Source organism: Aegilops tauschii, chromosome 4 (assembly GCF_002575655.3).
Source record: "Aegilops tauschii subsp. strangulata cultivar AL8/78 chromosome 4, Aet v6.0, whole genome shotgun sequence".
NCBI lineage: Eukaryota > Viridiplantae > Streptophyta > Magnoliopsida > Poales > Poaceae > Aegilops > Aegilops tauschii.
Genome location: NC_053038.3, coordinates 525,241,505 through 525,312,984, shown reverse-complemented (window position 1 = coordinate 525,312,984; position 71,480 = coordinate 525,241,505). Strand labels below are relative to the sequence as shown.

Genomic DNA, 71,480 nt, shown 5'->3' with positions numbered 1-71,480 from the left:
GCTATTTTCCGGTTTCCATGCACTGTGATGGTCCCCTTGTAACTCGGCATCTTGAGCTGCAGATAAACATAACAAGGCCGGGCCATGAACTTGGCATAAGCCAGCCGTCCAAACAGAGCGTGATACGGGCTTTGAATCTTGACCACTTCAAAGGTTAGTGTCTCGGCCCTGGAATCATGTTCATCCCCAAAAGCTACTTCCAAAGCGATCTTGCCTACAGGATACGCCGACTTACCAGGTACCACTCCATGGAAAACAGTATTGGATGGTTTAAGATTTTTGTCAGTTAACCCCATACGACGGAAAGTATCATAGTAAAGGATATTAATGATGCTACCTCCATCCATGAGTAATCCATGAGTACCTTAGTGAACTTGTACCCTCCAACCTGAGGCACCACCACCAAAGCCAAATGACCCGGATTATCAACCCGGGGCGGGTGATCCTTGATACGTCTCCCACGTATCTATAATTTTTGATTGCTCCATGCTATATTATCTATTGTTTTGGACTATATTGGGCTTTATTTTCCACTTCTATATTACTTTTGGGACTAACCTATTAACCGGAGGCCCAGCCCAGAATTGCTGTTTTTTGCCTATTTCAGTGTTTCAAAGAAACGGAATATCAAACGGAGTCCAAACGGAATGAAATCTTCGGGAACGTGATTTTCTCATCAGATAAGATCCAGGAGACTTGGACCCTGATACGTCTCCAACATATCTATAATTTTTGATTGCTCCATGCTATATTATCTATTGTTTTGGACTATATTGGGCTTTATTTTCCACTTTTATTTTACTTTTGGGACTAACCTATTAACCGGAGGCCCAGCCCAGAATTGCTGTTTTTTGCCTATTTCAGTGTTTCGAAGAAACAGAATATCAAACGGAGTCCAAACGGAATGAAATCTTCGGGAACGTGATTTTCTCATCAGATAAGATCCAGGACCCTCGGTCAAGAAAGGAGGGAGGCGGCCACGAGGGTGGAGGGCGCGCCCCCCTAGGGCGCGCCCCCTACCTCGTGGCCCCCCCGAAGCTCCACCGACGTACTCCTTCCTCCTATATATACCTACGTACCCCCGACAGATCAGATAGAGAGCCAAAAACCTAATTCCACCGCCGCAACTTTCTGTATCCACGAGATCCCATCTTGGGGCCTGTTCCGGAGCTCCGCCGGAAGGGGATTCCACCACGGAGGGCTTCTACATCATCACCATAGCCTCTCCGATGAAGTGTGAGTAGTTTACTTCAGACCTTCGGGTCCATAGCTAGTAGCTAGATGGCTTCTTCTCTCTTTTTGGATCTCAATACAATGTTCTCCCCCTCTCTCGTGGAGATCTATTCGATGTAATCTTCTTTTTGCGGTGTGTTTGTTGAGACCGATGAATTGTGGGTTTATGATCAAGATTATCTATGAGCAATATTTGAATCTTCTCTGAATTCTTTTATGTATGATTGAGTTATCTTTGCAAGTCTCTTCGAATTATCCGTTTGGTTTGGCCAACTAGATTGGTAGTTCTTGCAATGGGAGAAGTGTTTAGCTTTGGGTTCGATCTTGCGGTGTCCTTACCCAGTGACAGAAAGGGTTGCAAGGCACATATTGTATTGTTGCCATCGAGGATAACAAGATGGGGTATTTATCATATTGCATGAATTTATTCCTCTACATCATGTCATCTTGCTTAAGGCGTTACTTTGTTTTCATTAACTTAATACTCTAGATGCATGCTGGATAGCGGTCGATGAGTGGAGTAATAGTAGTAGATGCAGGCAGGAGTCGGTCTACTTGTCTCGGACGTGATGCCTATATACATGATCATACCTAGATATTCTCATAACTATGCTCAATTCTGTCAATTGCTCAACAGTAATTCGTTCACCCACTGTAAAATACTTATGCTCTTGAGAGAAGCCACTAGTGAAATATATGGCCCCCGGGTCTATTTTCATCATATTAATCTTCCTACGCTTTATTATTGCTTTGCTCTTTACTTTGCCTTTTATTTTACTTTGCATCTTTATACCAAAAATATTATCTATCATCTCTATCAGATCTCACTCTCGTAAGTGACCGTGAAGGGATTGACAACCCTATTCGCGTTGGTTGCGAGGAGTTATTTGCTTTGTGTAGGTACGAGGGACTTGCGCGTGGCCTCCTACTAGATTGATACCTTGGTTCTCAAAAACTGAGGGAAATACTTACGCTACTCTGCTGCATCATCCTCTCCTCTTCGGGGAAAACCAACGCAAGCTCAAGACGTAGCAAGAAGGATTTATGGCGCCGTTGCCGGGGAGTCTACGCAAAAGTCAACATACCAGGTACCCATCACAATCCCTTATCTCTCGCATTACATTATTTGCCATTTGCCTCTCGTTTTCCTCTCCCCCAGTTCACCCTTGCCGTTTTATTCGCCCTCTCTTTTCCATTTGTCTTTTTCTCGTTCGCTTGTTTTCTTGTGTGTTGGATCGTTTGCTTGTCACTATGGCTCTACCTAGATTTGGTGATCTTCACCTTAAAAGGTTGGAAGAGATCGAAAGCAACGTCAGGAGTTTTATGGTTTTGCAATTTGAGCATAATAATTTCTTTAGAAACGAGCTTAAGGAACAAAAAAGTCTTATGGATTATTTGAATAAAGAGATCGATGATATGTCTAAAGAATTTGAAGGTTTAAGATCCCAAATTTCTTGTCTTGAGAAATTGACTACTGAAATATCTGATAAGCAAGCCACCTTGGTCAATAAGATGGCTGCTAAACCTGATTTCCATGAAAATCAAGATGAAGATCTAAAAGTTATTGATGTGTCTCCCATTAAATCATTGTTTTGCAATATGAATCTTGATAATGATGAGATTGAATATGATCCACCTTTTCCTAGAAGGCATTCTAAAAATTCGGAGTTTCTAGATCTTGAAGAGACTGAAACTCTAGATAATAAATTTACTATTGCGGACTTCAAGGAATTTGATTATGATAATTGCTCTTTAGAAAGTTGTATTTCCTTGCTGCAATCCGTTGTTAATTTTCCTCATGCTTATAGTCAAAATAAAGCTTTTACCAAACATATCGTTGATGCCTTGATGCAATCTTATGATGAAAAACTTAATTTGGAAGTTTCTATACCTAGAAAACTATGATGAGTGGGAACCTACTATAAAGATTAGAATTAAAGATTTTGAGTGTTTTGCTTTGTGTGATTTGGGTGCTAGTGTTTCCACGATCCCGAAAACTTTATGTGATATTCTAGGTTTCCATGATCTTGATGATTGCTCTTTAAATTTGCACCTTGCGGATTCCACCATTAAAAAGCCAATGGGAAGGATCAATGATGTCCTCATTGTTGCAAATAGAAATTTGGTGCCCGTAGATTTTATCGTTCTTGATATAGATTGCAATCTTGCTTGTCCTATTATTCTCGGTAGACCTTTCCTTAGAACGATTGGTGCAATTATTGATATGAAGGAAGGGAATATTAGATTTCAATTTCCATTAAAGAAAGGCATGGAACACTTTCCAAGAAAGAAAGTTAAATTACCTTATGAATCTATTATGAGAGCCACCTATGGATTGCCCACCAAAGATGGTAATACCTAGATCTATTCTTGCTTTTATGCCTAGCTAGGGGCGTTAAACGATAGCGCTTGTTGGGAGGCAACCCAATTTTATTTTTTTGTTTGTTTTTGTTTTTGTTTCTGTTTAGGAATAAATAATCCATCTACCTTCTGTTCAGATGTGGTTTTAAGTTTTAATTAGTGTTTGTGCCAAGTTAAACCTATAGGATCTTCTTGGATAATAGTTATTTCATCTTGCTGTAATTTCCAGAAACTTTCTGTTCACGAAAACAATTGTTAAAAATCACCAGAACGTGATAAAATAGTGATTCCAATTGCTGCTGATCAATAAAAATATTGCCTAGGTCTTCCTATTTTGGCTGAAGTTTTGGAGTTCCAGAAGTTTGTGTTAGTTACAGATTACTACAGACTGTTCTGTTTTTGACAGATTCTGTTTTTCATGTGTTGTTTGCTTATTTTAATGAATCTATGGCTACTAAAATATTTTATAATCCATAGAGAAGTTGGAATACAGTAGGTTTAACACCAATATAAATAAATAATGAGTTCATTACAGTACCTTGAAGTGGTCTTTTGTTTTCTTTCGCTAACGGAGCTCACGAGATTTCTGTTGAGTTTTGTGTTGTGAAGTTTTCAAGTTTTGGGTGAAATTCTTTTGATGGATTATGGAACAAGGAGTGCCAAGAGCCTAAGCTTGGGGATGCCCATGTAACCCACAAGATAATCCAAGGACACCAAAAAGTCAAAGCTTGGGGATGCCCCGGAAGGCATCCCCTCTTTCGTCCACTTCCATCGGTAACTTTACTTGGAGCTATATTTTTATTCACCACATGATATGTGTTTTGTTTGGAGCGTCTTGTATTATTTGCGTCTTTGCTTTTTAGTTTACCACAATCATCCTTGCTGTACACACCTTTTTAGAGAGTCATACATGAATTGGAATTTGTTAAGAATACTCTATGTGCTTCACTTATATCTTTTGAGCTTTATAGTTTTGCTCTATGTGCTTCACTTATACCTTTTGAGCTATATAGTTTTGCTCTAGTGCTTCACTTATATCTTTTAGAGCACGGTGGTGGATTTGTTTTAAAGAAACCTTTGATCTCTCATGCTTCACTTAGATTATTTTGAGAGTCTTAAATAGCATGGCAATTTGCTAAAAATAATAATATGCTTGGTATTCAAGATTTGTAAAACTTTCTTTTGAGTGCGTTGAATACTAAGAAAAGTTTGATGCTTGATAATTGTTTTGAGATATGGAGTTAGTAATATTAGAGTCATGCTAGCTGAGTAGTTGTGAATTTGAGAAATACTTGTGTTAAAGTTTGTGATTCCCGTAGCATGCACGTATGGTGAACCGTTATGTGATGAAGTCGGAGCATGATTTATTTATTGATTGTCTTCCTTATGAGTGGCGGTCGGGGACGAGCGGTGGTCTTTTCCTACCAATCTATCCCCCTAGGAGCATGCGCGTAATACTTTGCTTTGATAACTTGTAGATTTTTGCAATAAGTATATTAGTTCATTAGGACTAATGTTGAGTCCATGGATTATACGCACTTTTCTCATCCTTCCACCATTGCTAGCCCCTCTAATACCGCGCACTTTTTGCCGGTATCATACACCCACCATATACCTTCCTCAAAACAGCCACCATACCTACCTATTATAGCATTCCCATAGCCATTCTGAGATATATTGACATGCAACTTTCCACCGTTCCGTTTATTATGACACGCTCCATCATTGTCATATTGCTTAGCATGATCATGTAGTTGACATTGTATTTGTGGCAAAGCCACCGTTCATAATTCTTTCATACATGTCACTCATGAATCATTGCATATCCCGGTACACCACCGGAGGCATACACATAGAGTCATATTTTGTTCTAAGTATTGAGTTGTAATTGTTGAGTTGTAAGTAAATAAAAGTGTGATGATCATCATTATTAGAGCATTGTCCCAGTGAGGAAAGGATGATGGAGACTATGATTCCCCATAAGGCGGGATGAGACTCCGGACGAAAAAAAAAGAGGCCAAAAAAAGAGAGAAAAGGCCCAAATAAAAAAAATGAGAGAAAAAAGAGAGAAGGGACAATGTTACTATCCTTTTACCACACTTGTGCTTCAAAGTAGCACCATGATCTTCATAATAGAGAGTCTCTCGTTTTGTCACTTTCATATACTAGTGGGAATTTTTCATTATAGAACTTGGGTTGTATATTCTAATGATGGGCTTCCTCAAATTGCCCTAGGTCTTCGTGAGCAAGCGAGTTGGATGCACACCCACTTAGTTTCTTTTGTTGAGCTCTCATATACTTACAGCTCTAGTGCATCCGTTGCATGGCAATCCCTACTCACTCACATTGATATCTATTAATGGGCATCTCCATAGCCCGTTGATATGCCTAGTTGATGTGAGACTATCTTCCCCTCTTTTGTCTTCTCCACAACCACCATTCTATTCCACATATAGTGCTATACCCATGGCTCACGCTCATGTATTGCGTGAAGATTGAAAAAGTTTTGAGAATGTCAAAAGTATGAAACAATTGCTTGACTTGTCATCGGGGTTGTGCATGATTTAAATACTTTGTGTGGTGAAGATAGAGCATAGCCAGACTATATGATTTTGTAGGGATAACTTTCTTTGGCCATGTTATTTTGAGAAGACATGATTTCTTAGTTAGTATGCTTGAAGTATTATTATTTTTATGTCAATATGAACTTTTGTCTTGAATCTTTCGGATCTGAATATTCATACCACAATTAAGAAGAGTTACATTGAAATTATGCCAAGTAGCACTCCGCATCAAAAATTCTCTTTTTATCATTTACCTACTCGAGGACGAGCAGGAATTAAGCTTGGGGATGCCTGATACGTCTCCAACGTATCTATAATTTTTGATTGCTCCATGCTATATTATCTATTGCTTTGGATTGGGACTAACCTATTAACTGGAGGCCCAGCCCAGAATTGTTGTTTTTGGCCTATTTCAGTGTTTCGAAGAAACGGAATATCAAACGGAGTCCAAACGGAATGAAATCTTCGGGAACGTGATTTTCTCATCAGATAAGATCCAGGACCCTCGGTCAAGAAAGGAGGGAGGCGGCCACGAGGGTGGAGGGCGCGCCCCCCTAGGGCGCGCCCCCTACCTCGTGGGCCCCCCGAAGCTCCACCGACGTACTCCTTCCTCCTATATATAGCTACGTACCGCCGACAGATCAGATAGAGAGCCAAAAACCTAATTCCACCGCCGCAACTTTCTGTATCCACGAGATCCCATCTTGGGGCCTGTTCCGGAGCTCCGCCGGAAGGGGATTCCACCATGGAGGGCTTCTACATCATCACCATAGCCTCTCCGATGAAGTGTGAGTAGTTTAGTTCAGACCTTCGGGTCCATAGCTAGTAGCTAGATGGCTTCTTCTCTCTTTTTGGATCTCAATACAATGTTCTCCCCCTCTCTCGTGGAGATCTATTCGATATAATCTTCTTTTTGCGGTGTGTTTGTTGAGACTGATGAATTGTGGGTTTATGATCAAGATTATCTATGAGCAATATTTGAATCTTCTCTGAATTCTTTTATGTATGATTGAGTTATCTTTGCAAGTCTCTTCGAATTATCCGTTTGGTTTGGCCAACTAGATTGGTAGTTCTTGCAATGGGAGAAGTGTTTAGCTTTGGGTTCGATCTTGCGGTGACCTTACCCAGTGACAGAAAGGGTTGCAAGGCACGTATTGTATTGTTGCCATCGAGGATAACAAGATGGGGTATTTATCATATTGCATGAATTTATTCCTCTACATCATGTCATCTTGCTTAAGGCGTTACTCTGTTTTCATTAACTTAATACTCTAGATGCATGCTGGATAGCGGTCGATGAGTGGAGTAATAGTAGTAGATGCAGGCAGGAGTCGGTCTACTTGTCTCGGACGTGATGCCTATATACATGATCATACCTAGATATTCTCATAACTATGCTCAATTCTGTCAATTGCTCAACAGTAATTCGTTCACCCACCATAAAATACTTATGCTCTTGAGAGAAGCCACTAGTGAAATCTATGGCCCCCGGGTCTATTTTCATCATATTAATCTTCCTACGCTTTATTATTGCTTTGCTCTTTACTTTGCCTTTTATTTTACTTTGCATCTTTATACCAAAAAATACCAAAAATATTATCTATCATCTCTATCAGATCTCACTCTCATAAGTGACCGTGAAGGGATTGACAACCCCTATTCGCGTTGGTTGCGAGGAGTTATTTGCTTTGTGTAGGTACGAGGGACTTGCGCGTGGCCTCCTACTGGATTGATACCTTGGTCCTCAAAAACTGAGGGAAATACTTACGCTACTCTGCTGCATCATCCTCTCCTCTTCGGGGAAAACCAACGCAAGCTCAAGACGTAGCAATCCTCTCGACTCCACACAATGGGCTGCTCAGACCATCGTAAGTAACGGGGAATCGCCGGCTCAATGGCGTTCACATCCCTTTTATGGAGCTTTTGATCCCGCTTGCATAGACTCGTGGTGAAGACGTGGTACTGCCCACTATTCAACTGCTTCGGATTATTCTGATAACCAGACTGCTGCTGCTGTTGAGCCCCCTGACCAGGTTGTTGATTATAACCACCCTGACTGCCTTGATTGCCCTGGCCCTGGAAACCAAGAATTAGAACCGCCACCACCGTAATCCGGACCTGAGCCAGAACCTGAGCCTCCCCGGCCCATGATTATTTTGGAAAAGATCAGAATTTTTGTACTCTTTCATAATGTAGCAATCCTTCCACAGGTGAGTGGACGGCCTTTCCCGTGTACCATGCTTCGGGCAGGGCTGATTCAGCATGTGCTCAAGATTGAAACTTGACCCTCCAAACCGGGGAGGTGGCTTTCCCTTACGACGCTGACCATTATTCTGCGTGTTGGTATTAGCCACAAAATCCAAACTATTATCAGCCTTGCGCTTACCATTGCCCCCCTGATTCGCCAGGTTATGATGCTGCCCCTTGGTGGTGCCACTCTTCTTTCCCTTTCCCGGCTTTTCATCATCAGACTCGGGGTCCTTGGTACCATCAGAGTCGGCATACTTAACCAGAGCAGCCATCAGCTCCCCATGTCGCTGCAGTGGCGCTTGAGCCGTCCTAGCTTCTGTTTAAGGGGCATAAAATGGCAATTCTTCTCTAACATCAAGACTGCTGAGCCGGCATTGATGCGATCCGATGAGTGCAGGAAAGTTGAGACCCGGCGCACCCAATGGGTTGTTGACTCGCCCTCTTCTTGGACACAGGCGTCCAAATCCACAATTGACATAGGCTGCTTACATGTATCTTTAAAATTCTGAATAAACTGGGCTCTTAACTCGGCCCATGACCCAATGGAGTTGGCAGGTAGCCCTTTCAACCAAGTACGGGCCGTCCCATCCAACATCATGGTGAAATACTTAGCACACGCAGCATCGCTAACATCCAGCAGTTCCATGGCCATCTCATAACTCTCAACCCATGCTTCAGGGGGTAAGTCAGCTGTGTATTTAGGCACCTTGCGAGGACCCTTGAAATCCTTAGGCAAACGCTCATTACGTAGGGCCGCACTAAACATGGCACACCCAAAGTTCTGAAGGTCACGCATGTCTCCACCGAAGCTGTCGGATGAGCCGGAGAATGTTGACGAGCCGCGTACTGAGCCGCCAGCTCGGCCTCCCGACACGCTCTACCCTGATCCACCACATTCTGAGCATTAGCTCCACCGTGCGCCGGGTCATGTCCACGGGGTGGGTTGCGGTATCATCCACTGCTTGACACAGCCGGCTCATCAATATGCCTGCTATAACTTTTGCTTGGACGTGGCGTGGAATGGATACGGTCCCGACTGTATGAATAAGCCGCCTGTTGAGCCACAGCCGTCTGGAGCAGTTCCCCGGCTCGTCGTATTTCCATCACTGCCGGTGATTCGCCTTCAACCGATAGAGCCGCTAGCCGTGTCGCTGCAGCAATCATGTTATCCAAAGGATTAGAATAACGACCCGGCGGTGTCGGTACATACTGAGGCGGAGTAGTGCGCGGCTGAGCCGACGCTCCAGCCCCAGGTGCTTCAACCCGGTTTATTTCCGGTTGGTTACTGGTCCCCGCTCCAGGCGTGTTAAAGAGGTTTCTCGCCTCGTAAACTGAAGGTAAACGAGTCTGATGCCTCCTCCTCATGACTTCATTTGAAGCGTTTTGATCCATCGTGATCCGGAAAGACTCTGATTGAATCCGCTGTGCCTGAGCGTCTAAAGCAGCCTGCTCCGTGGCCACCCTGACGTTCTCTGTGTTCAGCTCCTCCTTGGCCTGCGCTATCTCATCACGCAATTTTGCAACCTCCGCATTATGCTGAACTTTATTTGCCAGGTTAACCTCCACTGTTAACGATGTTGTCAGATTATCCAGCAAGTCGGTCAAGGCCTGAGCCGGCAGGCGCACAGGGCCTCCTGTCCCAGCTGTCGTTGTCATTGCTGACCTGAAGATCATTGCTGCTGCAGTCGAAGAATTCTGCACTGGCTGTGTACCGGCCATGAAAATCGCGACCCTATTTGGCGGCTCATAGGGGTCCGGAATACTGTCGCCATCGGAATAGCCCCCAAGTCGGCCACGAGGGTGGAATACTGTCGCCATCTTGCAGTTGGTACAGCGAATCATTTTCACCAGTGGATGACTCACCATCAGAGTAGACGACCGTCTCACCACCAGACACAGATCTATCCTCAGATTCCACCCCATGGATGAATCCCATGTAGGCACGCTTCACGGCGAGCTGAACTCGGGCGGGTCGCGCACGCTGAGCCGTCTCGATGATGTCAGTGCAGATGTCCGGCTCAGGGCCCGGTTCGCTGATCTTGCCGATGAAGACGTGGATTCCCCCGAAGGGGACCCGGTACCCGTACTCAATTGAGCCGGCCTCGGGGCCCCAGCCTGCATCGTCGATGTAGAGGTTGCCGCGATGACTCTTGGTCATCCGGCCCACAGCGTATCCCTTGATCCCTTCGAAGCTGCCCTTCAAGAACTGAAAACCATCGTGTGCTGGCCCCACGGTGGGCGCCAACTGTCGTGGAATTGTCATGGCAGATGTCCTAGTATGAGGACTTAGTCATGGAGCCATCGCAACTATGTTAGCTTAAAGGGGTTAAACGTGACAAAGACACAGGGAGTTTATACTGGTTCGGCCCCTTGCGGTGAAGGTAAAGGCCTAATCTAGTTTGAGGTGGTATTGCTTATGTTTCGATTACTAGGGAGCGAATCCGCTTAACCTAGCTTTCGATCTCCTGTTTCCCCCCCTGAACCGCCGCCGGGTCATCCCTTTATATACACAGGTTGACGCCCAGCGGCTCATGGAGTCCCGGCCGGCTCATAAACAACGTGTCCGGCTCGGTGACTAATTATACTTGCCTTACAACATAAGTCATACACATATGGCGGTTTACCCCTATGGGCCTTTTGGGCTTTGGGCCCTTAGCAAGTCTACTTCATGAACCACCATCTTCAACATCTTCATGGGCTTTGTATTGATTAACCGCCATTGGTATAACCCGGCCCCTCCTAGGCGGGTCATACCCAATAGTCATATCCCCAACACAAAGTAATGATTCTAACACCCATGGAGTTTTGGTGTTGATCATGTTTTTCTTGTGGAAGAGGCTTAGTCAACGGGTCTGCAACATTCAGATCTGTATGTATCTTGCAAATCCCTATGTCTCCCTCCGACACTTCATGACGGATGGAATTGAAGCGTCTCTTGATGTGCTTGGTTCTTTTGTGAAATCTGGATTCCTTCACCAAGGCAATTGCACCAGTATTGTCACAAAATATTTTCATTGGACCCGATGCACTAGGTATGACACCTAGATCGGATATGAACTCCTTCATCCAGACTCCTTCATTTGCTGCTTTTGAAGCAGCTATGTACTCCACTTCACACGTAGATCCCGCCACGACGCTTTGCTTGGAACTGCACCAACTGATAGCTCCACCGTTCAGTAAAAATACGTATCCGGATTGTGAATTCGAGTCATCCGGATCAGTGTCAAAGCTTGCATCGACGTAACCGTTTACGACGAGCTCTTTGTCACCTCCATAAACGAGAAACATATCCTTAGTCCTTTTCAGGTATTTCAGGATGTTCTTGACCGCTGTCCAGTGCTCCACTCCGGGATTACTTTGGTACCTCCCTGCTATACTTATAGCAAGGCACACATCAGGTCTGGTACACAGCATTGCATACATGATAGAACCTATGGCTGAAGCATACGGAATGACTTTCATTTTCTCTCTATCTTCTGCAGTGGTCGGGCATTGAGTCTGACTCAACTTCATACCTTGTAACACAGGCAAGAACCCTTTTTTTGAATGATCCATTTTGAACTTCTTCAAAACTTTATCAAGGTATGTGCCTTGTGAAAGTCCAATTAAGCGTCTTGATCTATCTCTATAGATCTTGATGCCCAATATGTAAGCAACTTCACCGAGGTCTTTCATTGAAAAACTCTTATTCAAGTATCCCTTTATGCTATCCAGAAATTATATATCATTTTCTATCAACAATATGTCATCTACATATAATATTAGAAATGCTACAGAGCTCCCACTCACTTTCTTGTAAATACAGGCTTCTCCAAAAGTCTGTATAAAACCATATGCTTTGATCACACTATCAAAGCATTTATTCCAACTCTGAGAGGCTTGCACCAGTCCATAAATGGATCGCTGGAGCTTGCACACTTTGTTAGCACCCTTTGGATCGACAAAACCTTCTGGTTGCATCATATACAACTCTTCTTCCAGAAATCCATTCAGGAATGCAGTTTTGACATCCATCTGCCAAATTTCATAATCATAAAATGCGGCAATTGCTAACATGATTCGTACAGACTTAAGCATCGCTACGGGTGAGAAAGTCTCATCGTAGTTAACTCCTTGAACTTGTCGAAAACCTTTCGCAACAAGTCGAGCTTTGTAGACAGTAACATTACCGTCAGCGTCAGTCTTCTTCTCGAAAATCCATTTATTTTCTATGGCTTGCCGATCATCGGGCAAATCCACCAAAGTCCACACTTTGTTTTCATACATGGATCCCATCTCAGATTTCATGGCCTCAAGCCATTTCGCGGAATCTGGGCTCATCATCGCTTCCTCATAGTTCGTAGGTTCACCATGGTCTAGTAACATGACTTACAGAACAGGATTACCGTACCACTCTGGTGCGGATCGTACTCTGGAAGACCTACGAGGTTCGGTAATAATTTGATCTGAAGTTTCATGATCATCATCATTAGCTTCCACACTAATTGGTGTAGGAATCACTGGAACTAATTTCTGTGATGAACTACTTTCCAATTCGAGAGAAGGTACAATTACCTCATCAAGTTCTACTTTCCTCCCACTCACTTCTTTCGAGAGAAACTCCTTCTCTAGAAAGGATCCATTTTTAGCAACGAATATCTTGCCTTTGGATCTGTGATAGAAGGTGTAACCAACAGTTTCCTTTGGGTATCCTATGAAGACGCACTTCTCCAATTTGAGTTCGAGCTTATTAGGTTGAAGCTTTTTCACATAAGAATCGCAGCCCCAAACTTTAAGAAATGACAACTTTGGTTTCTTGCCAAACCACAGTTCATAAGGCATCATCTCAATGGATTTTGATGGTGCCCTATTTAAAGTGAATGCAGCCGTCTCTAAAGCATAACCCCAAAATGATAGTGGTAAATCAGTAAGAGACATCATAGATCGCACCATATCCAATAAAGTACGGTTACGACGTTCGTACACACCATTTCACTGTGGTGTTCCACGTGGCATAAGTTGTGAAACTATTCCACATTGTTTCAAATGAAGACCAAACTCGTAACTCAAATATTCACCTCCACGATCAGATCGTAGAAACTTTATTTTCTTGTTACGATGATTTTCCACTTCACTCTGAAAGTCTTTGAACTTTCAAACGTTTCAGACTTGTGCTTCATTAAGTAGATATACCCATATCTTCTCAAATCATCTGTGAAGGTAAGAAAATAACGATACCCGCCACGAGCCTCAACACTCATTGGACCGCATACATCGGTATGTATTATTTCCAATAAGTCAGTAGCTCGTTCCATTGTTCCGGAGAACGGAGTTTTAGTCATCTTGCCCATGAGGCACAGTTCGCAAGCACCAAGTGATTCATAATCAAGTGATTCCAAAAGCCCATCAACATGGAGTTTCTTCATGCGCTTTACACTGATATGACCTAAACGGCAGTGCCATAAATTAGTTGCACTATCATTATCAACTTTGCATCTTTTGGCTTCAATATTATGAACATGTGTATCATCACAATCGAGATTCAACAAAAATAGACCACTCAGCAAGGGTGCATGACCATACAAGATATTACTCATATAAATAGAACAACCATTATTCTCTGATTTAAATGAATAACCGTCTCGCATCAAACAAGATCCAGATATAATGTTCATGCTCAACGCTGGCATCAAATAACAATTATTCAGGTCTAAAACTAATCCCGAAGGTAGATGTAGAGGTAGCGTGCCGACGGCGATCACATCGACCTTGGAACCATTTCCCACGCGCATCGTCACCTCATCCTTAGCCAATCGTCGTTTAATCCGTAGCCCCTGTTTCGAGTTGCAAATATGAGCAACAGAACCAGTATCAAATACCCAGGCTCTACTACGAGCATTAGTAAGGTACACATCAATAACATGTATATCACATATACCTTTCACTTTGCCATCCTTCTTATCCGCCAAATACTTGGGGCAGTTCCGCTTCCAGTGACCAGTCCCTTTGCAGTAGAAGCACTCAGTTTCAGGCTTAGGTCCAGACTTGGGTTTCTTCTCCTGAGTAGCAACTTTCTTGCCGTTCTTCTTGAAGTTCCCTTTCTTCCCTTTTCCCTTTTTCCTGAAACTAGTGGTCTTGTTGACCATCAACACTTGATGCTCCTTTTTGATTTCTACCTCCGCAACTTTTAGCATTGCGAAGAGCTCGGGAATTGTCTTGTTCATCCCTTGCATATTATAGTTCATCACGAAGCCTTTATAGCTTGGTGGCAGTGATTGCAGAACTCTGTCATTGACACTATCATTAGGAAGATTAACTCCCAGCTGAGTCAAGTGGTTATGATACCCAGACATTGATGTCTACTACACAACCTTCTTCTTGTAGACGTTGTTGGGCCTGCAAGTGCACGGGTTTGTAGGACAGTAGCAAATTTCCCTCAAGTGGATGACCTAAGGTTTATCAATCCGTGGGAGGCGTAGGATGAAGATGGTCTCTCTCAAACAACCCTGCAACCAAATAACAAAGAGTCTCTTGTGTCCCCAACACACCCAATACAATGGTAAATTGTATAGGTGCACTAGTTCAGCGAAGAGATGGTGATACAAGTGCAATATGGATGGTAGATATAGGTTTTTGTAATCTGAAAATATAAAAACAACAAGGTAACTAATAATAAAAGTGAGCGTAAACGGTATTGCAATGCTAGGAAACAAGGCCTAGGGTTCATACTTTCACTAGTGCAAGTTCTCTCAACAATAATAACATAATTGGATCATATAACTATCCCTCGACATGCAACAAAGAGTCACTCCAAAGTCACAAATATCGGAGAACAAACGAAGAGATTATGGTAGGGTACGAAACCACCCCAAAGTTATTCTTTCCAATCAATCCATTGGGTTATTCCTATAAGTGTCACAAACAACCCTAGAGTTCGTACTAGAATAACACCTTAAGACACAAATCAACCAAAACCCTAATGTCACCTAGATACTCCAATGTCACCTCAAGTATTCGTGGGTATGATTATACGATATGCATCACACAATCTCAGATTCATCTATTCAACCAACACATAGAACATCAAAGAGTTCCCCAAAGTTTCTACCGGAGAATCACGACGAAAACGTGTGCCAACCCCTATGCATAGGTTCATGGGCGGAACCCGCAAGTTGATCACCAAAACATACATCAAGTGAATCACGTGATATCCCATTGTCACCACAGATACGCACGGCAAGACATACATCAAGTGTTCTCAAATCTTTAAAGACTCAATCCGATAAGATTACTTCAAGAGGAAAACTCAATCCATTACAAGAGAGTAGAGGGGGAGAAGCAACATAAGATCCAACTATAATAGCAAAATAACATAAAGCTATTCTTTTTGTCCGATCTATCATAGAGTTCATACTAGAATAACACCTTAAGACACAAATCAACCAAAACCCTAATGTCACCTAGATACTCCAATGTCACCTCAAGTATCCGTGGGTATGATTATACGATATGCATCACACAATCTCAGATTCATCTATTCAACCAACACAAAGTACTTCAAAGAGTGCCCCAAAGTTTCTACCGGAGAGTCAAGACGAAAACCTGTGCCAACCTCTATGTATAAGTTCACAATGTTACGGAACCCGCAAGTTGATCACCAAAACATACATCAAATAGATCACGTGAATATCCCATTGTCACCACAGATAAGCACATGCAAGACATACATCAAGTGTTCTCAAATCCTTAAAGACTCAATCCAATAAGATAACTTCAAAGGGAAAACTCAATCCATTACAAGAGAGTAGAGGGGGAGAAACATCATAAGATCCAACTATAATAGCAAAGCTCGCGATACATCAAGATCGTGCCAAATCAAGAACACGAGAGAGAGAGAGATCAAACACATAGCTACTGGTACATACCCTCAGCCCCGAGGGTGAACTACTCCCTCCTCATCATGGAGAGCGCCGGGATGATGAAGATGGCCACAGGTGAGGGTTCCCCCCCTCTGGCAGGGTGCCGAAACAGGGTCCCGATTGACTTTCGGTGGCTACAGAGGCTTGCGGCGGCGGAACTCCCGATCTATTCTCCGTTTTGGAAGTTTTAGGGTCGGTGGGTATATATGGGTGAAAGAAGTACGTCGGTGGACCTCCGGGCTGTCCACGAGGCAGGGGGCGCGCCCTAGGGGGGTGGGCGCGCCCCCACCCTCGTGGGCAGCTCGGGACTCCCCTGGCGTGCACCCCAAGCTTTTCCGGTAGCTTTCCTTCCAAAAATAACTTCTCCAGTTGATTTCATTCCGTTTCGACTCCGTTTGATATTCCTTTTCTTCGAAACACTGAAATAGGCAAAAAACAGCAATTCTGGGCTGGGCCTCCGGCTAATAGGTTAGTCCCAAAAGTAATATAAAAGTGGAAAATAAAGCCCAATATTGCCCAAAACAGTAGATAATATAGCATGGAGCAATCAAAAATTATAGATACGTTGGAGACGTATCAGGCATCCCCAAGCTTAATTCCTGCTCGTCCTCGAGTAGGTAAATGATAAAAAGAGAATTTTTGATGCGGAGTGCTACTTGGCATAATTTCAATGTAACTCTTCTTAATCGTGGTATGAATATTCAGATCCGAAAGATCCAAGACAAAAGTTCATATTGACATAAAAATAATAATACTTCAAGTATACTGACTAAGCAATTATGTCTTCTCAAAATAACATGGCCAAAGAAAGTTATCCCTACAAAATCATATAGTCTGGCTATGCTCTATCTTCACCACACAAAGTATTTAAATCATGCACAAACCCGATGACAAGCCAAGCAATTGTTTCATACTTTTGACATTCTCAAAACTTTTTCAATCTTCACGCAATACATGAGCGTGAGCCATGGATATAGCACTATATGTGGAATAGAATGGTGGTTGTTGAGAAGACAAAAAAAAAGAGGAAGATAGTCTCACATCAACTAGGCGTATCAACGGTCTATGGAGATGCCCATTAATAGATATCAATGTGAGTGAGTAGGGATTGCCATGCAACGGATGCACTAGAGCACTACTACAAAAATAGCTATAGCCAATATGGACACAAATGGCGCACTGCACATGTGGTGCGCCATTACTAAATACTAATGACGCACCATGTGTTGGTGCGCCATTAGTGTGCAAATACTAATGGCGCACCACATCCACGGTGTGCCATTAGTAAATTTTATTCTTTTAATTTTTTCAAAACTACTAATGGCGCACCGTGGGATGGTGCGCCATTACTAGTTCAACTAGTAATGGCACATCACTCCCACGGTGCGCCATTAGTAATTATGTTTCAAAAAAATTCAATTTTCTTTTATTTTTATTTTTTAAACTACTAATGGCGCACCGTGGGAGTGGTGCGCCATTACTAGTTGAACTAGTAATGGCGCACCACTCCCACGGTGCGCCATTAGTAATTTGGCCCAAACATTCCCCCGAATGCACCCCCCCCCCCCCCGGACCGCCTTTTCAGTTTAAAAAATAAATAAAAGAAAATGATAGAAATGTCAAAAAAATAAAAGAAAATAAGATTCTCATGTGATATGTGGTCTAGTTGTTAGCAAAATTTACAAACATGAATTTTCGACTTTTTTGCAAAATCTCTCGAGAATTTGTAAAAATGGGCATAACTTTTGCATACGAACTCGGATGAAAAAGTTTTTATATGAAAAATCATCTATTCGAAAAGTTACATCCGAATTTAACCGGGGGAACCCCGTTAAACATTTTCAAAATCCTCAAAAACCTAACAGAAAAAAAGATACGGGGCTTTTAAGATCTGGAGAGGCAAAAAAATTCAAAAAAATTCAAACTTACTAATGGCGCACCTGCCCATGGTGCGCCATTACTATCTTCCCGCCTTCAAAATTCAAAATAAATCAAAAAAAAGTTACTAATGGCGCACCTGCCCATGGTGCGCCATTAGTATCTTCCCGCCTTCAAAATTCAAAAAAAATAAAAAAATTAGTAATGGCGCACCTGCCCACGGTGCGCCATTACTATGCCGTATATATGGGTGGGCGTGTCCTCTCCTCCTTACCTCTTCATTCTTCTCCTCCACTCCATCTCCTCCTCTCCTCCACTCCATCTTCCCTTCTCTCCTCCACCATACTACCCTCCTCCTCTCCGGCGACCTCCTCCTCCTCCTCTCCGGCGACCTCCTCCTCCTCTCCGGCGACCTCCTCCTCCCTTCTCTCCTCCCCTCCCCTCCCCTCACGGTTTCTCCTCCCTCCTCTCCGGTGAGCTCCTCCTCCCTCCTCTTCGGTGAGCTCCTCCTCCCTCCTCTCCGGTGAGCTCCTCCTCCCTCCTCTCCTCCCATCCCCTCATGGTTTCTCCTTCCTCCTCTCCGATGCTCCGGTGAACTCCTCTCCGGCGACCTCCTCCTCCTCTCCGGCGATGTAGGCGAGCGCCTCTCCGGTGACCTCCTCCTCCTCCTCTCCGGCGAACTCCTCTCCGGCAAAAGAACACGGCAAAAGAACGTACAAGATCCAAAAACAGGAACAAAATTTGAAATATTATCGTGCAAAAAAACGAGCAAAAAAAACAAGCAAAAAATGGGCAAAAAAAATCGCGATCCAGATCCAAATTCAAAATTCAAAAATAGCAATGGCGCACGGTGGGGGTTAGACGGTGCGCCACTACTATTTTCCCGCCTTCAAAATTCAAAAATACTAATGGCGCACCATGGCCTATACTAATGGTGCACCAGTGGCCTATACTAATAGCGCACTGTGGCCTATACTAATGGCGCTTGCGCCATTAGTATACCAGATACTAATGGCGCACCACCGGTGCGCCATTAGTAAAAAATACTAGTGGCGTGATGCTAGTGGCGCACCAGTAGTGCGCCATTAGTAGGCAAAACTGGTGCGCCACTAGTAGGCCTTTTCCTAGTAGTGGAGCTATAAGTATATGAAAGCTCAACAAAAGAAACTAAGTGGGTGTGCATCCAACTCGCTTGCTCAAGAAGACCTAGGGCAAATTTGAGGAAGCCCATCATTGGAATATACAAGCCAAGTTCTATAATGAAAAATTCCCACTAGTATATGAAAGTGACAAAACGAGAGACTCTCTATTATGAAGATCATGGTGCTACTTTGAAGCACAAGTGTGGTAAAAGGATAGTAACATTGTCCCTTCTCTCTTTTTTCTCTCATTTTTTTATTTGGGCCTTTTTTTATGGCCTCTTTTCTATTGCCCTTTTTTTATTTTATTTTTCGTCCGGAGTCTCATCCCGACTTGTGGGGGAATCATAGTCTCCATCATCCTTTCCTCACTGGGACAATACTCTAATAATGATGATCATCACACTTTTATTTACTTACAACTCAACAATTACAACTCGATACTTAGAACAAAATATGACTATGTGTATGCCTCCGGCGGTGTACCGGGATATGAGTGACATGTATGAAAGAATTATGAACGGTGGCTTTGCCACAAATACGATGTCAACTACATGACCATGCTAAGCAATATGACAATGATGGAGCATGTCATAATAAACGGAACGGTGGAAAATTGCATGGCAATATATCTCGGAATGGCTATGGGAATGCCATAATAGGTAGGTATGGTGGCTGTTTTGAGGAAGATATATGGTGGGTGTATGATACCGGCGAAAAGTGCGCGGTATTAGAAAGGCTAGCAATGGTGGAAGTGTGAGAAAAGTGCGTATAATCCATGGACTCAACATTAGTCATAAATAACTCATATACTTATTGCAAAAATCTACAAGTTATCAAAGAAAAGTATTACGCGCATGCTCCTAGGGGGATAGATTGGTAGGAAAAGACCATCGCTTGTCCCCGGCCGCCACTCATAAGGAAGACAATCAATAAATAAATCATGCTCCGACTTCATCACATAACGGTTCACCATACGTGCATGCTACGGGAATCACAAACTTTAACACAAGTATTTCTCAAATTCAAAACTACTCAACTAGCATGACTCTAATATTACTACCTCCATATCTCAAAACAATTATCAAGCATCAAACTTTTCTTAGTATTCAACACACTCAAAAGAAAGTTTTACAAATCTTGAATACCAAGCATATTATTATTTTTAGCAAATTACCATGCTATTTAAGACTCTCAAAATAATCTAAGTGAAGCATGAGAGATCAATAGTTTCTATAAAACAAGTCCACCACCGTGCTCTTAAAATATATAAGTGAAGCACTAGAGCAAACTATATAACTCAAAAGATATAAGTGAAGCACAAAGAGTATATGACAAACTACTCCGAAAGATATAAGTGAAGATCAATGAGTAGTTTAATAATTATGCAACCATGTGAAGACTCTCTAACATTTAAGAATTTCAGATCTTGGTATCTTATTCAAACAGCAAGCAAAGCTTAAGAAAATAAAATGACGCTCCAAGCAAAACACATATCATGTGGTGAATAAAAATATAGCTCCAAGTAAAGTTACCGATGAACGAAGACGAAAGAGGGGATGCCTTCTGGGGCATCCCCAAGCTTAGACGCTTGGTTATCCTTGAATATTACCTTGGGGTGCCTTGGGCATCCCCAAGCTTAGGCTCTTGCCACTCCTTATCCCGTAGTCCATCGAATCTTTACCCAAAACTTGAAAACTTCACAACACAAAACTTAACAGAAAACTCGTAAGCTCCGTTAGCGAAAGAAAACAAAACACCACCTCAAGGTACTGTAATGAACTCATTCCTTATTTATATTGGTGTTAAACCTACTGTATTCCAACTTCTCTATGGTTTATAAACTATTTTACTAGCCATAGATTCATCAAAATAAGCAAGCAACACAATGAAAACAGAATCTGCCAAAAACAGAACAGTCTGTAGTAATCTGTATCAAACGTATACTCATGGAACTCCAAAAATTCTAAAATAAATTGGTGGACCTGAGGAATTTGTCTAGCAATCATATTCAAAAATAATCAACTAAATAGCACTCTCCAGTAAAAAGTTAAAGCTAATCTCGTGAGCGCTAAAGTCTCTGTTTTTTACAGCATGATCATAAAGACTTCGCCCAAGTCTTCCCAAAGGTTCTACTTGGCACAAACACTAATTAAAACACAAAACCACATCTAAACAGAAGCTAGATTGATTATTTATTCCTAAACATAACCAAAAAGGAAGAAAGTAAAATAAAATTGGGTTGCCTCCCAACAAGCGCTATTGTTTAACGCCCCTAGCTAGGCATGATGATTTCATTGATGCTCACATAAAAGATAGGAATTGAAACATAAAGAGAGCATCATGAAGAATATGACTAGCACATTTAAGTCTAACCCACTTCCTATGAATAGGGATTTTGTGAGCAAACAACTTATGGGAACAATAATCAACTAGCATAGGAAGGCAAAACAAGCATAACTTCAAAACTTTAAGTACATAGAGAGGAAACTTGATACTATTGCAATTCCTACAAGCATATTTTCCTCCCTCATAATAATTTTCAGTAGCATCATGAATGAACTCAACAATATAACCAGCACCTAAAGCATTCTTTTCATGATCTACTTGCATAGAAAATTTACTACTCTCCACATAAGCAAAATTCTTCTCATGAATAGTAGTGGGAACAAACTCAAGAAAATAACTATCATGGGATTGAAAATTGAAATCAAGATGACAAGTTTCATGGTTATCATTATTCTTTATAGCATACGTGTCATCACAATAATCATCATAGATAGGAGGCATGCTTTCATCATAATAAATTTGCTCATCAAAACTTGGGGGACTAAAAATATCATCTTCATCAAACATAGCTTCCCCAAGCTTGTGGCTTTGCATATCATTAGCATCATGGGTATTCAAAGAATTCATACTAACAGCATTGCAATCATGCTCATCATTCAAAGATTTAGTGCCAAACATTTTAATGCATTCTTCCTCTAGCAATTGAGCACAATTATCGGAATCCTTATTTTCACGGAATATATTAAAAAGGTGAAGCATATGAGGCACCCTCAATTCCATTTTTTTGTAGTTTTCTTTTATAAACTAAACTAGTGATAAAACAAGAAACAAACAGATTCGATTGCAAGATCTAAAGATATACCTTCAAGCACTCACCTCCCCGGCAACGGTGCCAGAAAAGAGCTTAGTTGACGGGGTGTGAGTGCCACTTACCTAGCTTCGCCGGCAACGGCGCCAGAAAAAAGCTTGATGTCTACTGCACAACCTTCTTCTTGTAGACGTTGTTGGGCTTGCAAGTGCACAGGTTTGTAGGACAGTAGCAAATTTCCCTCAAGTGGATGACCTAAGGTTTATCAATCCGTGGGAGGCGTAGGATGAAGATGGTCTCTCTCAAACAACCCTGCAACCAAATAACAAAGAGTCTCTTGTGTCCCCAACACACCCAATACAATGGTAAATTGTATAGGTGCACTAGTTCAGCGAAGAGATGGTGATACAAGTGCAATATGGATGGTAGATATAGGTTTTTGTAATCTGAAAATATAAAAACAACAAGGTAACTAATAATAAAAGTGAGCGTAAACGGTATTGCAATGCTAGGAAACAAGGCCTAGGGTTCATACTTTCACTAGTGCAAGTTCTCTCAACAATAATAACATAATTGGATCATATAACTATCCCTCGACATGCAACAAAGAGTCACTCCAAAGTCACAAATATCGGAGAACAAACGAAGAGATTATGGTAGGGTACGAAACCACCTCAAAGTTATTATTTCCAATCAATCCGTTGGGCTATTCCTATAAGTGTCACAAACAACCCTAGAGTTCGTACTAGAATAACACCTTAAGACACAATCAACCAAAACCCTAATGTCACCTCAAGTATCCGTGGGTATGATTATACGATATGCATCACACAATCTCAGATTCATCTATTCAACCAACACATAGAACCTCAAAGAGTGCCCCAAAGTTTCTACCGGAGAATCACGACGAAAACGTGTGCCAACCCCTATGCATAGGTTCATGGGCGGAACCCGCAAGTTGATCACCAAAACATACATCAAGTGAATCACGTGATATCCCATTGTCACCACAGATACGCACGGCAAGACATACATCAAGTGTTCTCAAATCTTTAAAGACTCAATCCGATAAGATTACTTCAAGGGGAAAACTCAATCCATTACAAGAGAGTAGAGGGGGAGAAGCAACATAAGATCCAACTATAATAGCAAAGCTCGCGATACATCAAGATCGTGCCAAATCAAGAACACGAGAGAGAGAGAGATCAAACACATAGCTACTGGTACATACCCTCAGCCCCGAGGGTGAACTACTCCCTCCTCATCATGGAGAGCGCCGGGATGATGAAGATGGCCACAGGTGAGGGTTCCCCCCCCCTCCGGCAAGGTGCCGAAACAGGGTCCCGATTGACTTTCGGTGGCTACAAAGGCTTGCGGCGGCGGAACTCCCGATCTATTCTCCGTTTTGGAAGTTTTAGGGTACGTGGGTATATATGGGTGAAAGAAGTACATCGGTGGACCTCCGGGCTATCCACGAGGCAGGGGGCGCGCCCCCCACCCTCGTGGGCAGCTCGGGACTCCCCTGGCGTGCACTCCAAGCTTTTCCGGTAGCTTTCCTTCCAAAAATAACTTCTCCAGTTGATTTCATTCCGTTTCGACTCCGTTTGATATTCCTTTTCTTCGAAACACTGAAATAGGCAAAAAACGGCAATTCTGGGCTGGGCCTCCGGTTAATAGGTTAGTCCCAAAAGTAATATAAAAGTGGAAAATAAAGCCCCAATATTGCCCAAAACAGTAGATAATATAGCATGGAGCAATCAAAAATTATAGATACGTTGGAGACGTATCAGACATTTTGAGTATATGTTCACTGACAGAACTATTCTCCTCCATCTTGCAGCTATAGAACTTGTTGGAGACTTCATATCTCTCAACTCGGGCATTTTCTTGAAATATTAACTTCAACTCTTGGAACATATCATATGCTCCATGACGTTCAAAACGTCTTTGAAGTCCCGATTCTAAGCCGTAAAGCATGGCACACTGAACTATCGAGTAGTCATCAGCTTTGCTCTGCCAGACGTTCTTAACGTCATCAGTAGCGTCTGTCGCATGCCAAGCACCTAGCGGTGCTTCCAGGACGTAATTCTTCTGTGCAACAATGAGGATAATCCTCAAGTTACAGACCCATTCCGTGTAATTGCTACCATCATCTTTCAACTTAGCTTTCTCTATTAACACATTAAAATTCAAAGGAACGGTAGCACGGGCCATTGATCTACAATAACATAGACATGCAAAATAACTATCAGGACTAAGTTCATGATAAATTAAAGTTCAATTAATCATATTACTTAAGAACTCTCACTTACATAGAAATCCCTCTAGTCATCTAAATGATCACATGATCCAAATCAACTAAACCATGTCCGATCATCATGTGAGATGGAGTAGTTTTCAATGGTGAACATCACTATGTTGATCATATCTACTATATGATTCACGTTCGACCTTTCGGTCTCAGTGTTCTGAGGCCATATCTGCATATGCTAGGCTCGTCAAGTTTAACCCAAGTATTCTGCGTGTGCAAAACTGGCTTGCACCCGTTATATGTGAACGTAGAGCTTATCACACCCGATCATCACGTGGTGTCTCGGCACAATGAACTGTAGCAACGGTGCATACTCAGGGAGAACACTTATACCTTGAAATTTAGTAAGGGATCATCTTATAATGCTACCGCCGTACTAAGCAAAATAAGATGCATAAAATATAAACATCACATGCAATCAAAATATGTGACATGATATGGCCATCATCATCTTGTGCTCATGATCTCCATCACTGAAGCATCGTCATGATCTCCATCGTCACCGGCACGACACCTTGATCTCCACCGTAGCATCGTTGTCGTCTCGCCAACTATTGCTTCTACGACTATCGCTACCGCTTAGTGATAAAGTAAAACAATTACATAGCGATTGCATTGCATACAATAAAGCGACAACCATATGGCTCCTGCCAGTTGCCGATAACTCTGTTACAAAACATGATCATCTCATACAACAATTTATATCACGTCATGTCTTGACCATATCACATCACAACAAGCCCTGCAAAAACAAGTTAGACGTCCTCTACTTTGTTGTTGCAAGTTTTACGTGGCTGCTACGAGCTTCTAGCAAGAACCGTTCTTACCTACGCATCAAAATCACAACGATTTTTTGTCAAGTGTGTTGTTTTAACCTTCAAAAAGGACCAGCCGTAGTCAAACTCGATTCAACTAAAGTTGGAGAAACAGACACCCGCCAGCCACCTATGTGCAAAAACACGTCGGTAGAACCAGTCTCATTAACGCGGTCATGTAATGTCGGTCCGGGCCGCTTCATCCAACAATACCGCCGAATCAAAGTAAGACGTTGGTGGTAAGCAGTATGACTATTATCGCCCATAACTCTTTGTGTTCTACTCGTGCATAAAACATCTACGCATAGACCTGGCTCGGATGCCACTGTTGGGGAACGCAGTAATTTCAAAAAAATACCTACGATCACGCAAGATCTATCTAGGAGATGCATAGCAACGAGAGGGAAGAGTGTGTCCACGTACCCTCGTAGACCGAAAGCGGAAGCGTTTAGTTAACACGGTTGATGTAGTCAAACGTCTTCGTGATCCAACCGATCCAAGTACCGAACGTACGGCACCTCCGCGTTCAGCACACGTTCAGCTCGATGACGTCCCTCGTGCTCTTGATCCAGTTGAGGACAAGGGTGAGTTCTGTCAGTATGATGGTGTGGCGATGGTGATGATTATGTTACCGGCGCAGGGCTTCGCCTAAGCACTACTGCGATATGATCGAGCTGTGTAACTGTGGAGGGGGCACCGCACACGGCTAAGGCAAAACTTGGTGTGTTCTAGGGTGCCCCCTACCCCCGTATATAAAGGAGGGAGGGGGAGGCCGGCCGGCCCTAGGGGCGCGCCAAGGAGAGGGATTCCTACTAGGACTTCCTAGTCCTAGTAGGATTCCTCTACAAGGAAGAGGGGGGGAAGGAAGGAGAGGGAGAGGGAGTAGGAAAGGGGGGCGCTGCCCCCTTCCCCTAGTCCAATTCGGACTGCTAAGGGGGGGCAGCCCTTGCGGCCCTCCTCTCTCTCCACTAAGGCCCCTGAGGGCCCATTAGTTCCCCCGGGGTTTTCGGTAACCCCTCCGGCACTCCGTTTTTATCCGAAACCACTCGGAACACTTCCGGTGTCCGAATAACATAGTAAAATAGATCAATCTTTATGTCTCGGCCATTTCGAGACTCCTCGTCACGTCCGTGATCTTATCCGGGACTCCGAACAAACTTCGGTCATCAAAACACATAACTCATAATACAAATCGTCATCGAACGTTAAGCATGCAGACCCTACGGGTTCGAGAACTATGTAGACAGGATTGAGACACGTCTCCGATCAATAACCAATAGCGGAACCTGGATGCTCATATTGGCTTCTACATATTCTATGAAGATCTTTATCGGTCAAACCGCATAACAACATACGTTGTTCCCTTTGTCATCGGTATGTTACTTGCTCGAGATTCGGTCGTCGGTATCATCATACCTAGTTCAATCTCGTTACCGGAAAGTCTCTTTACTCGTTCCGTAATGCTTCATCCCGCAACTAACTCATTAGTCACATTGCTTGAAAGGCTTATAGTGATGAGCATTACCGAGAGGGCCCAGAGATACCTCTCTGAAACACGGAGTGACAAATCCTAACCTCGATCTATGCCAACCCAACAAACACCTTCGGAGACACCTGTAGAGCATCTTTATAATCACCCATTTACATTGTGACGTTTGATAGCACACAAGGTGTTCCTCCGGTGTTCGGGAGTTGCATAATCTCATAGTCTGAGGAACATGTATAAGTCATGAAGAAAGCAGTAGCAATGAAACTATAAAGATCATAATGCTAAGCTAACGGATGGGTCATGTCCATCACACCATTCTCCTAATGATGTGATCCCGTTCATCAAATGACAATACATGTCCATGGTTAGGAAACATAACCATCTTTGATCAACGAGCTAGTCAAGTAGAGGCATACTAGGGACACTATGTTTTGTCTATGTATTCACACATGTACTAAGTTTTCGGTTAATACAATTCTAGCATGAATAATAAACATTTATCATGAAATAAGGAAATAAATAATAACTTTATTATTTCCTCTAGGGCATATTTCCTTCAGTTGTTGTATTCATGTGGCATTGTATGCCTTTGTATCCCCATCTATTCTGTAATGGTACGATGTAATGATATCCACCTTGCAAAGCGTCTTTAATATGCGCTTCTATCCTTGGTGGGACCTTCGAGTTCCTCTCGGATAGGGTCGCATATTGGGTGTGACACCCATGGTGTGCGCCAACTGTCGTGGAGCACGGCAGATGTCCTACTGTGAGGAGTTAGTCATGAGGCCAACACATCTACGTAATAGCTTGAGAGGGGTTGGGTGGGAGGAGAGACGCGAGATTTTTTACCCACGTTCAGCCCCTCATGGTGGAGGTAAAAGCCTACATCTTGCTTGATTTATATTGATGATGATGACGATCTCGATTACAAGGGCGGTGTTTCGCTACCTCTATCTCGAGAACATCTACTTTGATCTTGTCTAAGACTTGTCTGTCTGTCTAAAACTTGTCCCTCTCGGGGTGCCCCGCCCCTCCTTATATAAGTTGAAGGGGCGGGTTACATGACCAGTCCTAATAGGATTACGATTACTCTATTATAACCGGAGTCCTAGTCTTGCTTCCTTTGTAAGAGAATACCTTATGCCTTTCCTCTTAGGCCAGCCTAACGTAACATGAGCCGCCCTTCCATGAGCCGCCTTCTGGGCCACCGGGTCTTATCGCTCCTCTGACCCTCCTGCCGGGTCACCAATGAGTCACCAGGCCCGGCCAGGTCATCAGTGAGTGGAGAGATCCGGGCGGGTCACTTAGTGAGTCGCCAAGTTCGGCCGGGTTATACTTCCGGCCGGGTCATACCGCGGGGTATATCCCCGACTGGAAGGCACTAAGTAAATGACACCTACACATATGCAAACTAAGAAATTAATTTGAGCTCAAATTGCATATAAATCAAATAAACTCCCACATAATTACTCTGAAACTAAAACCCACAAATCACTATACTTATAGAGCATTGCACGAGCTAATCTTGCAATGAGAGATTAAAGGACAAAGTTGCTAACCTTTGTGAACATTTGGAGAGATGGGGTGCCTCAAATCTTGGCAAAAAAATGGAGGATGAGCTCGAACTAAGGGAAAGAACTGAGTGGGGAAAGGAGAAAACAGATAAATGGGCTCGGGCTGGATGAAGGGTTTATATAGAGACATCTTTAGTCCCGGTTGATTATACAAACCGGGACTAGAGGTCTACCTCTAGTCCTGGTTTGTGATACGAACCAGGACTAAAGGGGCTCATGGGGCCCCAGCCTGCCGCCACCCCTTTAGTCCAGGCTTGTATCACAAACCGGAACTGTATGTAAAAAATGAATCCGGACTAAATAGTAGTCGTTGGAACCAGGACTAATGATATTATTAGTCCGGGCCAAAATCTGACCGATACTAATGGACCGGACGAAAGGCCTATTTTCTACCAGTGACGGGTCGTATTCTTGTGAACATATTGGCTTTGCACTGTCTATGGTTTTAACCTATGTATGTGCAATTTAAGAGGGTGGCCACATATGGTTGGCGTTTTGGCGTACGGATGATGACAACTGATGTTTAGGGAAGCTGACTCCCGTTTCAAGGATGGTTGTCTAGTTTTCTCCTCATCTTTTTCGTCGGGGCAACGATTTGATTCCAGTTTGATGTCGCCCACATTTTCTGGCCCCGACCACCGACTTCCCGGCCGTTGCACCAACAATGTCATCCTGACTCTGAGAGTGCTCTAGAGATCTAGAACTGGCATCGAGCTTTGCTCATGATGCACTGTTGAAGAGTGCAGTAGGAAGATAACATCGTCATACCCAACTACCCAAGGACACGTGTGTTATCTTCTATTCTTGTATAAGGATGATACTACAAGTGTTAGACAACTTTAATAGATGGCCTTAGTTTTTCAAACATACCTAGTGGGTCTCCGGTGCACATGTATCCAACTTGCCTCCCACATCAGAATAACCTGCCTCCTGTCCCCTGCGTCCCTCTCTGAGGCGACTCGGGGGAACCCTAGCTCCCTCCGCCGCCGGCCCTCAAACACCCTCCCACCCCCCTCACCGCCGCCGAGGGACACAACCGGGCAAAGCCCAGACAGTGCCGGCGGCGGCGGGGCCTCTCCCTGGCGTGTCTCTCTCTCTCCCCTGGCGGCGGCACGAGTTCTTCCAGCGGCTTGGCGGCGTGGCGCGGCGGAGCTCCGACGATGACTCGGTCCTACGGCGGGGTGGAGGGCAGGGCACCGTCCAGTGGTGCTGCCTCCGCGGCGGCTGCGGCTTGGGGCCCTTGACCCCAATCCGATCTGGATCTGGTGGTGCTTGGGTCTGGGCCATGGCGGCTGGCGAGGCGTGGTGTTCGTCGGGGCTTGTCGGCCTCTAGGCACCATGGGGGTGCCGACGGCGACGCGTGCCCGGCGTGGTGACGCTAGTGGACGTGGTGGTCATCTTCTTCCAGAGATGGCCGGCCAGAGGCTTGGTGATCGGATCTCGAGATCCATCATCTTGTCCCGGCTGCGAGTAGGGGAGACATGGTTGCCGGTGAAAACCGAGCCGACGGCAGGCGATGGCAGCATTCTCGCCGTTACCTTGATGGAGGCATCGTCGTGTAACTACTGTCGACCCACTTGTGCTGCTCCGGGGGAAACCCTAGGATCTAGTGTTCCAGATCGGACGATGGCGGCACTGCGGTGTCGTTTCTCTCTTGGGAGCATCGTTTGCGGAGCAGCGCTAGAAGTCAGAGGCAGGAGGTGGAGCGGCTTCGTCTTGCACGGAGCTTTGGTGGAGATGTCATGTCATGCCTGACCGACAGGTGCTACGCTTTGTCATGCCTGGTCGGCAGGTGCTACGCACGACAGATCTTCCAATGACTTCAAGCTGTGTCAGCTGGTGGTACTTGGCAGCATGGCGCTGAGGTGTATCAGTGGCGACCGCGACGTGCTCAGCTGTTTGCGCGCAGGGAGGAGGTGCCGTTGGGCGTTGTGGTGGCGTTGATGATAGCTAGACCGAGCAAGGTTCATGCATCAGTACAGTTCTGAAGATGGAGCGGTGGCAGTTGGCGGCGGCGGCCTCTGAGAGCACGCCGGAACAGTGTGTGCCCCAGACCCGGCAAGTGGCTAGGTTGGGGTCTCAGGTCTTAGATGTTAGGCTTGGCTGCGATATCTGTTTGGTATTAGGCCCAGGCTATCTGCGCCCCTTCATCAACTGGATAGGTGTAGCGACAGTTTGTTGCTTAGACGGCGGCTTTAGTCTTACTGTTGTATGACTTTGTAAGGTCTTGTGAGAATAATTAATAAAGTGGCCGTATGCATCGCCCAGATGCAGAGGCCGGGGGTCATCCTCCTTTTCTAAAAAAATGTATCCAACTTGCGAAAACAATTAAAATAGAAAACAAAATAAAAGTTAGACCATTTTGTAACAAATATGGCCAAGTGTTATACTCATGTGAGAAGTTTCGCAAAAAAATGATTCCTGTGGTATTCTGGACAATTAAAAAATGAGTCAATTATACTATTGGTATCACAACTTGGCGTGAAAAGTCAGTTTAGTGCTTAAACTCGCGGCATATATTGAACTGGTGGCACAACTTGGCTTTGACGTGCATATACGGTGCAAATCACGTTTCTATACGAACACAGTGCTGATTAGGCACGCCTACGTGGCACGGGCCCGCTGTCAGGGACAGGTGATGAGGAGGACGTGTGCCTGCTTATCTTGCAAAAAAAAACCTCAGAATATTTTTTCATTGTTCTCACAGATGGAGCTGTGCGGGGTCCATCTGTCAGCAACCCACAGCATTTTGCAAAAATTGACGCCAATGTGATTCAATCGCATGACCTGCAGGGGCAAATGCCACACCAGTACACCCGTCAATGTTCCTTATGATAAAATTGATACGTAACATATATAAACTTTCTATCTTAAGAGGAACGGAGTCACAGCAGCCCATTTTGCACTGTTATTTAAAAACACTTTATAGATACATGATTATTGTATATTATTTATAACGCATGATTATAATTTACAAATATCCTATAAATTCGTAAAAGAACAGTGTAAAATGGGTTGCAGGGACTGTAGCCCGCATAATATTCAAAGAACATATAGGGGCAGCATCAAGTTGTTACATGAATTTGTCCTAGCTCAGGCGGTTAGTCGCGCGCAGCTGTGAGCTACAGGACAGTGGTTTGAATCCTTGCAGGTGCCATTTTTTCAATTATTTTTGAGATGCTGACAAGTGGACCCTTGCGGCCGTGGCAAGAGCTTTTTCATGAGGAAAAATTTCCGAGGTTTTTTTTATGCAAAATAGCAGGCCATACGTCCTCTCTACCTCCTCGCTGACAGCAGGCCCATGCCACATTGGCGTGCCTAATCAACACCCTCTTGGTATAGAAACGTAATTTGCACCGTATATGCACGTCAAAGCCAAGTTGTGGCACCAGTTTAATGTATGCCACTACTTTTAGCACTAAACTGACTTTTCGAGCCAAGTTGTGGCACCAGTGGTGTAATTGACTCTAAAAAAATCAATACTATATAGAAGTTACTATTCAAGTTTCTCTATAGTTGCAAATTTGTTTCTCCCATAAGACATTTTTGTAGTTCAAATTAAATTGCAAAAATATCTTATAACAGAAAGATATAACAAAAATATCTTATAACATCTTTTTCCATGACAATCTTTTACTACCTTCGTATGTATATATATAAGGAGGTAGCAATTAAGTAGTCGGTGAGCCAATTAATGATATGCATAACATCAATTAATTACAAGCTATTAATTAGACGGCACTTTTTAGTTACCTATCGTATTCGGCCAATAGTTGTTAAGATAACCATATGCCAACTTATAACAGAAAGGTATTAAGATGGCAGTTTGCAGGGGCAGAGACATGGCAAGTGGAGCTATAGCCGAGGCCTAGTAATGATGGCCCCCGCGTCATTCACAGGAACGACTCGGGCGGCTCCTCCGCCACCGCCGCTCTACTCTCCAAAGCCGCCGTTCTACCCCGCTGTCGCCGGCCGACGTGCAAGGTACGTTGCTGGTGTGCGGCTGCGCCCCGGGTGGCAAGCGGCCTAGATCCGGTGCTCCAGCACATGGAACCCATGGTTGCTCGCGCCTCTAATGGCCTCCGGCATGGATGCGTGCACTCCGCCATGGTTTGTGCATCGAGCTTTCTACTAGGAGGTGGACCGTGATAGTGAGGTACTGGCCTTTCACGTGGTCCACGACTTGGTAGTGGTGATCCAGATCTGGTCGGCCGAGTGGTGGTGACTACAGACTATGCTACAGTTAACTCCTACGACTCCATGACGCCTGTGGTCATCGAAAAATCTTCAGGAGTCTTCATCTCTCAAGATTCAATGGTTGATTTCGGCGATGAGATGCTAATTGTGGACGAGGGCTTACGCAGATGGTCGGTTGTGTAGAGGTGATGGTCGCATTGCATGTAGCTGCTGGTATTACGAAAAAGTGGTGGCGACAACACTTGAGTGACTTTGATGGTGGTGCTACTCAAGCACCCAATCTCGAGCTCTGGGGCAAAAACCTGGTCTAACTTTAGCTGGTTATACCTGGCAATGGCGATGTGTTTTTACAAGGTATGTTTTTTTTACTTCGTCGCCTATGAAGGGAGTGAAACTCAAGCGTCATCTTCAGCAGATCCAACCACCAAAGTCATCATCAATGGATTGATTTTTCAGGGTGAAAAGCTAGAGACTGACTTTGGTGGTTGGATCCGCTGACGATGACGCTTGAGTTTCGCTCCCTTCCTGAAAGTATTGCTCCGCGTCGTCCTTGCGGTGTCATGAAATGGTTGGTGTAGATATGGTCATTACTACAGTTTGTTGGTGTGGGTATGACGACGACGTTTGGAGCCGTTTCTTTTTTCCTCGCCTACGCATAGTTTTGGTCTAATATGACTTTGATAGTTGTTGGCGTGTTTATGTGTGAGTTGATGTTGGCTGTGCGCGTCCTAACGATGCGGAGGTCGAGTGTTTGCTCATTGTGTTTTGTATCCTCTTGATGCATCATTATGAGTAAATAAAATCCACCCTTTGTCAAAAAAAAGTAATGATGACCCTTGTAATTTTTTCTTAGAAAGTACAAAAAAATCATCAAAGTGCGTCATTCAAGGTACTTAGCCCTAGCTCCGCTTAGTTTGTGGTAACTATATATTCTCCTTAGTTGTACCGAAAGAACGTTTGGCATGTATCCCACCAGCACGACACAGTTTGTGCGGTCGGCGAGTGGCCGCGTGAGTGCGTGATTTTGACAATGCATGATATCAGCACAACATCAGCTGAAAGTAGTTAGTCGTTACTGCCACCCTCATCCTATATGTGCTAGCTGCAGCTGATGTATTGCTACGACAAGCTAGCTAGCTAGCATGCATCTATTCAGCATGGCCAAGAAGCAGAGCCTCTTCTCCGCCGTGCTCGGGACTCGGCCTCCGATCTCCACCCGAGCCACCGCCACCGCCGTGACCAAATCCGAATCGATACCGCACCCTTCCTCGCTGCACCACCACGGCAGGTCATCCCATCCTTCCATGGCAGAGAAGCTCGCCGCCGGGCGAACCCTCGTCCTTGACGTCGACGACGGGCTCCTCCTTCCGTCGTCGTCGTCCCCCTTCCCCTACTTCATGCTCGTGGCGCTGGAGGCCGGAGGGTACCTACGGGGCCTCGTACTTCTCCTGCTCTACCCAATCATCTTCTGCGTGGGCCGCGACAGCGACGCGGCCGTGAGGTTGATGGCTATGGCGGCCTTCAGCGGGTTGCGCGCGGGCCCGTTCCTCGCTGGCCGCGCCGTGCTGCCCAAGTGGCTCATGGAAGACGTGGCCACGGAAGGCTTCGAGACAATGAGGATGAGTGGTGCGGCCGGCGGGCGGAGGGTGTGCGTGGCGAGGAAGTTGCCGAGGCTGATGGTAGAGGGGTTCCTCAGGGAGTACCTCGGGGCGGAGGCGGTCGTCGGGAAGGAGATGAAGGTGCTCTGGGGGTTCTACACAGGTCTAATGGAGGACCAAGACAAGGTGGTGTTGGAGGAGGAGGAGAAGATCATGCTGGAGGGTAATGATGCCGTGGGATTCTCTGGCTCGCTCCAGTTTCTCCAGCATCCCCTCGCGCGCTGTTGCAAGGTAGTACTAACTCCACAGCTAGCTAGCTTCTTGTTTTATTTGCAACTCGCGTGAGTCAATTTTTGGAGAATGCACCCTGAGGCGAAAAGTCTTTTTATAATGCATCCGGTCGATATAGACCGTCCGTCAGAGCGGATTCGACGATCCAGATCTAATAGTTGTTGTTAATAGTATCCATGTCTTTCTTATATGATTAGTTAGGTATTTTTTTACCACATTGAATGTGACGTGAGAAAAATGTTTTTTTGTTCAACCAAATTTTCTTTCCCTTGTTTGAACATTTTTCTTTCCCTTTTTCTATTTAGAAGACATTGAATTTTTTTTCTAGATTGAAAGTCTCGTTGTGACGGTTGGAGCAACCATTTCTAATGTCCATTGAATTTATGCATCACAGTCCTAATAACTTATGTGCAACATGTTGATAACTTTTGACCCAGGAAAATAAAGTTGAAAAAATATGTCCCCAATCATTTTTGAGTGAATTACATAGTAAATTACGCAACCGCAGACCCGATGATAACTTGTGTACAAACGCAGTGATAATTTTGATCCCGATAACTCATGTGTAAATAATATGGTAATATATGCACAACTGGGTTGATAACTTACTTAGTCCAAGTGTGATAACTTTTGACCGGGAGGGCGGACTTGTTGAAAAACACACTTCAGTGACTTGTGTGTTGAATATCATGGTAACATACACACAACGGAGTTGATAACTTAGTTAGCCCAGGTGTTGTCGAAACATACCAACATGAAATCTAGTTTTGAATGTCTCATCGCAATAAATCTTTTTATGTGAAAATGATTTTTTATCGGAACGATGGTTTGAGTTACAAAACATTTTTAATTTTTTGAATTACGTATGGAATCTTCCTTGTGATTAGCACTTCCCGTCTTTTAGGGCATGCGTGAATGTGCATATGGGGAGGAGGTCGAAGGAACTATTTTTTATGCCTCGATAATTTTTATGTAAACAACATGATAACTTATGCTCAAGTGGCATGACAACTTGCATAGCATATGCGTGGTAACTTTTTACCCGAGAAAAAAATCATCGAAACATACCAACATGGGATTTAGTTTTAAAGATCTTGTTGCGACGAATCTTTTATGTGAAAACAGTTTGTCGATCAGAGCACGATTTGAACTACAAAACATTTTGATGTTTTAAAATAGGAAGAATCTAAGATGACACCAGCATTTTGTCATCTAGTGCATGCATGCATGTGCACGTGGGGAGAAAGGTTGAAAGACCATTTTTAATGTCCGGTAATTTCTATGAAAACAACTTGATAACTTAAGGGCGTATTTGGTTGCAGTTTGCAACAGTAGTTGCATTGCATGTTCATCTCTAGCCAGCCTGGTTGATGAAATGCAGCCTCATATGCAGCAGATGCAACCTGTTTGGTTGCCTGCATCGCATGGAGAGGCATTTACCCCCCCCCCCCCCCTGCTGTTTGGTTGCCGTTTTTGTGCTTAGGGTGTGAGCAGATGCAAACTTCAGCTGTTTGGTTGCAAACAGCGTTTGTGTTCTGCTCACCCCATTCAAATGTGATGGCCTTACCACCACATGATCAGCACAACAGCAACAGCAGAAAAACAAGATCAAACAAAGCAAGCAATGTAATGATAGCAAACTTAACACAGCAAGCAAGAAAAAGACAGCAAACTACTTAACTACATAGCATAAGTCTAGATTAAAAGCAGGGGCATCCTCCTTCCCTGCTCCATGGCAGGGTGCTGCTCCTGGCCAAAATATGAACAAGTTCCAGCACAAGTCTCACCACACACCATAAAAGTTCTCAACTAACACCTTACTTAAGTTAACTACATAGCTTGCTCGATGTTACCAACGCAATTGTGCCTGGTGCAACGAAACCTGCACATCACCGAGCAGTCGTGGTTGTAGATCTGAACCTTCAGTCCGAGTCCGGAGATGCGCACAACGACGAGGTCGCCGGGGACGATCCGGTGGCGGCGGCAGAAGTAGTTCCAGTCCCGGCCAAGCACCATGTGCCCCTCGAAGTTCTGCACGTGCACCCAGAACACGCACTGCTTGTTCGCCGACAGACTGACGATGCGCGGGAGCCGCTTGATGACCTGCCAGGTGTTCATCACCTCCACGAACTTGGGAGGCACGACGAGTATGGCGAGGTCCTCGTTGTCCTTGATCTGCTGGTAGAAGCGCATCAGCTCCCTGGCCCCCTCCTCGTGGCCCTGCCTCGGAGATTGTCCCTTTGAACGAGGCACGCTCATGAAGGCGATCCTGCCAGGCAGGTCCACCTTCCTGAGCCACCTGTTCATGGGGATGAAATCCTCGGTGCGCTCAGCTCCGACCACCACCTGAGCTCCTCCTCCCGGCACATCCCAGTCAGTCTTCAATATCTTGTCAGGTAAGATGACAAGTATTAGTGCACAAACTTTTTGCAAAATGGCACTGATCAGGGACATTTGCCCAAGAGAAAATGACACTGATCAGTCCACAAACTCTTTGAGGAAATGCCACTTATCAATGGCACTTGTTGTTGGGCAAGTCCACTGATCAGTGGACTTGCCCAACAGCCAGTGGACTTGCCCAACAGCAAGTGCCATTGATAAGTGGCATATTGCCCAACAGCAAGTGCCGGCAAATGCCACTTATCAATGACACTTGCTGTTGGGAAAATGCCACTGATCAGTGGCACTAATCAGTTGACTTGCTGTTGGGCAAGTCCACTGATCAGTGCCATCTTCTTTGATGCAACTGGCACTCAACACTGCACTATCCTAAACATGGTAACATCTAAAAATAGCAACACCAAGTGCCAATAGCACCCATGTGCAGCCATGCAGATTTGGCACCATCCTAAAATGCTTCTACTACATGCACGTATAACATTCAACACAAACCCTAGCTAGAACATGTATGTTAGCAACATGGAACATGAACATGATCCTATCTAGAACATGAACATGCCATCAGTCAACATGATTCTAGCATTCATCACTCAACATGAACATGCCATCAGTATAACATTCATCACTCAACATGAACATGATTCTAGCATCAATACACCTACTAGCATGAACACAAATCATAGGACACACAAGCAGTAGCATAAGAAAAATTATCCTAGCACACACACTATACAAAACAAGAACAGATCAGTCCGATTGGATTCAATTGGGATCGCATCCAATCGGATCTGCTATAATCCTATCTAATCCTATCGAATCCACTAACTACTACAACATGCCTAAGAAATAAACATCTAATCTACATCTAGGAGCAAGGATTGAGGGGTTTGACTCACCGGAGCACGCGCAGCCGCGGCGAACCGAGGCCGGGGTGAAAACCCCGGTGGGAAGGAGAGAGGGGGCGGAGCAGAGGAGGAGCCGGTCCCGGCGACGGCCTGCGGCCTCGGCCCCGTGCTCAATGCCACGCCGAAGGTCGAGAAGGATGGCCTGCCGACCGAAGAAAACCCTTGGACGGGGGTCAAGAAAACCCCCGTGGCCAATGGGGTCCCAAGAAGGGGCGGCTCCGTCGACGGCGCCGGCCCCGAGCCCAGGACCACGAGGTCCGGAATCGGCGGAGCAGGAGTGGCCGGCACCGCATTGTCCGGCGCTCATGGTGGCCGGCAGCAGATGGGGGACGGCGCGCGCAGCGCCGACGCCAGGTCGCGGCCCAAGTTCTGAAGCCCGGCCAGCCAGCGCTCCTGGATGCCGGCGATGCGCTGGTCGACGGGGGTAAGAGGGCGGCGCGGCGGTGGGCGTACCGGAGCCATCGGAGGAGAGGAGAGGGAGGGACGGTGAGGGAGAGAGAGGGAGCGGTGGGAACAGTGCGTCTGGGCGGTGACAGGAGAGTGGGGGAGAGTAATGAGACGTCGCCTCCGTCTCCCGCGCTGCCCGAGGCGTGCAACTGCCTCGCACGTGTGGCCGCGCGCGGCCAGGCTCGCGAGAAACTGCTGATTCGACAGTTTCCGCCGGGCCAGGCTGCGGGCTGCTTTAAGGTCCGTGCGGGCCTCAAACCGCATGCAGCCCAGGCAACCAAACAGGCCGCACACATCCCGCGGGCCTGGTTGGGCTGCATGCGGGCAACCAAACACGTCTTAAGTGTCGCAGACGTGATATCTTATGTAGTACATGCCTAGTAACTTTTGATTAAAAAAAAGGTTGTTGAAACATGTCGGCATGGGATCTAGGTTCGTAGGTCTCAGTGCAACGAATCTTTTATGTGAAAACAGTTTTTCAATCCGACAGACGGTTTGAGCTACAAAACGTTTTAAAATTTCAATTTTGAAAAGAATCTGCAAACATCATCACTTTTATTTTTTTCTGCATGGATGTAATTATGAGCTTCTAATGAAGTAAACTGGACACCCCACATAGTAAAGGAAACAACAACGAAGTTAGTAGTATCTGTATACAGTTTGTCTAATTCACATCTAAATGTTTTTTAAGAATGTCACATCTAAGCTTTCATAAATATATAATTTATCAACAAGAAACAAAAAAAACTAGGAAAAAAATAGACCACAAACAGAGTGAACATCAGCTTGGATATGACATAACTATTTCACATCTAGATGTGTCCTAAACAGACCCATCTGCATATGTGCATGCACACGTTCAGATATCTATATCTATATCTATACCTACTAATAAAGCAAGGTGTGTTTCTCCAATTTTTTTCATCCGTTCACCACCAAAAATATTTTTCTTATATCCGAGGTGGTACTAAATTTTCGTGGTCCATCTGCTAAAAAATAAAAAGTTTTGTCCAGAATTTCGTACGTGGGCCGCATGCACTAAGGCCCAGAAAAGTCACCAATTTATATCCTGCGCACGCAGCTGGAAAACCTTATTTATCGCACAGCACGGCATATACTTGGAGCTTCCCATCGGTCGCCCAATGTTGGGCCGGCCCATTTCTATTTTTTCTGTGTTCTTTTTCTATTTTTATTTCTTCCCTTCCAATTTATTTTTTCCTTTTCCCATAAATTAATTTTATAAATTTTCCGAAATTTCGTTTTTTGTACTAATTTTGTTTAAATCTTAGGATTTCAATATTTGTTCCCACTTTCAAAAACATTGGGAAATATAAATTGTTATTTTCAATCAAACTTTGTTTGGAATTAAAACAATGTTCACATTTTTCAAAAAGAAAATTGAATTTTTTTTCTAGGTATCTAAAATAAATTTCATATAAAAAATAATAGAAATACGAAAAATATTCATTTTTATCAAATGTTCACAAATTCAAAATAATGTTCGTGATTAAAAAGATATTTTTCAAAATTGATTTGAATGTTCAAAACAAATTCGAAAAAGGTTCGTTTCTCCTCCTTAAAAATGGTCCTGTTTTTAAAAAGTGTTTGTGAATTTAATAAAATCTTTCTTATTTCAAGTTTTGTTTTCCTTTTTCTAGAAGTTAACGTTTTTTAGAAAAAAAAATGCTCACATGTTTTAAAGAAAAACATGAGGTCACCACAACCTCGACAAGGAGGCGGACCTGAAGGAAAAAAATGTACGCATTGGATAGTGGCCGCCACTCCCACCAACCCCACTACTATGAAGATCTCGCGGGCCAAATATGACCCGTGAGAACACCACGGCTCTGCGCTCTATCGTCCCACTGTTGTGTGGAGACCGTTTTGATGGACACATCAATTATCTCTTCTGATGCTTCTCGCAAAAAATCTCTCCCGTTGCAACGCACGGGCATATGTGCTAGTGTTGCTTAAATTCAGTACGGTAGAAAATTAGCAGTCCTTTGTTTTATGGCCGTCAAACTTTTTCTAACACATCTCCTCTTCTCTGTCGGTACGTGTAGAATGTCTACCTCGTGACACGAGACGACAGAGCCACATGGCAGGCGCTAACGAGGAGCAGGTACCCCAAGGCCCTGGTGTTCCACGACGGCCGCCTCGCATTCCGGCCGACGGCCGGCAGCACGCTCGCCATGTTCATGTGGTTGCCATTCGGCGTTGCCCTTGGCGTCGCCCGCCTCGCCATCGCGCTCACCGTGCCATATCGATATTCCACACCAATCCTGGCATCCACTGGCATGTCGTGGCGCCTCAAGGAGGGCGAGCGGCCGCCGCTGCTGGGCGCCGACGGCGAGCCAGGGCGTCCGCGCGGGCAGCTGTATGTGTGCAACCACCGCACGCTCATCGACCCGGTGTACATATCGGTGGCGCTGGACCGACCGGTGCGGGCCGTGTCGTATAGCCTCAGCCGCTTCTCGGATCTCCTCTCGCCGATCGGTCGCACCGTGCGGCTGGCACGAGACCGCGACGTTGACGCAGGCATCATGGGCCGCCTCCTGGACAGCGGCGACCTCCTCGTCGTCTCCCCCGAGGGCACCACCTGCCGGGAGCCGTACCTACTCCGGTTCAGTCCGCTGTTCGCGGAGCTCAGCGACGACGTGGTACCCGTGGGCCTCGCCACCGAGATGGGCATGTTCTACGCGACCACCGCGGGGGGGCTCAAATTCCTGGACTCGCTCTACTACATGGTGAATCCAAGGATGTGCTACACGGTGCAGTTTCTGGAGCGGGTGAGCACGTCGGCGGTCAAAGAGAGGAAGGTGCCGAGCACCGACATGGCCAACCTCGTGCAGAGGAAGATGGGGGATGCGCTTGGATACGGCTGCACCATGTTCAACAGGAAGGACAAATACCTCATGCTTGCTGGCAACGACGGCAAGTGCTCGATTGCTCCTGCAGCTGTGAGGAGCTAAGAACAACCGATGATTAGTCATATCTAAGCTAGACTCTTTTTTCTTACGGTCTGTTCAGGATGGGTCATAGACGACACCTCCTCACCTCATAGCTGCAATATGGAGCTCGTTGTATCTGTATTCAAGGGTCTAAACAAAAAAGTTTGCCATGGTTAAAGTAATAGATTTGAATGGTCGGCCTTGACCATGGTTAAAGTAATAGATTTGAGTGGTCTAAACAAAAAAGTTTGCCATGGTTACCGTAATAAATTTCCTTGTCAAAAATACAACATTGCCATTATTGGGTTTGTAGACTTTGAATTCGGTTCGTAAAATATATTCGTGTTTTGCTTGAACCTTCATATTTATATTTAGTTTCTATATGCATGCTAATATGTAGTTGCAATGTAAACTAAAATCGTGTAAGTTAGAAAAAACAGAATTATACTTTGTTATATTTAAGGGATTGGCTAGGTCCGGCTAAAAGTTAGTGGAGTAAATATACTCCATTAAGCTTTACTCGGCCAGATCCTCCTCTGTTTTACAGGGGATCAGTTAGAGTTGGCCCAACAATGCATGATGAGTCGTGCATCAAACCCATCAAGCAAACGTTCGCACTCTAGTGATGTACTCCCTTCGTTCCTAAATATAAGTCTTTTTAGAGATTCAACTACAGACTACATACGGAGTAAAATGAGTGAATCTACACCCTAAAATATGTCTAGATACATCAGTATGTAGTCCGTAGTGAAATCTCTAAAAAGACATATATTATGAAACGGAGGGAGTACCTAATTAAGAGAGACTGGGTAGGTTCGAAAGTCCAAAGGCAAAAAAGATAATAGGAAAGATGATGTGACGGCCATTCACCAGGTAGCTGATCTAAGGTGGCCATCCTTCAACCTTGTCAACTCAATTAATTTTGTTCTGCTTCCTAAGTGAGATGATGCTGAGGGCGTGGAGCATTTTAGGCTGATTAGCCTTGTCCATAGTTTTACTTGCATCTTCTCAAAGATGCTTCCTCGTCAGTCAGAGCGCCTTCATTAAACGACGTTGTATCCATGACAACTTTTTGCACATTAGAAATTTTCTTGCCGACGTGCACCGGAAGAAGTGCCCCAAATTATTCATTAAGCTCGACATCTTTAAGGCATTTGACTCGGTTAGCTGCCCTATCTGTTAGAAATCCTCTCAGCCCTTAGTTTTGGTCAGCGTTTCCGCGGCTCATTGAGTTTTTATCTCTTGCTTCCGCGTCCTCGCCCATGCTTCTCATTGGCCAGCCGGGAATTAAAGAATACGGCCTGAGTTCAGAAGGCCAAGTCAATCATTCATCATGTTCCAAATTTGTAGCGAGAAGCAACATTGTAAAAGCAAATGTGTTGCCATCTTCGGGCCCTTTCATAAGAGCAAAGCCCACAACTCGGGCATCCATGCTCAGAAGATGGTCCGCCGCTCATACCCGGTTTTGAATACATTGTTGGGTTCTGGACCCCCCCCCCCCCCCCCCCCCCCCCCCCGCGTGAACTGGACATAATAAGTGGAGGCCACGGAGTAGCATCCGGAGGTTGACACCTTCCACAATATAGTGTCGGCTTGATTGTGTGGAGTTGAACTCGGGATGTAAATCGCCAAAGGTTGATGCATTCAACGCAAGTGAGTATGCGCCATAGTATTTTAAGGCATACACCCATATCGCAAATAATTCGTCCACTCCAATGAATAAGGCATGCACATATTCCAAAATTTAACTTTAACCATAAATTAGATCAATATTATATATTTTGGTGACTTCAAAATTGTACCATCGAAAAGTCTTTCTAAATAGAAATTCAATGGTATAATTTTTTTTTTACATATAACCCATACTTGGTTGGTCCAAATTACGGGCAAAGTTAAAATTTTGAAATATGTACACACAAGTAATCAAATAAATGCCCCTCTGGTGTGATAGTCCGCTCAATCCCGTTGAAAGCAACGGTACCTGGCAATTACTAGCTTGTAGAGCATGTTACTGCTAAAAAAAAACTTGTAGAGCACGTCATGTGTTTCTGCTGCATTGTGCAGCCTCATCAGCGGCTTATTTGTGTCCAGGAAACTCGTAGTAATTTCGTGAGTTTTTTTGGACGGTCGCCCATTCTTTTACGTGATTTTGGCTGTGAAAAGCTTACAGCAAGTGACGGCCGGACAGAGGAGACAGAAGAAGCAGAGGAACCAGAGGAGAAGTCCAAAGACAGATGCATAGTGACACAACTCAATCGATCTCATCAAAGTTGACACAAATTTACTACCACCAGCAGCAGCAGCAGCCAGGAATAGCAAGCAGCCTGGCCGCCGTAGATCATTTTTTATTCATCACCCAACATTTTATTCCAGCATCTCATCGACGGAGCCACACATAACAGGGAACATGCGTGCGTGCATGGACGCATGCACTCTCTCAGGTCTCAGCTAGGCTAAGCTATATGTATTCTCTCATCATCTCTCATGGACGACGGAGGTAGCCTACCTATAGCTGAGCCATACTCGGTCTAGCAGTGCGGGACGGCGAGGCCGCAGGAGACGAGGGTCTCGCTCGCGTGGGGGCTCCTGATGTAGGCGCCGAGGGAGGGGTCCTTGGCGTACTCGCAGAAGCACGCCTGCTGCGCGCGCAGGTTGGCGCAGCACGCGCCGCTCGGCTTGGCGCCGGTGGTGATCGCCGGCATGCACACCGTCAGCTGCCCCATCTCGCACGCGGCACGCGCCCCGCCCGGCGCCGCCACCACCAGCGCCAGCATCATGGCCGCCAGGAGGACCTCCTTCCTCATCGCCATGGCCGTCGTCGTTGGTCTACTCCTCGCTCTCGCAGTGGCAGGTGTTGAGTGTGGTGGAGTGGTGCAATGGTGGTGTGGACATGGATCTAGACACTCCCGGGGTATTTATAGGCGGCCACGCACGGTCCACCTGCCGCGAGCTCGATCGCTGGCAACCTAGCTAATTAACAACCCACCTGCCGCGAGCCGGCTAGTTACTGAACTGCAGTACGTAGTTCGGCATGACTAGGGTCAGCAAAAAGGTTGACGCATGCATGGCTACACTTATGGACGTATGGACGTACACGCGGGTAGGGCATTCAAGTCCAGTGGGTAGAGGTCAGCCGAGTTGGTCGCTCGGGCGCGCGGTGGGCCAAAGCAAGCGAACCCCTGCATTCATATTCATGCGAAGCATCAAATTAAAAGACCAAAGGTGATGCCAAGGATAATACGGGAGGCTTAGAGAGCATCTCCAATAGAAGATGTATATTTGGAGATAAAAGTGGGTGATGTATAATTTACATCACAAAGGAAAATGATTTTTATATCTAAAAAAAACCCAACTCCAACAGATGATGATATATATTTGAAGATGTAAACCTCCCACTCCAAAAGATGATGTAAAAACGGTTGACGGACGCGCGGCGGCGGTGATGCAGCCGTTGTACAATAGCAGTTCAGCCGCGCTCGAGCCACACAATTTGAAATAAAAAAAAACATCCCGAATTAAAGCGTAAAATTTCATCTATCAGCAATATCAAATTATTACATAATTCATCAAATACAACAAAGTTGTTGCAAAATACAACAAACAAAGAATGAAACTAGTTCTTTTTGCACAAAACAACAAACAAAGAATGAAAAGTTGTAGAGTCAGCTGACCCCACAACCAACACATAGAAACGCCACTCATTGCGCAAGGTCTCGAAAGCATAGAATCAATGTGTTACATTTGTGTTCATCCCCACTATTGCTGCTACAAGCCTACTACTATGTTCCTTAAGTCCTCTAAATCACTCAAAGCAGAGCAACATGAATACAAAAATTGCTCCAAATCTCAATCTCACTGTAATCGTATTCTTATCGTACTGCAGCAGAAATAGTACGTACATGAAGACAGATTTTTGTTTTGAAGAAGAGTACTAGAGTAATTTTCTCCGCTGCTTAAGGAGTTGACTGAAGAAAGAAAGAAAGCGAAACCGTATTCTTCACTCGCGGTCGGCGTTGGCGCATTGGACGATGGCAAGCCATGATATTGGTCACCGGGTCTGTGATCTGTGCCATGGCGGAGGCCCATGCCGCGCCGCCTGCTTCCGCGTGGATGTTGTCCAAGACCTGTTGGATCTCGCCCGACTTCTGACAGTGTTGCAGTGGCAGTAGAAGGCCAAGAGAAAGATAAGAGAGCGAGGAGAATACAGCCAGGACAAGACATTTTCTTTCAAGCTTAGATATGAACTGCTCCCTCCGTACCAAAGATATAAGACGTCTTATGGAATGGTACAGAGGTGGTAGAGAGTCATATATATTTTTCTAGAGAGAGAATGCACTTCGGTTAGGTTTTTGTTTTTTTGATTTGAGGAGAATGCCTTGCTCCCATGGATCTCATCTTCATTTTTTTTTATTTTTTTTTTGAGACAAACCCGTGGATCTCATCTGTAGTGTATAGTGGATGAAGTTGGGTCTGGGCCGGGCTTATGTCGGTAGAGTGGGTCTGGGCCGGAAATAAGAGCCCATCGAGTCCAACCAAAGCGGACGGGGGAGAGGAGCCGAGAAAGAAACCCTGGCCGCCGCCTCGTCCTCCCTCCCTCCCTCTTGTTCTATTCCCCTTCCCTTCTCTTCGGCGGCGGCTTGAGACCGAGCGAGCGAGCTAGGGTTTGGCGCGGCGGCGGAAGGAAGGAAGGGAGTCGGGAAGATGAGCCGCAGCCTTGGGATCCCGGTGAAGCTGCTGCACGAGGCGGCGGGGCACGTGGTGACGGTGGAGCTCAAGACCGGCGAGGTCTACCGGGGCTCCATGATCGAGTGCGAGGACAACTGGAACTGCCAGATCGAGAACATCACCTTCACCGCCAAGGTTTTTACCTCCTCCTTTTCTCCTCCGTCTCCTCCTTCCTTCTCTTGGTCTCATCTCGAAATCTCGTGTGGTGTGGTAGGACGGCAAGGTGTCGCAGCTGGAGCACGTCTTCATCAGGGGCAGCAGGGTCAGGTTCATGATCATCCCCGACATGCTCAAGAACGCACCCATGTTCAAGCGCCTCGAGGCCAGGATAAGGGTGCGCCTCATCTTTCTTTCAGTTTTTTTTTGTTTTTTGTTTTTTAGGTCAATTCATATATTGCGGCCCACTGACTTTGCTTCCCTACTGCGTGCAGGGCAAGGGGTCGGCCATCGGCGTCGGGCGTGGCCGTGCTGTCGCGATGCGTGCCCGGGTAAGCAGCAATTCTCAGTAATTTATTTACACTTTGCAATTTTACCCTATACAGCACTTGACAGTCAGTCGATGCATTGAGTTGGAGCAGCTTTGAATTAGGACAGATTGATATCTGCAACTAATAGGGTTTGGAGCGATATTATTTCTGTTGCTGCTTCTGATTAAGCCCTGTCTTTCTCTTCTTCAAAAACACATAGCCTATTATGTTTCTTGTTGTCTAGGTGGGCAGTGATACCCTATGATGTTTCTTTTTTTCTTACACATGGATTCGTACTATGGCAAGACAAAACCGAGAGCCTGTATTCAGCATTAGACCGTATGTTTTCATTGCTTCCTTTGACATTTTATCCATGGTTAGAACTAGGGAACCTTAATTCTCTCTCTGAAAAATAATGTGGGATGCTGTAACAATTTATTTTGGAACCAGGGAAACATTGTGGGCGTATGTTATCAGAATTTGAGTAACTAGGATCTAACTAGCTAAGAAACTTGGCTTATTGCCATGTGCTGTTCACACTAATTCTAAAATTGTAATCATCATAAAACCAAGAAACTGTTTATGCACGAAAAATAGGAAAGGAAATATGAATTATCCATTAATTTCAGGAATTAAGTTTTAGTTCTTTTTACGACAGTATCCCATTAGGCTGGGAGTCTGGAATTATATTGGCTGTAAATTTCAAATGTAATAATTGGTATCTAACTACTGCATAATCTAGTTTGGAGTTACCGTTCTTGCTGTCAAATCCTCACTCCTAGGCATCAACATTAGGCTAATTGACAGTTGCTTACAAGTCTTGTACATAAGATGATTATCATTTCTTCCTGTTGTGAACATTTGCGCTCGGAGCTGGTGATTAAAATAGTCTTGTGGTTCCTAAGCACACGGAGCTGCCGATAGCTGGTCTATTGTTAAAAAAACATTTGCATTCAGAGCAATATGGTTGCTGTCAATGCTTCTGATTAAGCCCTGTTTTTCTGTTTCCTCTTCAATATAAACATATAGCCAACAATGTAGAGATAAATGTTCACACGCAAGAGACCCAGAACTAGGCTAGTCTTCTTATATAGTTATCTATGTACTGTTAATCCTACCCCCACATTGGCAGACTGGGAGCTGCTAACAAGTCTTATACTTGAGATAGCAATTTCTTCTTGCTGTGAACACTGCACCTCGGTAGTCAGTGTTACTTTGAAGGCCGACAAGCTTCCATCTCATGTTCAGTTGATGCTGAATCTTCCCCTGGCTATTTACGTTATGTCTTGTTGTCTTGCTGGGTAGCTATACCCCGTCATGCTTCTTTTTCCCTAGATGTGGATCCGTATCATGACAAGCCAAAAACTAAGAGCCCTTGTTCAGCATTACCCTATATTATTTCGTGTAGCATTTTATCCATGGTTGGAACTAGCGAACTTGAAATCGCTCAGTGAAAAACACTGTGGGGTTGCTTACAGTTCATCCCAGTTTGTAACTAGGGAACTAGGAATCTTCTCTCTGGAAAACATTGTGGGATGCTATATAACAGTATACTATGAAAAAATGAGTAACTTTGATCATGTACTAAATCTGAAAAAGAAATATGAGCTACTCCCTTCATTCCTAAATATATGTCTTTTTAGAGATTTCTATATGGACTACATACGGATGTATATGGACGTATTTTAGAGTGTAGATTCACTCATTTTGCTCCGCATGTAGTCCATATTATAGAATTTCTAAAAAGACTTATATTTAGGAGCGACGGAGTATCCATTAATGTCATGCATTCAGTTTTTAATTCCTTTGAGGACAGTATCCCATTGGGCCGCGGGTCTGGAAGTATTTAGGCTGATGAATTATTAAATCTTTTATGTAACTGTTATCACCCCTATTCCGAGTTCTAAGACGTTTTGGATATTTCAATATGGACTGCATACAGACTGAAATTAGTGAACAAACACAGTAAAAGACGTCTATGTACATCCGATTCAGAAAAAAAGCTAGAACATCTTATAATTCGAAACAGAGGGAGTTCCCAACTAGTGCAGTCTAATTTGGAGTTAATGTCATCATCATTAGGCTAGTGGAGGAGAGTTGCTTACAAGTCCTCTACATACTGTGAACATTGAGCATTGCAGTCTGTCATTTTAACGGCCAACAAGCTTCTATCTCTAATGTTCATTGAATGTCTAATCCTGCCCTAGAAAGTTTCCTTACTTTGTTCTGTTGTCTAGGTGGGTTGGGTAGCAATACCCTGTTACCTTATAGCTGCAGAGTTGTATTATGAAGAAAAGCAAAACCGAGAACCTATGTTCTAATTTCCCTGCCTTGTCGTTGTTCCCTGTAACATTTCATCCAATGCTGGAACTGGGGAAGTCGTAATTCTTATCTCTGAAAAACGCCAGCAGTTTAACCAAGATTCGATTTAGGGAATTTGAAAAATCAAGATTCTAACTTACAATCATCATCTAGCTAGCATCAATTATTTATGCAGTAAAATATGAGAATGAACAAATAGCTATGTTGTATTGTTTGGCTTGTTATTAATCCTTGGATCAACTTTCTATTTGGCAAACACAAATTAGTCAACAGCTTTATGTATATAGTCACTAACATCTGAACTTGCCGAAAAATTGATACAGGCTGCTGGTGGTCGTGGTGGTGGCCCCCCTGTTGGAGGAGGACGAGGTGGCGCGCCTCCGGTGAGGAGGTAGATGATGTGAGGTGAGCCGCTGCCTGGTCGAGGAAGGAAGGAAGTCGCTGCTGTCTTCTTTACTGGTGAAACAAACTGCTGCGGCAGCCATGCTTGTGAGCTTCTTATGATGTGCCTCTAGTTTAGTTTGTCGGTTTGTGCGAACCGATTTTCTCTATGTATGATGATGATGTATTGCTGTTGTTAGCTGTAAACATGAGTTGACTTGATGGCTGTCATTGGAATGGATTATCTCTTGTGAAGCTTACTGCTAGTTAATATGAGTTAAACTATGACCATTATCTTCCTGATCAATCAGTTAATATGAGTTTGTAGAAGGCAATAAGTTGCCGTAAAGCTCAAGGAAGGAGAGCTACTGGTGAATGCATAACTACCATTTACCCATGTCTGGCCTCATTTAACTTGCAAGATACCACTTTGATTTATTCCTCAGAAAGTTGGGTTCTGATTTTTGGCCGCTGGTGTAGTAGATTGTGAGCATTTTCTGTGTGTTATTTTTTGGGGGGCAAGGATCTTGGGGAACATGTTGTATGTTGCACCAATATGAAATTTTGCTGCTCTTTACATGTTGTATGACTCTCTAGGTGTCTTTTCCATGCCTTGCGCCTCCGTTTTTAGGTGTTGTTTTGAGTTTGTATCCTGCCCACTATTACTCCCTGTGGCTATGATGAGCAGAGGTGGTTGCGCCGTTTTGTTCTGTCCGCACCAAGCTCACAAGAGCAGAGGGCGACGCCAACACAACGGCTTGGCCTGGGCAACCGCCCCCCTCCTCTTCTTCACCATGACAAGCGCCCCCACCGTCATCCTCTGCTTCGCCGTCGGGGCCAGGTGCGTTGGTCATTTTTAACCTTGAGGCCGTATCCAAACAGGGAGGGATTTCCTATGTGACATTGTGAAAGACCGGGATGGGATGGGTAGGTTGCTACCCAAGTTGACGTCCCTGGCTCCCGGCACCAGCATCGCCGAGCTGCCGTACCGTTTCATTAGAATCATTACGCTCGTTGTGCTGTGGGCAAGAGCTGCGTGGCACGGCCGAAATCAATGTAGGTATGAGATGGCCGCAAGTATGCATTGTGCACTGATCCTGCCTTCTTTGGCCATTAGTGTGTGTTTTTAATCCTAGGATCTACTCCCTCCATCTCATAATACAAGAGCGTTTTGACGCTAGTGTACTGCTTTGGGTGTTCTTGGACGTTAGATGGATGAACAACTTTGTTGACCATGTAACGCTCCATTTTATTGAGCTGCTACTCCAGTAACAAAACCAGACATCCGCCGCAAAATTTGGCCCAAATGGACTGCTAACCAGGCTCTATGTCCATTTGCACCTGAGGTGTGAGGCCGGATGCGGGAACGGGGCTCGGAGGTGTCGTATCGTGACCTTCCGTTCGGCATCGGGTGTCAACCCGCATCCATGACCAAGAGGAGAGGCCTCCAATTTTGTTCTCAGAATGCCAACCCCACAGGAGCAAGAGTTGCATCGCACGGCCAGCAATGACCAGGGCGTGCGATCAAACAATCGAAATCAATGGAGGTGCGAGAGGGCCGAAAGTATATATGCGCAGTTTTTTCTTCTGTTTTTATTTATTTTAGTATGCGCAATTTTAATATTGTTTCAATCTCACAAAAAGGTTTATGTATTATGTCCAAGTATTGGTGGGTGGGACCACCTGATAAGAGAGGATTACATTCGCAGTCTTGGGAGGGTATGTCAGTTTCCAAATCTAAAGGAGGCATGGGTACGTTTTAGAGACCTAGAATTGTTCACTGATGCCATGTTGGCAAAACATGCTTGGAGATTGTTAAACAAGCCGGTGAGGCTTTGTGCTAGGGTCCTAAGAGGATGGCATCTGCCAACAAGTGAGAGTGTGGCAGAGGGGATTCGAGGAAAAATTGCTTGTTGTCACCTCATACACTAGAGAGTTATTTATTTCACACCGAAACAGGGTAGTTCTATACTCTAGAAACCTCTCAGAATCATTTGTAGTATTCATAAATCTAACACTTTGAACCAAGTTGTATAGATATTTAAGAATACTATATGCGAGTCACATATAAGTGCACTATAAATACTATAATCATCAACTAATTTGTGGGGTTAACTTGATCATTTTGACATGCTTAAATATTAATGTGGTGCTAAAAGATGTAGGCTATATATGTCAAACTAAATTAATACGATAAAATAATATTTGCTTAATAATTTATGAAAATATGCACTATAATATAACCAGCTTGTAGTGTTGTTCTCATTGAGTACACTTCAAAATATTATTTAAAATATTATGTTGAACGTTGTATTACTATGAAGTGGATATATGTTTGGTGACAATATAAATTATGACGAAGTAAAAAGTTTAGTATAAGAAATGAGAAATGATCCATCCGTTCAACAATTTCATCATGGGTGTGGAAGAAGTAGGGACGAACTACCATCGCGTGAAGAAGCCGTTTGTGTTGTGTGTGATGCTGCTGCTGCAGGTACTGCGAGGAGCAGGAGAAGAAGCGCATTGCTGTCCTGGCCGCTGCCCGCACCAAGGCGCACAAGGCCGCAGGTCCGTCCCGTCGCCGTCGCAAGTCAAAGGCGAAGGACATGCCCCCTCAGCAGAGGGGCCATGGCAAGCGTGAGGGCCAGGCTGGGAAGGGCAACAAGAGCAACGCCGGCGGCCGTGGCGGCACCCAGAACGTCCCCAAGCACGGCGGTGGCGGTGGCAGCCGCGGGAAGCACGGTGGCGGCGGCCACGGCGGCAACCAGAGCGTCCCCAAGCACGGCGGTGGCGTTGGCGGCCGCAGGAAGCACGGCGGCGGCGGCGGCCGCGGCGGGGCGAACCAGGGCGGTGGCCGCGGCGCCGGCGGCCGCAGGGCTCGCGGCTGAAGGAACCGAGGCATAATCCCCACTGTATTTCCCTGGCACTCTCGTCTTCTAGTTTGAATCCCTTCGCCGTTGCATTAATTCGCCCCACTCTTCGATTTCTTGTGTTTGCAGCATGGAGCTGCTCATGGAACCAGAAGGAGTCAATGGACCACTGAGCCGTCGTCTACTGCGTTTTCATTCTGTCGTCGTAGTGTAGCATAGGGATCTTGACCTGGAGCCGATTGGAATGGGTGTGCCAAAGAATCGTTGTCTTCTCAGTTGTTACTGCCGTCCTAGTAGCCGTAGTGTTGGACTTACCTGGAGTAGTTGTTTCTTGTTGCTGCAAGTATGTGGAGCCGGTCAGAGTGGGCGGTGCCCGTGGTCATGTTCATGTTTTTTCTGGGTGCAAAGGTTGTATCGCTGCTGGCGGCTAAATTTCGTGTTTTGACCCTTTTGACAAACAAAATCAAGATCTGACCCTGGTTTGAATTTTTTTCGGGATTTGATCCTTTTTCCTACCGCCAGGGGCTCTGGCGGTAGGGTAGACAGCCTACCGCCAGGTGCCCTGGCGGTAGGGTGCGACGGAGGGGGACGGCGGCGGTAGGCTGTCTAACCCTACCGCCAGAACCCCTGGCGGTAGGGTCCGGGCAGTTATTACCCCTGAAACCCCCGCGCCCCTGCCCATCTTCCCACCCCTCCCCCTCCCCCCTCCCCCGTCGGCAGTTCTTCTTTTTCTCCCCCAAGTCGCCCCTCTCTCCCTCTCTCATCTCCTCCACTCCCCCTCGGATCTTCACGGTTTGTTGACCGTTTTTGCGGATCGAGATGGCCCCGAAGAGAGAAACATAAGCTCCTCCAATCCCTCCAATTAGTTTTTGCAAACTTGCTTCCGATTCGACGCGTTATTTGCTTGAAATCCCTCATGTTTTTGAATTTAGATTGGATTTTTTTTCACCTAAGATTGTTTTAGCTTGATTGTAGTTGTAGTTCTTAGTTCTTTAGTAAGTAGTGGTATTTAATATGAACTCTAATCAATAGTTCATATGTTAGTGTGAAGATGAACCCTAGTTCATAGTTTTTTTGTTAAAAAAATTATGATGTAATGCATGTGGGAGGACTTGATAGTAGTTTTATGATGCATGTTGATATGATGATATGAAGATGTTGTTTGGAGATAATACATTCAAGATGAATATTGGAGGATTTTTTTATGATATGATGCATGTTGATATGATGCATATTGTAGTAAACAAAATATATATGATGCAAGTAGTGGATTTGGTTGGTATGATATGGTATGATTTTGCATTTGACACATCTTGATATATGTATTTTATTTATTTGATCCATATGTTTAGGTCTGCAACAGTGGCGCAACCATCGCCCATTCATCTCCAACACGACCCGTCTGGCTTGCCACTTCCGTACGTGTACGAGTCCTTCCCTGAGCTTCTGCAGCCGGTGACCGCTTTTTCAGACGAGTTCCTACAGGAGACGAGGGCAGTGCAGTGGCACGAGAGGGCAGAACGGATCGCCGACGATGTGAAGTGTTGGTCGCTGAGTGTGAAGGAGTGGAAGAGAGTGAAGGCAGAGATGGAGGGAGATCCAACTATCTCCCGTGAACGCCGGGAAGCGACCATTGAAGTTGCCAAGCAGCACTCCAACTGGGAGCTGCGTAATTTGGGCCGGAGGATCTACTTCGAGAGCAATGTGGAGGAGAGAGCCAGGATGCCGCCCCCAAGTGCATCGGCGTTCGATATCATCAGCTGGGGAAGGGCGGAGGCGAAAACTCCAGCTGGCAAGGCAAGGTGGGAGTGCTTGAACGGTCGGATGCCGACCAACGTTCCGCCTCCGCCTGAACCGGTGGATCCGCTGCCGTATCTGTCTCCACGGCCAGGCCTAACATACGAGGGGGGGGGGGGGGAGGTTTATCCAACCTATAAACATGTCTATTGGGTATGCATCTATGTTTTAGTAGGGGTTGTCAAACTATGTGGACAAGTTTGCTATTTGCTATTTCCTACTTATGAATCTATGTGTAAACTGTTTGATATTTGCTATGTGGAACCTTTATTAATATGTGAGCTCATATATTGCTGTCATATTTATGAAACTTGCTGTGATATTGCTGTCATATTGAATTTGAAAACAAGCAACCAAATGAACTTGAAAAAACAAAACAGAGGACCCTACCGCCAGGCACCCTGGCAGTAGGGTTAGACATCCTACCGCCAACCCCCGTAGCGGTAGGGTGAACCTACCGCCAGGGTCCTTGCATATTTCGTTACAGAAAGTTTATACGGCAAAACCCTGCCACACCTTACCGCCAGTGGCTCTGGCGGTAGGTTTAGACCGCCTAGCGCCAAGGCCCCTGGCGGTAAGGTACTATCCATGTCAGCACAGGCAAACGGCTGCCGTCCCCCTCCGTCACACCCTACCGCCAGGGGCTCAGGCGGTAGGCTGTGTAACCCTACCGCCAATGGCCCTGGCGGTAGCAAAAGGGACAAATCCCGAAAATATTCCAAACCGGGGTCAGATCCTGATTTTATATCGCAAAAGGGTCAAAACACGAATTTTTGCCGCTGCTGGCTGTGATGTGAAAGCCGAACGAGAAATAAAGTCTTGAGAAGTTGCCATAATTTGTCCCCTCTATTAATTACTCTTAAAAAATGCCTGTTCCGTGTTTTTACTTGTGCTGTTCTTTTACCTGCGCTGTGCTGTTCAATTCTTGCCCCTATATTTTTTAGAACCCTGCATATGGTTTCATGTAGATATACACAAACTCATGCAGATGAACAATCTCCGAGCGAAGGCGTGGTACTATCTAAAATGCTCCGGAGTACGCCTTCCTAAGTCGAAAGCGGTATGGAAGGTGCGGCAGATGAGATCGTCGCGCGGAACCGGGCCCGCTCGTCAGCGAGGTGGACAGGGTCCACGGGGTCAAAGCGAACTCTGTCTGTCTGTCTGACGACCAGCGAACGATGCGGGGCCCACCACGGTGGCACCACCACCACCTACCCACCCACCCCCACATCGGCCGCGCGCCGCCCATGCCTCACCCCCCTCTCGCCGCCGCCGCCGTCATCCTCCGCCGCCGCCTCCTCCTCTCCTCGCCGCTCGCCTCCTCCTCCTCCTCCTCCCGCGCCCGCCGCATCTTCTCTCGCGCCATGGACTCCTCCACCACCGCCGCCGCCGTGCAGCACGCAGGTGAGCCGCGCGACCCGATCGGACTTGCTTCGTGCAGTTATGCTAGCGGTGCTTGTTGGGCTGGGTACTGTAGTACTGAAGTGCGTTCGGGCTGCAGGTGGCGCGGCGGCGGGGGAGTACGAGGAGGTGCTGGGGCGCCTCTCCTCGCTCATCACGCAGAAGGTGCGCGCGGACACCGGCAACCGCGGCAACCAGTGGGACCTCATGGGCCGCTACCTCCAGGTAGTTTCATCCTCCTCCTCAACCGCGATGTGGGTGGGGATGTGTTGTCTGATCTAGAGGGCGGATTTGGTTCTTCAGATTCTGGAGCTGGAGGAGCCCATCGCGCGGATGAAGGTCATCCATGTCGCCGGCACCAAAGGGAAGGTAAATCACCTGATATGCAGCTCCCCAGCTCCAATCAGAGTATCAGGTTCTGTAGTATTATGCGCGATTTCCTTTCATTTCCACTCTGATGCAGATACTTCATCGGTAATGATTGGGGCATTCCAATTTGGTGCTGAATTTTTTTAAGCAACTAATGCGCAACATTGAGTTTTTACCAAACCAATAGTTTACTGCTAATTATTTGGCACCGCGGTGCAGTGTGTAACCAGTTACAGAGCTCTCCTGGTTGGTTGTTGACAATTGCTGAATGCCACATCCTGCGATTAATCAAGTCCTTGGCTTCTTTATGATGTATTATGTGTCAACCAACACCATGGACCGTTTTGTGTAGGGTTCGACATGCACATTCACGGAGTCAATCCTGCGATCTTGTGGCTTCCGTACCGGGCTCTTCACCTCACCGCATTTGATGGATGTCCGCGAGCGGTTCAGGCTAGATGGGTAAATTGTTCATCCATTGTTCTTGCTCTTATTTTTTATTATGGTGTTGATAAGTAATAATGATAGCTCCTTGTTATTATTTGCAATAATTTCTTACTCCCTCCGTCCCGAAATAAGTTTCTCAACTTTGTACTAACTTTAGTGCAAAATTGTACTAAGCTTGAGACTCTTATTTTAGGACGGAGGGAGTACATGCGAATGTGCTGCACAGCCCTTTTACTTTGTCTTTTTTTTTTACTGAAAACTGTAGGGGAACACCCGACAGTGAACTTTGTTTACATTTAGCTTGTCCCATGCTTAGGTACTATGCATGTGCTAACCTGGTGTTGATAAGCGATAACGATAGCTCCTCGTAATTATTCACAATATTTTTTTGTATGCAATTGTGCTGCACCATTCTTTACATTTGGCTTATCACTATGCTTAGGTATTATGCGTGCACTAACCTGGCCCCTAACTTGTGATGCAACCAGGGTGGATATTTCTGAAGAGAAGTTTTTGAAGTACTTCTGGTGCTGCTGGAATAAACTGAAGGTACACGTCCAAATTTGTTAAACTCTGTGCTAGGTGCATAGGAGTGATGAAACATAGCTATCTTGTCTTTTCGTGCTGCTTTAATTATGTACCTGGTGGATAATGAGACAAATGGGCTTATCTTCACTCTTCAGGAGAAGACTGATGATGATATTCCCATGCCAGCCTATTTCAGGTTCATGGCCTTGCTCGCATTCAAGATATTTTCTGCTGAGCAGGTAATAGACAGAAAACACTCCATACTCTTTCCCTACTGGTTTGTTTTCAGTCATTACATAAATCCAGCCTGAATAAGATTGATCCATAACATATTCCCTTTTCTTCACTATTTTTCTTCCATAGTAGTGTGGTACGACTACGATCTATGATTTTAAGGTAGTACAAAATTTATAAGATGATCAGCTATCGCATATTCATTTTGAGATTTCTAAATCAGGCTCCGCGTATGCATTTTTAGAAGAACATTATTGATCTACTCACACCTTTTTCTTGCCTCAAACAGGTAGATGTAGCTCTTCTCGAGGTTGGTCTTGGAGGAAAGTTCGATGCAACTAATGTGGTATGTGACTCTTCTCCAGTAATGTGCTCATTTTGTCTAGAAGACAAAAGAAGAATCTTGAACTATGCCATTTAAGTCTCTTGTCGGCCTTGTTCGCCTTAATCTGCACCCTGAGTTCCAAACTATAATAGGAGTGCGGGATATATTCATTTAGGTCCATCTAAGTTCTTGATTCTTGTTAGTATTCAAGCATTCAAGTTTAGCTTCTATTTCTTCTGAACCCTTCTCAGCTCGGCAGAATTATACACTAAAAACAGTCAAATTAGAGCATGACCGTTGTCTGAATTTGGATCTCTGCAGGTTAAATCTCCTGTAGTCTGTGGAATATCCTCTCTTGGATATGATCATATGGAAATTCTTGGTTAGTCATGAAACTGGCAATTGAAGTACCCCTTTTATTAGGAAAATTAGTTTCATGCTGACATGTTTGTTTTTTTGCTGATGAGCAGGAAATACGCTTGGTGAAATTGCTGGGGAGAAGGCTGGAATTTTCAAGGTTTTCTTATGACTACTTTCCCAAGATGTTGTTCTACAACATGTTACATATATTGCCTCTTTTTTTGTAACTGATGGTGTTTGTAGTTCAGAAAATACAATATATTACTTTCCCAAGAAGTTGTTCTATACCATATTAACATGGTTATTCACAAATTTCTTATTATGTTTATCAAGAAGTTGTTCTATACCATATTAACATTGTTATTCACAGAAATTTCTTTTTATTTTTGGTATCTTGGTGGCGTCTTTTGTTACATTAACATTGTTGTTTACAGAAAGGAGTTCCAGCTTATACTGCTCCACAGCCAGAAGAGGCAATGGTTGCTCTCAAACGAAGAGCTTCAGAATTGGGCGTATGTTTTTTCTATCCGTTTTCATTTCCATTTTGGTTGCTGCCCTGCTTGTTGTTTGTAACCACAATACTAGAAACAATGGAATACAGTTTTTGAAATACTATACTCTGTGCTTTTTGAAGATTTCACTCCAAGTCGTTGATCCTTTGAAGCCACATCAGTTGAAAGATCAACATCTTGGACTGCAAGGTGAACACCAATATGAAAATGCTGGCCTTGCAGTCGCACTCGCTAGTACATGGCTTGAGAAGCAGGGACATGTGGACAGAATGCCACTCAACCACACTGTAAGTCTTGTTAATTCATGTTGCTTCTCCCAAAAACAAAGATGGTATCATAATTTGTTCATCTGGTGGAATTCAGGATCCCTTACCAGATCAGTTCATCAGAGGGCTGTCAAGTGCTTCTTTGCAAGGCCGAGCACAAATTGTTCCAGATTCACAAGTAAATTCAGAAGAGAAGGATCGGGATAGTTCTTTGGTATTCTATCTGGATGGGGCACACAGCCCTGAAAGTATGGAAATATGTGCGAGGTGGTTTTCCCATGCTACCAAGGAGCAGTCTCAGACTTGCAGCAAATCTCGGAAGGTATTTCTCACAGCCTGTCTAGTATTATCATGTTTGAGTGGACTTGCTTTTGCATGTAGCGTTTCAGTCTTCTCCCTCATACGGGTGTCTTCTATGGGACACATTGCAGATTCTTCTATTCAACTGCATGTCTGTGAGAGATCCTATGAGATTGCTTCCACATCTCGTTGATACTGCAACTCAAAATGGTAAGTTGAAACACTTGCTATTGAAAATGCTCATGTGCGCTCATTTATGATTTTTTTTGAATGATATTGTACTTCTCTTGGCAACTTCAGTTCAAACCAAACTTACTGCATTGCTTACTGCTTAGCCCTCTTTCAAGTTTGCTGTTTGTTCCAGTTTTCAGCTAACTGAACATATGTATTGCTATCTCATTTTGTTCAGGGGTGCACTTTGATCTGGCCCTATTTGTGCCAAATCAGTCACAACACAATAAGCTTGGTTCTAAGGCATCAGCACCTGCTGGGCCTGAGCAAATTGATTTGTCATGGCAGCTATCTCTCCAAGCAGTGTGGGAGAAATTACTTCATGATGACAATAAAGGTTCGTCTGAACTTGGTTGCTTACAAGCTTTAGTCATTTGTGTTATGAAATGAGCTTCTATTCCACGGGGCCAGCAGTACATATACATGCGAGGGAAATAAGCAAAGAACCCCTATACATTATGAGAACTACAAAAGGCACAACAATTTGTACCACTTCTACTACTGCGTTGTCGTTTTCTAATTGCAACAATGCATGGTCAGGCTGAAGATGATACCCTATACTGAATCGTGAGTAAATGATGCAGGTTCAAACAGCACGGATTCTGGCGAGACTAGCCTAGTGTTTGAATCACTGCCACTAGCAATTGAGTGGCTAAGGAAAAATGCCGTAGAGGATCCATCTACTTCTTATCAGGTGAAAGCTTTTCTCAAACTAATTTTTCTAAATTTTATACAAAGCATCCATACCTAGCTAGCGTTTTTATATTGCTTTGTGCTTCTAGATCAGGATTAATGCTTCATAATATGTTTAATTTCCTATCCTTTCGACATGGCACCATACATATTTATAGCTCTATCTCTTGTACGTAATCAGGAAGACATGTATCTTGTCCTTCTTATGTTTGCAAGCCTGATTACGTAATCAGGAAGACATGACGCTGATGATATGCTTGTGTGTAGGTCCTGGTTACTGGCTCCCTGCATCTCATCGGCGATGTACTGAGGTTACTCAAGAAGTGACATTTTTTGGGAACATTATACAGTTGGAAGCTGACACTGAAGTAGCTACACTGATAGTGTGATTGTGACCCCAAGCCGGGGCTCTTTGATGTTTTTGAGATCTTCCCAGGGCAAGCACATGGTTTACAGAAATGCAGCAAGCAGTTTGGAAGTGCTTTGCCTGCAATGCGAATGCGAATGCGAATCGGGCAGCAAGGTGAAATGTGTAGTATTTCTTTTTGCGAGAGGAGGGAAGCTTGTTTGTATTTCTCGTTTAATGCTTTTTTGGCCATTGTTGCCACTATATTCCTCCTCATGTATCCCGGAAAGACGAGACGTCGAAAACTCAGACGGATGTCAGGGCGCAAGCAAAGCATGAATAAGCCAACAAGATGGCAGTTGTTATTATCTAAAAAAGAAGTTGTTGATGGCATTGATCTCATTTTTACCATGTAATGCGTACTTTAGAGCTTCTGGTGAAGATGGATGTGATCAGTAACGCCTGCTGCAGGTCTATGATGATACTACAGTGACAGGTGACACTTCATGTTCCTGAAAAACATGACTCCATTTATAATTAGTGTGTTGCTTGCTTGTGTTTATAATAATATGTGCGTTATCATCCTACATGCTACTTAGTTTTATCATATATTCTATATATAATAAAAAGATGATGTCCATTAACCTATTTCTCTTAAGATGCAAATATACCATTTTAGCATGGCAACCAACTGCATGAAAATGACTCATCTGAACATACAATCATGCATGTAATTTTTCTTTGTATTATGCTACTTATATTCAGTAAATATGTTACAACTACAAAATAATTAAATACAATAAACCTTGTATATTTTTAAATTTAAATTTTATCATATTTTTAATCTAAATGTTTAGTGTCCACATACGTGAGCAGAGTCCAGCCTCTCACGCCCATGCACCGCATGCACTCCTGCTTTTTTCGTTCTTTCGGAAAGGAGGTTGAACCCCCGCCCTTTGCATCATTGTGATGCACATAACCAATTTTAATAAAGTTGATGCAAGACAAGAGGCCGAAAACATCAATAAGCAAAGTACTAACTTTGTTCCTATATACGAGATGTTTTGGCATTTCAATTTGAATTTAGAAACATAGTGTGTACATAACAAGCGCAATTACGATAGGCCCATAACAAGCACAATTACGTTAAAGTTGAACTGCCAAAACGTATTATATTTAGGAACATAAGATGTATATGACAAGCACAATTACGATAGACCCATTACAAGATATGAAGCACGATTACATTAAAGTTGAACTGCCAGAACGTCTTATATTTAGGAACCTAAGGTGTACATGACAAGCACAATTATGACAGACCCATTACAAGATGAGTTTAAAACCTATGACTAAGGGCCTGTTCGGGAGCCCTCCGCTCCGTAGCTCTACTCCTGGAGCGGCGGGAGCGGCACCGAACACATCACCTCCGTGATTTCCTCGTTCTGGAGCGGAGCGGCCCGTAGACCATTTTCTGGGAGTCGCTAAAGTGGCGCTCCGTCCGCTCTGCATGTGCTCACTGTACGAGATTGCCCCTGGAGTTCAAAGTTTTCTTCCCATCTTTGCCACAACTTACCGGTTCGACAGCCCAACAGCGCCCCGACAGACGACTCACTTTAACTTCTGCCGGTTCCTTCAGCAGAAAATACAGGTGAGGAGTTGGAGTTGACTGCCGAACATGTTGCTGAATTCTAAAATTTGCTAATGGAGCTGGGAGTTGAGAATTGAGGAGTGGAGTTGAGAATTTAGAGTGGATGGTTGCTGAACAAGCTCTAAGTTGACTTCTTCAACAACAACGCCTTCAAGAAGGGATATACGCCAGATACAACAAAAACAAGGATTTATCCTAGTTGCCGAGACCGACCAATTATGGTCAACACATCAGCAAGGGGACGATACCTTCAACAAGGTAACGACTCAATTTTGTCACTGCTGAGCCCAAGCAATGAAGGCGAGAACAAGAGTTTTCACCACATAAATGAAGTGGTGCTCTAAACGCCATCTTGATAATGGATCTTCCGAAAGTCATGCCAGCTAGTACTCACTAGCACCTCACCAATGGAGGGGAGTGGCGACACGCCTCGCCTCATGTGAATTGCGCCGGTTTGCAGATAGCAATCGGCAGCTTCCATAGTTGTCGACATCGTCTGAACCATGGTCTGACCACCTAGATCGGAATCGAAGTAAGCGGTATAGGGAAATCATTCTCCACCGCTCGCCGCACCACAATCACATCATCGTCCATAACACTGCCTCACTAGCTATAGTATAAAATGTCACCCTCCATCATGGTGGCGAGATTTGCGTGCTTCCGGTCTCACATGATCTCGGTCGCTTACCAGTCACATTTCAGTGCTAATGAAAATAACTAGATACCACATATTTATTTTGTAGGTTGGCGAAGAAATGAATTACTAACATTGTTACTCCCCCTGCAAAAAAAGGAAGCTTCTAACTTATTAAGAAAGGAACTAGCCTGTGCAATTTGTCTGTCGCTCCAGCACCAGGCAAAGCACTAATTTCATATAGAACATTGATATTATTATTTTTGCTTACAAGCCTGAATGTAGCCTCCTCACATGGAGGAGCAGAGGACTTACACTGACAACCTGACGAAGAACAGCTAATTCCAAACAAAACAGTGAACAAAAATACAAATACACATGAGTAGCCAATCCAAAAAGGGAGATAGGGACACTAGGCAAATGATTGGTACTAGAACATACCAACGAGCTTTACTAATTAGCAGACCCCGTTATTTTCCTCTTGGATGCCAAATATGTTGGCATGTATTGTCATGATCCACACTATGGTTACGAGGTCGCCGCCATGGCCGAGCTGCTTGGCATGGGAATCCCTGCTAGACCCTTTGGACGCATTCATGAGCAAAAGTACCCATGCATCAAAGATGAGATTCAACAACAGTTCTTCATCAGTGACCAACTCAGAGTAAGAACACAATCCCGGCATCAACTTCTGAAATCTTTGGTAGGACTTTCTCCCCATCTTCTCAACTAGGTCGATATACCCCCTTTTGGCAAAACAGCTTCGTAGCACACCGGCATATTGATTACCATCCGATAGAACAATGCTACTAGTACTATTTCCGTCCCCCATCTGTTCCAGGATGAAGGCAATCTTCTGCTCTCTTGTTTTGCAACTAGCAGGCCTCTTTTCGTCACTCAAATAGTCCTTCAACGCTTTGTTGGTTTCTTCATACTTGTTTGGCAGCTTACGGACCGGTAGCATGTTGGGGCATACAACCACGAGGAACACCAGGTAGTTAGACAGCTTGCTGATCAACTTCACATATTTTTGAGATTTTTCATCTGCAAAGGTGACCTTTTGGAGGAAAATGTCCGTTGCCATGTGCCAGATAAGAATGAGCTCTTGCAACTCATCAGGATCAAACTGCACAACTTCTTCCTCCTGAACCTTGCCGGGTGTGTATGATAACTTCAACTTTTCCCATATGCGTTCGAACAACAGACCCTTCAAATCTTGTGGAATCCTAAAGCCACGTCTGTCATGGTATTCGTGCTGCATCATGCTCTCCTGTGGTTGGAGGTACAACAGGCCGATCATACTACTTACACTTATTGGATTGTCGTTGTGACGAGTGCATTCATGCAACAAGTTGTACTGGCCCATGATTCCTCGCCACAACCTGTAGCTACTTGGGTGCTTCATGTCGAACCTGGAGCTCATAGACACTACAATGGTACGGAGCCGGTGCCATTTTCCATCACAGACAACTGCATGCTTTAGCCGCTGCCATCTTGAGTCTTTGAAGAATGTATATGCCCAGGTCGACCCTAGTGCTCCCAGCAGCCATCTTACATCGAGTAGTAAGGTGGAGACCACCAATATGTAAGTGAGAACAATATCTTCTACTCTTTGGAATCCTTTATCATAAGCAGTTAGCAGAAATAGCACGGCGCAGATGATTAGCGGGGAGACGATGCGGATGATGTAGCCAGGCCAGACATGGATGACGGCTGCCTTGGTGTATATGAGGTCGTACATGAGGGAGAGCTCCATCTCCACCACCTTGTACATACTCTCCCATCCACAAGACAATATCTTTCTGCCGGTTTCACGGTCGTCAGGATCCATGTCCACCGAGCAATCACAAAAGGCACATTTGGTGATAGGAAGCATGCTGTGAGCGACAAGCAGGGCTTGATCATTATCCAGGGGCCCATGGACACCAGTGTGATGGAAACTGAATCTCGTTTGCTGATTTTTCTTCTTCATTAAGATCTTGATTATTCTCAAGTTGCCTCTCCCTTGTGCATTTATCCTCTCCAAGTACTTGAAAATACCCAATGCGTACATGAGGAAGGACGCTGGCACCAAGGTCCCGGCACTGGGACGGGAGCGAATTACATGGACGTACAGGGCATTGGAGGCTCCCAAGATAGCAGCATTAGCACTCAACATCTGCCCAGGCGAAAACACATTCTCCTCAATGGAAAAACCGCTCATGTTGTCCGGGCGACTGAAGTGAATCAGGAGGAAGGGCAACCAGAACGCGGAGAGTTGCCGCTCCCGCGACGTTTTGTTGCTAACAAACAATAGGGTGATGACGAATTTGTCGATAATGTCCGCCAACATGGTAGCCACCCATGGTGACAGAGCGAAGGCCTCATGCCGGCGTCTCCCGGCCGTGAAGACGAGGAGAAGGTGGCCGCATAAGCTGTAAAGGACCCCCCCGCGGATGATCCAGTGACGCACGGGCGTCGGAACCTCTTTGATCCATCCATCCATTGCTCCTGCATGGAAATCAAGATTACATTGATATCACTTGTAGGTTAATGCGTGTTGCCTGTTTATGCTACAAACAAATTTCTTTTTTTTTTGCGGGGAAGTATGCTATGTACTGACAATTAACCAATGTTCAAAAAAGCTGAAAGCGTAAGCGAAGATGAAGGCCAAAGCTTAGAGCAAGCTGCGCTCGCTTAAGCATTCTTTTAAATTGGCTAGAATTGACATATTTTGAATAAATATACACAGAAAAAATAGGAAACATGGCACATGGGTAATTAAAATAGCATCTAAATACAGTTCACACCATAGCGCATGTACATCAGGTTCACATAGCAAGCAAAATACAACTAAAATGGAGTTCAGTTCAAATAAACATGATCTAATAGAGATCATGCGGCCAAAATTTTGCCGGAATACGAAGGAAATAGTTCCCGAACGGAGCCTAATTATAAGATAAATAGCATATATATTGCCGTTATTGCGCAAGCAGACAAGCAGAAGTAGTTCAAAAACAGCCAAATTCTACCCAAATTAAAAAAAGAGCTTAATCAACCCCTTAGGACAAAAGCGAAGCGTTTTGCCATCGCTCAGCGCCGTCGCTTAAAACCGCTCTCTTGAACACTACAACAATTAACTGCAGAAGTAGTCCAACATACCGGCCGATCGGCTTGCAGGGGAGCGAAATCGATGAATTGGTTTGGAGGACGCCCCAGCTCGAGTGGAGATTTGAGACGGTGGATCTATGGGTTGACTGTCATGGGTGTATCCGACTTATTGGTTACTAGAGGAGCTGGTACGTAGCGCATCCTTGTCAGAGTGTTTGTTTAGTCTAGTCGTTTAGAGGTGCTACGTTTCACGCTGCTTCAAGATTCCTGTAAGTAACTAACCCCCTAATAAAGTAGTGTATTGATTTGGACGGACTAGCTTCCTTGAACGCTAAAAAAAAGTGATCTTTGTTTTGATCCAGCCGCCCGTTTTGCCCCATCTAGCTAGCCGGCTAACATGCAGCTTCCCAGCCAGCCAGGCTTGCAAAGGGGAACCATCCTCTCGAGACACTGTATCATGTCCTCCTCAGGTGACCTCCTCTCGGCCGGGGCCCGCCCCTCATCCTCTCCAGCATGTGTGTGGCTTTGGTAGGAGCTGCTCCTAGCCATTGGGCAGATTCATCCGCCGAATCTCTGAGCCTGTTGTGTTGTAGTAGCCCGACTATGCCGCAATTCATGCCCAGCAACCGTGTCATTTAGTTTGCCATGCATGTCCTTTGACTCAGCTACATTCTTCATGTTTAGTTGCTCGAATTCGGCAAGGAAAGCGTTTAGGGTCTCAAGACTCTCAACGAATGGTCTAGGTTTCTCTGGTGGTGGATTAGAAAAAGTGTGCGGTGTAATATGCAACAGACTCATGCTGGTCTCCCGACGAAAAAAATGTAGACCCAAGACTATATATATATTAGGATGAATATATGGAACGGAAGAAGCATTGCTATTCAGTGACGTCCACAATGGCAATTTTTTTAAAAAAAAATCAAGGGAGTTCCCCACCTGAATTTTCATTGAGAGTTGCTATACGTACGACAGAAATCCATACGATTTTTGTACGACCAGACTCATCTGGCGGTGTGGGCCCAAACCTCGGGAAAACGTGCCTGTGTCTTGTCGTACAAAATCGTACGGAAAATCATCGTACGCATGGCAGTTTCGATTTTCATTGCATGAGAAAGTTTTGGGAACAATCGCGCATTACCATAAAAAAAGTGAAACCATGCCACACAGACCACCATGGCCTCTAAGCTCGGGTGTTTTTAGTCTAAATTGGACCATAGAGTGAGGTCGTCAAGAATGTTAGAGATTATAACATTTACCAGCAGCCAAACCTGCCTGAACACCATCAAATTTTGTGCATCCCAGACCATGCATAAGATCAACATCATCATGAAGGCGACGACCGAGGGAGGCATAGCTGCATGCGGTGTAGAGGACCAAATTTTGGAGAGTGTAACCATAGTAGGATTGACACCGGTGGCTCACCAAATTGCCCTTGCAGACCGGTAGTGGAAGAAGAGATTGGCTCGAGTCTCGGTTGCACTTGGCACGTAGGGCGCATGTTGTGCGTGTTATGTCGATCATTATGGAACAACCAGTCAAAGATTACCACCTTTTTTGGAGACCGAGAGGTCCAAATGAGCTGTAGGTCCGGAGCAGTTGTGGTGTTGTAGATGGTCACGTATGCGACGGACATGTCTGGAGAACATGAGACGATGCCCTGCAGTAAAGCACAAAGCATAGAAAGTTCATCGGCAACAGCAGGGTTAGCCTATCATGCTGGGCAGAACTGATTTCTTCAGCAGGGTTAGGCCTTTCGAATGCAAGAATGTCTAAGAAAATTTCAACATTGAGGCAAAATTTTTTGCATGAATGGATTTAGCCTCTAGGCCCCCTTTTTATTTTGGAATGCAAATTTTGTCCGACTCTACAAGGCATTGTGCCCTAGAGCAAATGTCCTTGTCTGGGCAGAAAAGGAAACACCGTCATTTATCGAGCCTTTCAATGAGAATTTTGGGAAAGATGAAAGATACCATGAAATTAGTAGGGAGAGAGTTAGGGACAACATAGAGCAATATCAGTCGTCCGCCCTTGGTGAGAAGTAAGGCTTGCCAGCCAGATAAGAATCAATCAAAGTGTCAATGATCAGTTGGAACTCCGAGATTGGTAGCTTGATTGGTGAGAGCGGTAGGCCTAGGTAAGTTTGGGGGAAGCAAGCAAGAGTTATGGCAAGACCAGCATTGAGGGTATGAAACATTGTTTCGTGGAAATTGATTTGCAATCCAGTCTCGCTAGCACAAAATCATCTAGGATTTTTTTCCATTGTTTTAGCTAGAGAGGGACAACATTTTTAGCTAGAGAGGCCATTGCACGGAGCAGAATAAGCGTGTCAGCAGCATATTGAAAAACAGGACAAGTTAAGTTGTGGCTTAATGGGCTAAGAAGTTGTTGTTCATTTGATGTCTTGTCAATCAAAAGTTGGAGGAGATCAGCAACAATGATGAAAATGTATGGAGAGAGGGGCTCACCTTGGCGAAGTTCTTGTTTGCAGTCAATCCAAGGTCCAGGATAGCACTAGTGGAGCTACACAAGAAAAGTTGGATGGACGGTACAAAGGAAGACCAACTATTTCACCCACATGACTCAGTCAACTCTCACCATGGCCCATTTTCCTAACACATAGCTCCGCCGGTATAGGACAGCCATTTAGAAGGACAACATGCGCGCTTGCTTGTTGTGATTATGGAGATCTCATCCTCACACATTAATTTGGAGCAAAAGCTGCAAGAAAATATTGGTGGCGTCGTGTGGTACTGGTACCACACATTCATCAAAGTGCCAGCGTATCTTGTATCCTTGTCTCGTGTGATCATTGTCGAGTATCGTGATTATTAAGAAAGTTAGGATAGCGTAGGATATTATTTTACCTTGCCTTGTACTCCAAACAGATCACGTACTCACTATATATACGCCCACGAGGCTCAAGCAATATAACAACTATTCCACCAGTCACTCTCTCCCTTCTAACATGGTATCGGCCAAATCTCGATCCTAAACCCTAGCCGCCGCCGCTTCCGCACCTGCGCGCCGCCCCGGGGCGGTCGGCCTCCATGACCGCTGCCGAGGGCCGCGCCGCCCATACCTAGGGTTCGTCCACCGGTCATGTTGACCGGTTGCCCTAGAGAGTCTTTTTCCCGATCTGTTGATTGGAGTTTTTTCTCTCGCCGATTGATTGGTCGGCGTTCTTTTTTGGTTTCCCGATCTAAGATCGGTTTGCGTCGCCTGTCACCGCCGTCGATCCCACGCGCCTCTTCTTCAACTAGATGGCCTTGCGCGACACGCGGCGGCCTGTAACGGCGGTCGTCCACGCATCGGTTATTCGTGCGGTTCTTCGCCGTCGTCCTGCGTAGTGTGGCACGCGGTCAACTCCCGCTGTCACACGCGCCCCACGCGGCCGCGGTTCGCGCTGGTGTGGCCGGCTGCTCGTTGCCCACGGGACCATACACACCCGTGCATGGCTTGGTTGATGCATGGTTGCATCCTGTAGTCTGCACTCGCGTGATTGGATGCGTCCATACGCATCCCATTGGCCTCACGCCGGGTTACATGCTTCTGTCTATATGTCGGGTCTCCGCCGTCCGCCAAGCAGCCGCCCTGCCCGTTATGAGTACCCGGGCCTCTTCATCGATCGAGTAACGGGCTGCAGCTGTGTCGTCCCTTCGGACCGTAGCGTCGCCGTCATAATTTTTCCGCGGCTTCATCGACCCGCGCGCTGTCGCTGCGTCGCCTCATCAGGCCATAGTGTCATGGCCCGCGGTCCACCGCCGTCCCGGGACCGTCCGTTCCAGGTCGTTCCCGTGGCTGCCTCGACCCTCGCGCCGCCGCTTCGTCGTCCCGTTGGGCCATAGCGAGCGTGGCACGCGGCCACTGCCGTCGTCCCATGGTTCTTTCGCGGCTGCACCGACCCGCGCGCTGTCGCTGCGTCGCCCCTTCGGGCCGTAGTGCCACGGCCCGCGGTCAACCGCTGGCCCGAGGCCGTCCGCTCCAGACCGTCCCCGAGGCTGCATCGATCCTCGCGCTGCCGCTGCGTCGCCTCGTCGGGCCGTAGCGAGCGTGGCACGCGGTCTCTGCAACCGCCCTGAGGTCTTCCCCGCCGTCGTCCCAACCGGCGTGCTGCCGCTGTGTCGCCCCTTCGGGCCGTAGCATCGCGGCGCGCGGTCCACTCCGTCGTCCCCGCGCGTCGACTTCTACGTGGTATGCGTCGCGCCACCTCCCTAGGCGCGGGAACGCCACCGTCCGCGCAGGTCCTCATCACGCTGTCGGGTTCTTCCTCGCCTACTTCGAGCACCGCCGCCGCGCTTCTGACCTAGCCGCTGCCGCCGCCTCCTCAGGCCGCCGCCGCCGCTCTTCTTCCCGGTCCAGGCGACTACCTCGACACCGACCACCCCGACTCGATATCGACCACGGCGTCCTTCACACGGGTACCTCAACAACGGCTACACCATCCTACGCTCTCGGCTACATCGACATCGGCACAAAGGGCTATCGCCTTGCTTGTGCAACCTCGTCGGTTGCCACTCCAGCCACAACTTCCGCGATGCGTCGAATGTTACGACTGTGGGGGGTGTCCGTCGGCTTGCCTTCGGATTCTTCTCCAGTCTCACCGTCTGCGTCGCTACCGTTGTGACTGCCGGGGGATGTTGAGTATCGTGATTATTAGGAAAGCTAGGATAGCGTAGGATATTATTCTACCTTGTTTGTACTCCAAACAGATCATGTACTCATTATATATATGCCCACGAGGCTCAAGCAATACAACAACTATTCCACCAATCCCTCTCTCCCTTCTAACAATCATGATCAGAGCATCTCCAGGAGCATTTGCGTAACTTAAGCCCTCATATGCCCGCGAACGTATCACAAACTCACGAGTGACTAGAACATGTCAAGTTGTCTTTTTTGACGTATAATGATTTTCAAGCTCCAAGCCTCTGAACTCTGAAGCATGCATTGTGACTATGATATGATCTCCCCCGCAAAAAAAAAAAGAAAAAGAAAAAGACTATGATGATCTCAGTAGGCTACAAGGATATATAGAATGTCTTCCACGTAAAAGCACCAGGCCATAAAGTTTACAAACTTAGGAAGTGGTGCTCATATATCATGGTCCTCATATATACTAATATATATTCATCTCAAACACTGAAAGCAGTGGCGGAGCTTGGTGGGGCCAACCTGGGCCATGGCCCCCCCAGCTCATAAGAAAATTTCTGTATATAGCTTAGTATTAGGCCTATTTGTGCACTAAAAATCATCTCAAAACAATTATGTTTGCCCCCCCAACCCATGGCCCCCCATGATTTCGGCTCAAGCTCCGCCACTGACTGAAAGTATAAACAAAAAGTAGTGGTCACGGCCAACGCTGCTAGATCTTAATTTAGTTTTTTAGGGAAATACTTTTTAGGCAATTTTAGGGAAATACTGTAGTAGTAGATCTTAATTTAGTAGTACCGGCCGGCTATTAAGGAAAGATGGAATTTTTTTAGGAAAATTAAAGAAAGATGGAGGCTAACCTCTACGAGCCCAACGTGGAGGCCAAGAAAAGCCCGCCATGATGAATGATGATGCCACGAGAGAATTAGATGTTCAATTTTGTAGGATGAGGTATGATGTATTGGCGGCGCATTGACCTAGCTAGCTAGCTAGAGCCACAACTTTGTGTCCGGCCGCTCCTTTTTCGTCTCCAACAACTCGTCCATCGCTACGGTAGGGCTTCTTCTTCCGGCCGTCCATCGCTTGCTGTCATCGCCGACCACCATCGACATCTCCGACCCTACACCGCCACGGCTCCCGACGAACCTGAGCCCTGAAAGGTAGACCATACTATATGCATGGTTTGACATTGCAGTTAGAGTAAGATTTTTTGTTGTTGTTGGACCCATTGCAATTTACATGCTTATTTCACATTAACATGCATGGGATTGCACAAGGCTTGGGATTAATCGTAAGTAATGTAATGTACTTTTCAAATTTGCTAGGCATTATAAGATGACAAGTACACCACTAACAAGTAACTTCTTTAAGACGGCCTGAAGATTCATATATAGAGTTACAATTAATGCAACAAAGAAACTGTAGCTTTCGCTAAAATACAAAACACGTATTGTTAGAGTTCGATACAGACTTTGCAAACATATCA

General features: G+C 45.2%; 5 protein-coding genes across 5 annotated transcripts; 3 read left to right on the top strand and 2 right to left on the bottom strand.

The window, feature by feature from the left end:
* Positions 1-33,886: 33,886 nt before the first annotated feature.
* On the top strand, positions 33,887-41,695 carry LOC109783055 (probable glycerol-3-phosphate acyltransferase 3). Its single transcript, XM_020341667.4, has 2 exons — positions 33,887-34,695; positions 40,511-41,695. Exons 1-2 carry the CDS (start codon positions 33,949-33,951, stop codon positions 41,417-41,419), a joined length of 1,656 nt encoding a protein of 551 aa, XP_020197256.3. The 5' UTR covers positions 33,887-33,948; the 3' UTR covers positions 41,420-41,695.
* A 1,964-nt stretch (positions 41,696-43,659) lies between these two features.
* Positions 43,660-44,290, bottom strand: LOC109783073 (non-specific lipid-transfer protein 2P). Its single transcript, XM_020341679.4, has one exon. It carries the CDS (start codon positions 44,206-44,208, stop codon positions 43,927-43,929), a length of 282 nt encoding a protein of 93 aa, XP_020197268.1. The 5' UTR covers positions 44,209-44,290; the 3' UTR covers positions 43,660-43,926.
* Positions 44,291-45,937: 1,647 nt separating this feature from the next.
* Positions 45,938-49,587, top strand: LOC109783081 (small nuclear ribonucleoprotein SmD3b). The gene is made up of 4 exons (XM_020341688.4): positions 45,938-46,258; positions 46,338-46,457; positions 46,555-46,611; positions 49,236-49,587. The coding sequence occupies exons 1-4, from the start codon at positions 46,100-46,102 to the stop codon at positions 49,305-49,307; spliced, it is 408 nt and encodes a 135-aa protein (XP_020197277.1). The 5' UTR covers positions 45,938-46,099; the 3' UTR covers positions 49,308-49,587.
* A 5,542-nt stretch (positions 49,588-55,129) lies between these two features.
* Positions 55,130-60,360, top strand: LOC109783082 (folylpolyglutamate synthase). Its single transcript, XM_020341689.4, has 16 exons — positions 55,130-55,364; positions 55,462-55,586; positions 55,665-55,730; positions 56,083-56,192; positions 56,666-56,726; positions 56,861-56,944; positions 57,229-57,285; positions 57,586-57,646; positions 57,735-57,781; positions 58,059-58,136; positions 58,259-58,423; positions 58,500-58,724; positions 58,834-58,912; positions 59,112-59,270; positions 59,518-59,627; positions 59,894-60,360. Exons 1-16 carry the CDS (start codon positions 55,139-55,141, stop codon positions 59,951-59,953), a joined length of 1,713 nt encoding a protein of 570 aa, XP_020197278.2. The 5' UTR covers positions 55,130-55,138; the 3' UTR covers positions 59,954-60,360.
* A 2,351-nt stretch (positions 60,361-62,711) lies between these two features.
* On the bottom strand, positions 62,712-64,739 carry LOC141022082 (uncharacterized). Its single transcript, XM_073497964.1, has one exon. The coding sequence runs from the start codon at positions 64,737-64,739 to the stop codon at positions 62,712-62,714; it is 2,028 nt and encodes a 675-aa protein (XP_073354065.1).
* Positions 64,740-71,480: the final 6,741 nt, after the last annotated feature.

What these genes read in the sequence shown, in the direction of transcription:
- LOC109783055 (XM_020341667.4), top strand. Translation starts at nt 33,949, where the DNA reads ATGCATCTATTCAGCATGGCCAAGAAGCAGAGCCTCTTCTCCGCCGTG. An exon ending in CCCTCGCGCGCTGTTGCAAG is followed by an intron (nt 34,696 to 40,510) that starts GTAGTACTAACT and finishes CGGTACGTGTAG; the next exon opens with AATGTCTACCTCGTGACACG.
- LOC109783073 (XM_020341679.4), bottom strand. Translation starts at nt 44,208, where the DNA reads ATGGCGATGAGGAAGGAGGTCCTCCTGGCGGCCATGATGCTGGCGCTG.
- LOC109783081 (XM_020341688.4), top strand. Translation starts at nt 46,100, where the DNA reads ATGAGCCGCAGCCTTGGGATCCCGGTGAAGCTGCTGCACGAGGCGGCG. An exon ending in ACATCACCTTCACCGCCAAG is followed by an intron (nt 46,259 to 46,337) that starts GTTTTTACCTCC and finishes GTGGTGTGGTAG; the next exon opens with GACGGCAAGGTGTCGCAGCT. An exon ending in CTGTCGCGATGCGTGCCCGG is followed by an intron (nt 46,612 to 49,235) that starts GTAAGCAGCAAT and finishes AAATTGATACAG; the next exon opens with GCTGCTGGTGGTCGTGGTGG.
- LOC109783082 (XM_020341689.4), top strand. Translation starts at nt 55,139, where the DNA reads ATGCGGGGCCCACCACGGTGGCACCACCACCACCTACCCACCCACCCC. An exon ending in CGCCGCCGTGCAGCACGCAG is followed by an intron (nt 55,365 to 55,461) that starts GTGAGCCGCGCG and finishes TTCGGGCTGCAG; the next exon opens with GTGGCGCGGCGGCGGGGGAG. An exon ending in ATCCATCTACTTCTTATCAG is followed by an intron (nt 59,628 to 59,893) that starts GTGAAAGCTTTT and finishes GCTTGTGTGTAG; the next exon opens with GTCCTGGTTACTGGCTCCCT.
- LOC141022082 (XM_073497964.1), bottom strand. Translation starts at nt 64,739, where the DNA reads ATGGATGGATGGATCAAAGAGGTTCCGACGCCCGTGCGTCACTGGATC.